The sequence below is a fragment of the Polistes fuscatus genome, unplaced genomic scaffold (genome assembly GCF_010416935.1).
Source record: "Polistes fuscatus isolate 324 unplaced genomic scaffold, CU_Pfus_HIC Scaffold12, whole genome shotgun sequence".
NCBI lineage: Eukaryota > Metazoa > Arthropoda > Insecta > Hymenoptera > Vespidae > Polistes > Polistes fuscatus.
This window is the reverse complement of record NW_025113020.1, coordinates 4,967,915-5,040,003: the sequence shown is the minus strand read 5'-3', so window position 1 is coordinate 5,040,003 and position 72,089 is coordinate 4,967,915. Positions and strand designations below refer to the sequence as shown.

General features: G+C 30.2%; 1 protein-coding gene and 3 pseudogenes across 1 annotated transcript; 2 read left to right on the top strand and 2 right to left on the bottom strand.

The window, feature by feature from the left end:
* Nucleotides 1-13,408: 13,408 nt before the first annotated feature.
* Nucleotides 13,409-18,636, bottom strand: LOC122513203 (annotated as a pseudogene).
* Nucleotides 18,637-27,040: 8,404 nt separating this feature from the next.
* LOC122513202 (cytochrome P450 4C1-like) lies at nucleotides 27,041-34,074 on the top strand. Its single transcript, XM_043629468.1, has 14 exons — nucleotides 27,041-27,140; nucleotides 28,442-28,468; nucleotides 28,547-28,600; nucleotides 28,704-28,813; nucleotides 29,115-29,205; nucleotides 32,049-32,240; nucleotides 32,321-32,414; nucleotides 32,483-32,540; nucleotides 32,661-32,775; nucleotides 32,846-32,961; nucleotides 33,032-33,100; nucleotides 33,369-33,534; nucleotides 33,630-33,809; nucleotides 33,888-34,074. Exons 2-14 carry the CDS (start codon nucleotides 28,447-28,449, stop codon nucleotides 34,046-34,048), a joined length of 1,428 nt encoding a protein of 475 aa, XP_043485403.1. The 5' UTR covers nucleotides 27,041-27,140; nucleotides 28,442-28,446; the 3' UTR covers nucleotides 34,049-34,074.
* A 15,256-nt stretch (nucleotides 34,075-49,330) lies between these two features.
* Nucleotides 49,331-54,150, top strand: LOC122513201 (annotated as a pseudogene).
* A 17,262-nt stretch (nucleotides 54,151-71,412) lies between these two features.
* Nucleotides 71,413-72,089, bottom strand: part of LOC122513362 — an 872-nt pseudogene continuing 195 nt past the window's right edge.

Genomic DNA, 72,089 nt, shown 5'->3' with positions numbered 1-72,089 from the left:
CTAACTCAGAATTATTGAATATTTTCGAGGAAGATTTTGATGAGTTATTTATTCACTATAAAAATATTGTAATTACAGGTGACCTAAACATCAACCTTTTACGTGATTCCTATGAATCCATTCATTTAAGCGATTTTTGTGAAAGCCATGACTTGCGTATTGTGCCATTTAACGCCACACATCACACTGGCACCTCGGATACCTGGATTGATCATGTTATCATTAATAACGACCTTGTTTTAATATCTTCTGGTCAAACTGATGAGCCCTTTCTCTCAGGTCATGATTGTATAACAGTGACTCTTAAGTATAGTGTTCCTAAACACACTCAAACGATTGTTGGACGTCGTAATTGGAACTTAATCAACGAGGAATCAATTGCTAACAATATCGGCGATTTTGTGATATCTAATTTTTCGGAGTACTCATCAATTGACGATTTTGTCGACAGCATGAATCATAGTATGCATAGTCTAGTTGACTCTATAGCGCCGAAACATATGATTCAAATCACTCGTCCCCCTGCTCCATGGTTGAGTGATGAGATTCGTGGTTTACAAAGAAGAAGAGATAGGCTGTACAGAATTTTTAAGAGAACGGGTTATGCCTACGCTGAGTTCTGCAATATTCGTCGACTAGTCAAACAGAGAATTAATGCTGCAAAGAAAAGATTCTTGCAAAATAGATTCAATAATGTTAGATGTCCTAAAATAATCTGAAAAGATTTCAGAAATCTAGGGCTTTTGAAAGAGCCTTTTTTGGATATTTGCTTGCCTGACATCGATTTGGATAAACTTAATGACTATTTTATGGCAATTGGAAATGCTTGTTATGATCTAGAGCAATTAATGCGTGTTTGTTTGGATGTTCTAAATGTGCCTGGACAATTCAACTTTCATGTAATAAATGAGGCTGATATTAGACGGAACTTAAAAAGGATTATTACTACTGCTGAGGGTCCAGATGGTTTATCTATTAAATATTACAAGCTTTTGCTTAATTATTATCTGCCCTCAATTGTGGACTTATTCAATAATTCAATATTGCTATGTCAATTTCCTCAACAGTGGAAGCAATCAATAATTTTGCCTCTGCCGAAAATTAAATCTCCGCAGTCATTCAATGATTTAAGACCAATATCTATTTTGTGCACATTATCAAAAGTTTTGGAGCGTTGTGTCTATGATCAACTCATTAGGCATATTAAGTTTAATAATCTATTAGATCTGTATCAGACAGGCTTCCAGGAAGGAATGGGCACTCAAACTGCCATTATTCGTCTTTGTGATGATATTCGACTGGGAATTGATGATAAATTAATCACGATTGCAGTATCATTTGATTTTACCAAAGCTTTTGATTGTGTGGATCATTTACTACTTTTACGAAAACTTAAGGATTTAAATTGTTCATCTGATGTCATCAAATGGTTTTGTTCCTATCTAACTGAGAGACGTCAAGCTGTGAAGCTAAAGGACAAAATATCTGCTTGGAAATATCGTCGTTGTGGTGTTCCGCAAGGCAGTGTTCTTGGTCCACTATTATTTGCTCTGTTTGTTTCAGACTTTGGAAGTCTAATTAGCTGCAAACATCTCTTCTACGCAGATGATCTTATTATTTATTTAACTTGTTGCCTTTCGGATATAGAGAGAGCTGTGAATGAGCTTAACGAAATAATTACGTTAATAATCAATTGGTGTATGAGGAATTCCCTTAAACTAAATGCTTATAAAACAAAGGCTATAATTTTTTGAAGTCCTCAACATGTTAACATCTTTGTATGTATTAATGCTCCGAAAATCAAAGTAGATCAAGTAGATATTGATTACGTCCGATCAATTAAATACTTAGGAGTTATTTTGGACGATAATTTGTCTTGGCATCAACAAGTCATGTTGATTAGTAACCAAGCAATGAGCTGCTTGTCCCGGTTGAAAATGAACAATCATTTGTTTAATATGACTATGCTTAAAAGATTAGTTGCCACCTTAATATTACCATTCTTTGATTATTGTTCAGCAGCTTACACAAACATCTCAGGAACATTACAAACTAAATTACAAAGAAAGTTTAACGCATGTATTCGCTTTATCTTTCGTTTGTAACGATATCAGTATATTACTCCGTTTAGAAGAGCTTTAGGATGGTTTACTTTACAAGACCGACGTTACTTTTTAATGGCCTGCATATTATATAAAATGTTGCGTCTTCACTACGACAAAATATTAAGAACGAACTTTAGTATTCTTACTTCTGTTCGTGGTCGTGCTGTGAGGCAAATGGATGTATTATGTTTACCTAATGCAAGAACCAGGACTTATGACAAATCATTTTTGGTTACTGCTGTTCGTATGTGGAATCAACTACCGGAAGATATCGTAGCTCTAAGTGACTATAAAGAAATCAGATTAAGATGTTATACCTACTTTATTGATAGAGATATTCAGCGTGTTTTGTGAATTACGATTTAATTTAATTTAATTTCTTTTTTTTTCTTTAAAACCATATGTTTATTGCTTTGAACCAATATTACTATACCACTATTATAGAACTGTTATACTTTTATTTATGTATTATTTACTATTTTCTTTTATTTTCTTTTATTTACTATTTTCTTTTTATACTTTTATTTATGTATTATTTACTATTTTCTTTTTTTTTTTTCTTTTTACATTTATCTACTTACTGTGCGTTACTACTAATATAATGATAAGTTTAATAATAACTACATAATTTTAATTTTTGTTTTGTTTTATCTATACATTATATTGTACTTTACTGTAATTAATGGCCTTTAGGGAGCCTAGGCTCTAGGGTCAATAAAATATTATTAAATAAAAAATAAATAAAAGTGCCTATTTATGTGCAAGAAAACTTGGATCTGGAAGAAAAAACGTATTCACCGAAAGAATATGAACACTATCTTAACAATGGATACTTTACCATGTGCTTCGAACATACCATTTACCATGGCGTACTAATAAATTTTTCAGTGAAGTGAGTCCTGATAAGGTCGTAGAACAAACTATGATGCGATAAATCCATTGTATAGGGGGTTTAGTTCACTGACCAGGTGTAACTGAAAGCGTCGCAGCATCTTAGCTCAATATGTTTAATTCTACAGCATACATAATTGATGATTTGGAACAATATTGCCAAATAGAAAGTACTTACAGCGAGGAGCACAAGGATTTACGTGATCATAATATATCTTGAGATTTAAAAGATCTAAAAGTATTAAAACAATGGTTTGAAGAACATCCACCATTTCTGACAGCTGATCAGATCATGTCATTGTTAGCAGAAGTATCTTCCGGAAGTCATGATGTCAATTGTTACAATGCAAAATACAATTGCCTTCAATCGTACAATAAAATAATTCCACATTATTCAAATGAATCGGATGGTAGCACAGTATTCTAAGAAAAAAGATTTTGGTATTATTAAGTTTACCAAAAATTTGTAAGTGATACCATTATCAGTGTCTTGTAGCTCTATAAAAATAAGAACAAAGCAAATTTCAAATTTCAAGCAAAACAAATTCAGATGAAAAAGTTTTATTTAATCGATTTGAAAAATCTGATCCAGATCAAAGTAAATATCCAATATACTTTGCACATGAACTGTGTTCATCTCCGATATCAATTTTGATAATCTTAATAGAAGAATGGTTGATGCATCTGTAATCAAATCTCGTGAAAAAATCGTCACTGTAATCAACCATAATGTTGATGCCTTATGCTTACTTGACGCGTTTGATCCAATCGAAAATAATATTTATTTTTACACGCCGGTGGGTAAGAAATGTTATTCAACATCTACGATTCAAAAGGAATACCAATTATTATATTCAATTTACACGTCGTAATCAGAGCAATTACAGGTTGTGATGTAACATCAAGTTTTTTCAAAGTTTCGAAGAATATCTGCTTAAGAAGATTTCTTCGGCAACAGGAAGAAGTATCCAAGTATCTCCACGTGTTGACATTGTCAAGTTCATCGGAAAATATTACCTAAATAACATCAGCAGTAGAAAAAATCATAATGATAGCTTATAATGGCTAAATAAAGAATCTTAATGAGTTAAGGTGCAAAAAATATTTGGCAGTCCTGAAAGCGTTACGGAAAACCAGCTTCAACATTGCTTCATTGACTCCAATATCTGCAGCAGCAACCAATCATACATATCGAATATACTAGCTAATTCAACGGTAGCAGAATAATGTTCTTCCATCAGTGTTATGGGGTCGGCACATAGCTGGTGAAACTCTTCTTTTACCAACAACAACGTTGTTACCACCTTTCCTGGAGGATTCGTTGAATTTAATTGTTTGCTCCTGTAAAAAAGGTCGCAAAAGGAAGACCAGTTCGTGTATAAAATCTGAACTTCTATGTTCGCATTTTTGCAAAAATGTATCGATTTATGCACGAATAAAATCATGGAAACACCGGATTTGCCAATAATCAATGAAGATGACAATGATTGGGAAAATGGTTTTCCAGTACTATCTCAATCAGTAGACGAACTAGTAGCTGAAAGAACTCAAGTCGTATACAAAAATTTAGCTGGACCGTCATGGTTGTAAACAAAAAATAAATAAGATAAAAACTCAAATTAACCACTTGCAGTATTCGGAACCTCAGGAAACGCCAGGCCAAACGCGGCTGCCTCGATCATCGCGGTGAATGGCGAGCGGCGGAGCGCGCGTGCCGAAATTTGAAACCTATTTTCACGACCGAACGCAAGATGTCGAGTTCGAGTCGGACTCGTAATATTCATGTTCGGCATGAGATGTCGAGTACGAGTCAAGCTCGTGATATTCATGTTTGATCTGGAACTGAACAACGAGCCCGACTCGTAACATCCATGTTTGGCCTAAAATTGTCATCACGAGTCAGACTCGTCAAAATAGTTCAAGGGGTTAAAATAAATTGACTCTTATGAATTTCTTCTTCCCCTATTATTTGCCTCAGATGATTATTAAATAACATAATAATATTACATATTAATATACTGTAAAATTTCCGAAGTCAACTAAATAGTAAATTTCATCAACAAATTATTTATTTCGAATCCTCTAGATTTGTGCAAATATTTTATGAATCTATCTGCGATGTAATGTATTAAATCGATTAATGCAAAAAAATGTTTGAACATAACTGTATAAAATCGACTTCGAATATTGGTAGTAAGTTACATTAAATAACATTAAGCACAATTAGTGCTATTAGAATAGGTTGAATATGCAATTATTTATAATATAGTTATTAAAAATAACATTACAGTTTTTTGCAAGCAAGGTATGTACGTATCAAAATAATAAATGCAATATTTAAAATCAAGATTCTTCTATACGTGAATACCTGGATGGCTTTCATAAATTTTTCTTCATGAATAAACTCGTTGTTTATAAAAAATATTAATATTTTTTGAAAAAAAGTTAACCACACGATAATGTATTTTTCCGATTAATGAAATTCCGAGTCGTTTAATGCCTATATTGTGGTACCGATTTTTTTTTTATTAATTCAGTTATTGTTTAAAAACTAAGAAAAATAAAAATGCAGGTTCACTGCCTCTAATCTCGTTTATTACCACTAGTGGGGATTCGTGCATGCGCTGTGCAGCATATGAAAGATCCGAAGAGTGTGACCTTTGTCTTACCCATTGGCTTCAGAGTAAGCGACGAAAAAATTGAATATATTAAAACTGCTTTTTTCCATTCAAAAAAAATTTTTTATATTTAATTTTTAGCTAGCTTTACGAATTTTGGTTTATGGAATCTGTCAATATTAAAAAAATTTATTTTTCAATATTGACTATTTTTTAATGCCAAAAAACTAAAATTCGTTTTCTGATAAAAATAACAAAAAATTTTTTTATATTTAATTTTTAGCTAGCTTTACGAATTTTGGTTTATGGAATCTGTCAATATTAAAAAAATTTATTTTTCAATATTGACTATTTTTTAATGCCAAAAAACTAAAATTCGTTTTCTGATAAAAATAACAAAAAATTTTTTTATATTTAATTTTTAGCTAGCCTTACGCATTTTTGTTTATGGAATCTGTCAATATTAAAAAAAATTTATTTTTCAATATTGTCTCCTTTAATGACAAAAAAACTAAAATTCGTTTTTTGATAAAAATTGCAAAAAATTTTTTGAGCTTTTTTGAGCTTTTTTGAGCTTTTTCATTATAAAGGTAGATTAAAGTTACAATTTAAAAAAAAAAATTTCTAATTAATGGATCTTTCGCTGAGTTAGAGCTATTTGTTTACAAGCTGCTTTCATACGCAGCATGTCTCGACTACTTTTTATTAGTTATTGAGATATTTTAATCTAAAGCTACTTGCAAAATGGCTATTTCGTAAACGATTAAATTTCTGCGATTTTTTTCTGTGAAAATGATCTACATATTTTTCTAGATATTTAAAAAAACAAATTTTTAATTTTTGAGCAATTTTTTTGGAAGTCGTAAATAAACCCTGTATTTTTTCTTGGCCGAGTGGATTATATGCCGTGCCTTCCTATCGTTCACTTCGGTAAAGTCTCGTAGTCTTCTGCAAAGGTGCGACGTTGCACTGCTATTTAGAGACCATGTTGCCGCGAACATATTCTCCTCTGTGCGTAATCCCTTCTGTGATTTGGCGACCGCGCACAATAGACGCTCTCCATGCCGTTCGCTTCCAGCGGTTCGTTTGCTTTTCGGGATCTGCATTTGTCTCTTCACAAGGTATAAGAGTGGGAACAGACGAAATGTAACCACGTAACAGAACATAGAAGGCATCAGAAGGGTGTGCTAATACAAATCAATACGGAGTTGGCCAATCGCAGAGCGAAGCAAACGAAACGTCGTGTGTACTATCACTCCTATTACCAACAGCTCTCAATAATTTGCGTATTTTTAATATGCATCATTTTGTCGACAAAAACGGTTCAAGGTTATGCTATTGGTTCGAGCTCTGCAGAACCTAAAGGCTCGATCATTAATCCTCCAACACGAAAGTGTCCTGAAGGATACAAACCAGATCATCGCTTTGAATGTCGAAAAGTTATTAAGGTTGAATAACTTATAATAATTATAAAATTATAAATAATGTAACATAAGTGGAGAATAAATGTTAAATTACAAATTGAAAGAAAAAATAAATATTAAAAGTACGGTTTCTATTATATTTGTGTAATTTGTAAATTATACATTTCGATATAATATTAAATATAAAAATTATATTGTTGCAAGAGAAAAAAATGTAAAAACCAATTTTTAAAATACAATAATCATTGCATTGAAATAATAACATTTTTTTTTGTTAAAGATATATAGGATTCGTGAAAAAAATTGGGCCGCTGGACCGACTGGACCGGGACTCGAACCCGGATCTTCCGCTTTCCGGGCGACTGCTCTTTAACCAATTGAGCTATCCAGGGCCCACCGTCCAATCTCCTCACGAAAGCCTATTTAAGTGTTTGGCTTGGAGGTGCTCGCATCCCACACTCTACCCCCCGCAACTTTACATTCGACCCCGAATGTTCGTCATTAGATCTTTATTCCAACGAACCGACAAACCAAAACCTGTGTCCAACCTCGATCTTTAATACAGACTTAAACTAACGCTGTATAACTTACACGAGGGTGCTATTCCCAAAACAACCTCGATCTTTAATACAGACTTAACCACCAACGCTGTATAACTTACACGGGGATGGAACACCTCTTCCCTAGTTCCCAAGCTAATCGTTCGCGTCGCCACTGCGCGTCTTATGTCGGCCTAACCTCTCTTTCATAGATGTTCAACTTTAATTATTTTTCACAAATTATTGCGCGGTCGTAGAAGTGTGACACAAAGCAAACCTCCATCCCGGCTGAGCCCCCAATTTATAGGATTCGTGAAAAAAATTGGGCCGCTGGACCGACTGGACCGGGACTCGAACCCGGATCTTCCGCTTTCCGGGCGACTGCTCTTTAACCAATTGAGCTATCCAGGGCCCACCGTCCAATCTCCTCACGAAAGCCTATTTAAGTGTTTGGCTTGGAGGTGCTCGCATCCCACAGATATTACTACCTAATATCGAATAACAATTAACGTACGTGCTTTCAACGTTCAGTATTAAATTTGTTATTCGTTTAGAGAAAATAGTAGTGTTTAGTTCGAGAATGTTTTCTCTTTTCTTTGTTTTTTTACTTATTACGTTCAATATTTCTTTTGGCAAAGGCTTATGTAAAGTATCCCGATATAATTTTATTACCGAAACTAACAAAACAAATTACGAAAATTTTCTAGGCTCGTGCTGTATCGTGGTCGTCTTTGGTACAATTCTCTTATTGATTCATCGTTTAACAGTTCTATGTTTAGTTTTTCTAATGTTTTCCTTTTTGATTTAATTTTGATGTTAAGCGTGTTTTTCCTTATTTTTGCAAGAACCAGGTTTTGGTTTGTTCCCGTATTTGCAGATCGTATTGGCACTTTGACGTCCAGTATTTTTGTGGGGTGTATATTCCTATTGGCTATTAAGTAGTCTATTGTTGATTTTTATCCTCTAGTGTTTTCGAGGGTGAATTTATGCTATGGTTTATGTGGATAAAATGTGTTGTTGATCTGTAGCTCATTCATGGCGCAGAAATTAATCAGCGTGTCTCCGTTGTCGTTCAAGTCGTCTTCGTTGAAACGAATTTTGTTATATTATTTATTGATCTTACCTTGTGGCCAGTTTTGTTTAATTCATTTTTTATTTTAATTATGTTGGACTTGGGATAAAGTCCTCGAATAACGATTTTATAGCTCTTCTCGTTTTTTTCTTGATATGTGTGGTATCCCGCGATTTTAGTTTTTAGTGCATTTATTATCTTTCTGAACGTATCTGGTGTGGTAGTTTGTACTTTCACTTGGTTGTCTTTAAGTTGTTTTATTACATAGTTATTTTGTCCAGTTATTTCATCCAGTAACTCGAGCAGAGGGTCGATGATTTCCCCGTCGATGTATATTGGAGGTGGTTTTACTGCTTTTTTTCCTTCCAATTTTTCTGTAGTATTTTATGGTTCTGTTGACTTGTCGAGTAGATCATATGAACTGCTAACGGGTATGTCTTGAAGCCATTTGGTTAGTAATTGTGCGGAAGAGTTATTATTGTTTTTTTTTGGTTCATCCATCTTCCGCTTTTTTAAACCCTGTAATTTGGTTGATTTAACGAGAATCTAGTTTTGCGAATCTTCCGAGTCTGTATCAATCTCACTTTCCATACACGAGTTTCTATTATATATTTTGATTATTCTCTTTTCTGTACGAGCAAGGTTAGATCATTTTTTGTTTCCATCGACGGTTTTCATATTTCCGTATTAGCTCTTGTTCGAATAATATAACTGCTGCCGTTATTAACTATTTTAAGAGATGGGGTGTTGTTAATTTCCAGGGTCAAAGCCTTTTTGCCATAGGCTTGAACACGCGGTTATTCGTGTGGTTGCAGTATTACATCGCTAGGAGACTGGTCACTTTACCCTTGTGTCTGCGATGTAAAACAAACGTACGTTACACTGTATCTCAACGTAATTATTATTTAAATACTTATATTCTCAGGAGCGGTAAATAAACACGTCCGTATTTACTAACGATTGAACGAAGAATGTGAAGACTTTTAAATCTTATTTCAGGACCCCACAAATATCCGATAATTTAAAATATGTATCATTTTCAAGTTGACGTTGGTGTAAGGAATATTATAATATTTTTATTTAGAAACTATACTGAAAACTGTGATTTCTTTCCAGTCCATATAAAGTTTTCACTTAATAATAATTCTTTTTCCAATAATACAGAACATTTACTTAAGAAATTCTGGAGAATAAGTAATAAATATTATCCAATTCACAAGGTCTGGAGCTTCTTTATTTCTTCGATAACTTTATTTGATCCAGATAATATTCAGGTAAATTATTATAAAATAAAATAATAATAAATTATTTTTTATTTAATTTGACTTCAATTCTACAAAATTTAAAAAAAAATATTAATAATTTATAAACCTATCGCCATCTTTGTTAGACTCCGTTTCGCAAATTGTGCTTTGCAGTGACCATTAGAACATCTTACTGGATCATCCAAAGAAACAAAAAAAACTAGTTTGTGTACTTTTAACGCACGTAAGAAATTATAATTCTTTAGCGTAACAAAAGAATTATTTTCGCAACCTATATGCCTTACAATGTTCCACGTTTGCTTGTGATGGAAACTTCTTTTAGATACATTTTTACAATGATAGTAATAGCCATTACACTTTTCTGAATTAGTTTTAGAAATCTCAAAAACTGAAACAAAAATTTAAATGTATACTGATACTGGTCAAAAAGCTGCAAGAGATTATAGTTTAATAAGAATTATTGTAGAAAATAATTTATAAATAACTAAGATGTATTCATTTTCGAATTTTTCTGATAGAATATTAATGTACATGACTTTTTCCCAGTGTGAATAAAAAGAAGACGGTGTCTTCAATACTTTTTCATAATTTCAGTATCGTCGGCTTCTTCTAACCGTTGTTGAAAATAATGCCCTGTCTCTTCCAGTAAAATGATTGATCATCTATGCGGAGAGAATAAGTTTTTTAATGCTTTGAATAAATATTTTTCAAGAGAATTGTAATATTTATTTCTTACAGATGCAAAATTATTATTTTTACCTTTTAACAAATTCATATCTTGCTTATTCCTTGTAACTGTTGTACGATCGGAATCGATCGTAGCCGAAAATCGATTGTAACTAAAAAACGAGATTTATTGTGCGCGCACCAATCGATAGAGAGTTACTAGTAACTAGTAACTAGCATCCATAACCCTACCACTCGACCTCCGAGTGAGTGCACCCTGCAGGGCCCATTACCAAAGACATTCAGGCTATTCTACCGCTGGACGCCTACGAGGACACTTGGAAAAAAAATAATCGGAGACAACGAGCGAGAGGATCATAGAAAGACAAAGAGTTTATCTGTTCAGGTACCGGTGCCCTTGATCGGTAATACACTTTTTATTTATCGTGAAGATGCTGTGATGTTCATGTTCTCGATTGTTGCTGCGTTGTATTTCGCTGTTGTCGGAATCCTACGATGCGCTGGCTTCAGTTTCGTTGAGTTAAGTTCTTTCGTTCTGTCGTGATCTTCTGTATCGTTCGGTTACGATATATTGAATAATTCGTTAGGATGTATATTCTTATAATAATGAGGTGCGGGGCGGCACGGCCTCTTATATTTAGGGAATGCTCGTCATCCCTTCTCTGCGCCCATTAGTCAATAGAAAAAAAGCAATCTTTATGTTATAGTCTCGCACGAATAAAATGTATAACGGCCGTAGACGTGGAGATAACGCATCAGTAGGAACGCATTGAAATAAAGAAATTCACCAGACACGACGGCGCCGAGTGTTTACTTAGTAAGTAAACACCGACCCAATTGGTCTGAAGCACGAAAGGACCGTTGCACCGATACCTCAGATAGCCCTCTGTTCGATATATCTATAGTTTTTTAAATATGAGCCTTTATACGTTGTTCGTGATTTTCATGATATCGAAATCTATGCTATGCCGACTTCTTATGTAGTTGCGTACCGACGCAACATTATCTGTTAAGAAGAATACGTCTTACAGGTATTATAACACCAGTTGTGGATCGCAGGAGCGATGTTATAACCACAATAATCGAGAAGTAGAGGCGAAATTAAGGTGATATTTATATATTCACCACAATCGAGAAGTAGAGGCGATAATTAACGGTGAGAGATATAATTTCTATTTCTTTCAACGTGATTACCCATCCGGGTTAATCGTGACGAGAAGTTGATCACGGACAAAGTCCGTGATCCATCGTCGTCCATTGTATTGATAACAACCAGGGTTTTTTGCCGCAAGGCTTTTTCCCTGACGAGCCAATAAAGCATTGTACTTATTGGCTCAACCACGTGTTTTATTTTATTCTAATTCACCTTTTCACCCTCCTCATAATTAGCTTAATCCAATCGCCGGAAGACTCCATGTTGGAGGAATTTTGGCAAATACAACTGTGTTTGACTTTTGTATGATTCGCACAGTTCAATTATTAATATTTTCAAATAAATATTAATTAAGTCTTGAAATGCAATCGCCGGATAAGTATCAGTTAAAGTTTTTGCTATTTCAACTTACAACCAATCATTATAATATTTCAATAAGTACTTAAAAATACCTTCTACTTCTTCTAATATTTCAATAAGTACTTAAAAATACCTTCTACTTCACAACTCAATATTCTCTCTGAACTCTCTTAATGTGTTCCATCGTCGCTCGTTTTTCGAAAATTGTTCTTTGATCATCTAAACTTATTATCTGATGTATTCTTTACTATTTTTTCCAGAACGCACACTCAGGTAAAGCAATATGCACAAACATAAATAATCTTTAACAATATCGCATCAAAATGTTAAACGTTTTTGATGACGTTCTCCAGGGTTGTAGGAGCACCAGTATTTCATGTTCTGCTTATTAACATAGCCATTAATATGGAAATCTGCTTCGTCAGTAAAACAAAAATGTTACCAAGGGTTTGTGGTAAACGAAAAGTATCAACATCGTTCTCGCTGAGGTTTCTCGTAAGGATTTGTAATTTTCGTTGAGATATTACACGATTAGCATTTTGTAATAGTGAAACTGTAGTCTTTTTTTATAATTACGTACACTGTTGGTTCTTTTATTACCGTAAAAGCTGCAATTTTCCTTATAGATTTACGTCGATTGCACATATTTTCACGTTGTACTTGATCCATGCATTCTGGTGTCGCTACTGATGTTAGTGGTCCTGGATACGTCTGGTTAACCATTGTCCCTATTTGTTTGAACCTTTGAACCCATGAACAGATAAGTTGCGTGCTCGGCCCATCACTTATTCGTCGAATATTAAAATGAGTTTAAAAAGTGCCATGCGCACGAACCAACGATTTACCGCAATTGAGATATTGCTCAAGCGCAAATGTGTGATGCGTTCCCGACCAGTGACTCATTGCGTATGGTAAATTCGCAAAGCACACGCATCGAACTGTACCTCTCTTACTTACTTCAACCCATTAGTTTACGCGCAATGACAATTTGTTAAAATTGAAAGTTATTTCATATGTGATCTTTAAATATTAGGTTATCAACTATAAGTGAGTGCGGTTATTTTAATAATAATCTATAGACAAAATCCGTATTTATTTCGTTTCCAACCAAATAGATATATATATTTATAAAATATTAAATTGTTGTATTTTGAACATTAAAATATATTACCCACTTATACAGTGTAAATTAAAATTTCATTTTATTCTCTATCAATATCTACCGATTACGAATAAATTATCTAAAACTGTATTTGCATTTATATATTTTTTTAAGGACAATATATATAAATACCTATGCAATAGGTATAAACTTTACTCGAAGAGGTTTAGACGAGGTCAGAGTGGCATCTGCCAAAATGTAACGTCGTCTAGTTCATCCACCGGTTCCAACTTAAAATTGTACAATATAAATGCTACAAACAGTTTAAGCTCAAGCATTGCGAATCTTTGACCTGCAAAATGAGGAAAAGACGAATATAAAAAAGCAATTTTAGGGTAATATTAGATATTCATTTCTGCATGAAACATTTACCAATACAGTTTCTCGGTCCCGCACTAAATGGTATGTAGGAGTAGGGATGTCGCCCTTTAATATTTTCCGGTAAAAATCTGTCAGGATCGAAAACATTTGGATTTGGCCAATATTCTGGATTTCTGTGCACGCCGTAAATATTTACAATACACATAGTTTTAGATGGAATTAAATAATGTTCTACAAAATTAATACGATTACATAATGAATAAAATAAAGAATCAATAGGATACGAACGAAATTAACGTAAAGACATAATGCATTTATTTTCATACTCAGCTGCATATCCTTAGAAATATACCGAGATATTAAATGGACGCTTGGATACAAACGAAGCGATTCCTTTAAACATCTCTCCAAATACGAAAGTTTTGAAACGACGATATCGTCAAATTATTATCTTCTCCCATAATCGATTTAACCTCGTCTCTTATATTTTCCTAAAAATAAATACATCATTTATTATTCATCGTATGAACTGTTTAAATCGCAAAATCTAATAACATTGTAAATTTTAATAAATTTTGCTCGAATTCGAGTACTGATGAAACTTTTTATTTAAAGTTAATATCACTATTAATTAGTATTAGAAACAAGTTACTAAAATTAGTGTTACTAGTAATTGATTATTCTTTGTAAATGTATTAAATGTAAAATATTGTTTCTTTTGCTAATAATTTCTACTGATAATTGTTGCTGGAAACATTACCTGGATATCTTTGTGCTTAGCAAAAGACCTAAAGCAAAGTTCAGTGCACTTGCAGTAGTGTCGTGACCCTAGAAAATGTTACTGCGTAGAATTTTTCTCCTCTTTTGTTTCTTAAATGAATACATTTACAAATACATACTTCAAACATGAAAGTATCAACTTCTTCACGAATTCCTTCCTCATCTATTTGATTATCTTTCCAAAACGCGGCTATAAGCAGATCTAGCAAAGAAAGTCTTTTTTGTTTTGCCTATCTGTAACATAAAAATTCTATTGACCTTGCTTCTTTAATTTAATTTTATTCTTATTTAAAAAATGCGAATACTTTCATCGTCCTTCTCCTTCCCTTTATTAAAAGTGTCTTCTTCCTCAATATTCTCATAGATTTGCAAATATTTTCCATTAGTTTGTTTATGAAAACGTTTCCTTTCCGCAATTATCTGTAATAAATGTAATATTTTCCTAATCTTAATATTTTCGAAAAACGTACTTATAAATGATTATTATGAAAGACGTACATTTTCGAAAAATTGTGCAAGGTTTTCAACGTTTTTTTTGTACTCTACCGCGTGGTGTAAATGCATATATATTATCGTAGAAGTACCAAGGTCTTACGAGTCTAGTGAACAATAAATCACATTCTTTATTGGATCGACTTCGTTTCTTAACAAAACATTATTCAATTACCTATATGCAGCAACTTTGCTATAAACATGGACCGCATTACGATATTCAGATTCCAGCTTGCTTTTTCCTGTCAATTTTGTACCGAAAGCTGTTTCTACAAAAGAGATTGGCAATTAAAAAATCATTACTAATATTATTAATTATGTATAAAAAAATTGTTTTTTTCACTAACGGCATATTGCGTTGAGAGTGTACTGGCTGATAAATGTTCGTAAATCTTTGACAACAGGGTCTCCATCTCCCTCCTTTTTAAGAGATTCGACAAGATTTCGTGATTCCTCATTTAAATTATTAAAGTAATAATTAATCATATTGAAGTGAAATGCAGGTGTTAACATTTTCCGTCGTAAGTGCCATTTTTCACCTGTCAAATTAGGATATATTTGAAATATTATTTAATCTATTAAAATATTTTAGGGCAAATTGCGTCTTATTCTCTTTTTATTATAAGGATCTTTCCTTTTTTAATCGTTATTAAGTACAAACGTGTCTACATACCGCTCTCGAGTATATACAAGTATTCAAATAGTATATGCGTTGAGGTATAGTTTAACGTACCTTAAGTTTACGTCGCATATACAAGGGTTAAATGACCAATGTCCTTGTGAGGAAAAACGGTGCACTCTCTTGGCTAATCGCGTGTGCAAGTTTGTGGCTTAACTCATTGAACATTGAATAAACTATATTTAACCTATTAAAATCGTTAATAACGCCCATAGTTTCATTATTCGAACAATAGCTGATACCGAAACAAATCAACCGACTATGGAACCAAAACGATCATCTAACCTTGTATTAGGTTGTTTTATACGAAATGTCGGATTTTAAAGTAAATATATAAAACTAGATGTCTTTTTTAAAAATCTATTTATTTAATTAAAATAAATTCTATTTATTTCTCAATACACTTTTCCAAAGAGATTTTAATGCATAGATGCCTGTCATATTTGATAAAATTAAAGTCTATTAGCGAAAAGATCCGGTGAAAAGTTGGGTGCTGCACAATTTCATATATAAATTCATTTGTAAAAATCGGGTTAGGAATGATAGGCATACGTTCAACCGATCCAACTTATTTCGTTCGGTTAGTTCGTTCGATGTCACTTATCAATTTTATTAAACTTGCCAATTTCAGAAAGATTTCGCAATATTGTTGTATGGTCGACTTTTTTCTGGAAGCATGTTTTTTCGAAGATACAGTAAGATTCTTTTCCGTGAATGCTTTCAGAGTATCATTTTTCATGGACATTACGGGACTTTTTCGAGGTTTTTTTTTAGAAAATTCAGCAGACTGAAATTTTTTCAAAACGTTTGTTAACAGTATTTTTCCCAAATGCCTGATTTATATTGCGTGCAGCCTTTGTAGTATTATTACCAAGTTTATGCTCATAAAAAAATTGCACGAATATATCGGTTGAATTCAAATCCTTATGAAATTTAAAAAAATTATAGATTTAACATTTTTTAGAAAATCTACTTTGTTGAAATGTGACTCTAACAATGGACAATACGACTATAAACGAAGTAGTACAAAAACAAAAGAATAATGCAAACCAAGAGACAAACGTTCGCATGTAAAGAAAATCCGACATTTCATATGAACCAACCTAATATATACACAAAAGAGGCTAATCAAACTCGATAATAGAAACTCGTCTATAGAAGGCGATATGCAAACGGATTCGGAAACTTCGCAAAATTGGAAACCCGCCAAGTCTTCAAAAATTTTAAAGTCAAAAAAGCGTAAGATTAATGGACCGAAAAACAACAACAATAACTATTACGTATCATTTGCAACACAATGGTTTCAAGACATTCCCCTAAGTAATATTTCCGATCTACTCGACTATTCAACAGAACCTTAAAACACAAAAGATTTAGAAAAAGAAAAAGCATTGAAACCACCACCAATATATCTACGCGAAAATCAAGGACTCTCTGCTCGAGTTATTGGATAAAACCAATTTTTGTGGGTAGACTCGTTCTAGTATATCCGGACGGTTCGTGTTTTGAGTGCTACAGTTGCAATACGAAGGTTAAAAGGTACCTCGAGACGTATTTGCGTTATTTCTTTCTCTATCTAGTCTATCTTCATACTACTATTTATTTATATTATTTCCTTCTGCAATAAAGCAATAATTTGTATCGGCTTTTCTCTCAATTCCATGAGAGTTTTTATGACGTGACAAATTGTTTCATTAACGAGTAAATTGGAGTACATTGATTTACGTAACCTTCCCTATCTCACTCATTCCTACGATAAAACTACTGCATATTTTGCCGACTCATGGCTTTGATAATTAGTGATTTCTTTCTTTTACTTTTTCTAAACATTGCTGGACAATATAATTATATAATAGAATACCTGAATGATATCCAAGTCAAAGTAAAAACTATCATTTCAGAAACGCTCAGAAAGATAATTATAACCAATGCACTAAAAATTTAAGACGGAAGATAACACATGTATCAACAAAAAACGAAAAGAGTTACGAAATTGTTGTTCGAGAATGTCATCTAAAATCAAACGCAATTAAAATAATAAATGAATTAGACAAACTCGGTCACAAGGTAAGATCAATAAATAATATAACAAAATACGAGACTAAACAGCTGCTATTACTATTTTCTATCGAATTTACTACTATGAAAAATAAAAAGGATATGTATCTAAATAATACACCTATGTCATAATGCACAAGGTGCTAAATTTATGGATACATAAAAAATTACTGAAATCTAAATCCAGCCTGTGTCAAATTCGCACAGAAATGTCTTACAATACTTTGTCCCCAAAAGGACAGAAAAGAAAACGTCAGTTGCCTTAGTTGTAACGGTAGCAACTCAGAAAAATATATAAGATGTCTCAGGACAGGCTTAAAAGAATCAGCCCTAAAGACCCAATAAAATATTAAATCTGCGGAAAATAAATGACAAAAGCGACGCTCGCTCATTGGAGATGCCTTCCAAGTGCTGTATTTCTTACTTGTCTAACAATTTACCAGATGTCTACGGACAAATTGTAAAGAAGTAAGGAGATAAATAAAAACAAAAAAAAAAAATTGTAATAATTGTAATTAAGAAATATCTCCAGTTTACTGATTATTACGACATTTGGCTTGCACTGTTAAAAGATAAATAACATATCCGGAAAAGCTGCATGCCAAGCAAGCTTACATCGAGGATAGAGTACTGATGAAACTGTCTCGAAATATGTGTTATAATTATTAAAATCGAAAACTCTAATTGTAATAGAAACGGATTGAAATGTCGAAAAAAGGAAAAAGTGCTACGAACTCTCTTTGTAAGACACAAACAAATATAGACGTATTACTAACGTGCCCTTTTTCATTTTATTATTTAGTATATTTTATTTTAAATATACAATAAAAAGATTATTTTTATTCGTTTAAATTACTTACCGCTGCTAGTTAATAATCCATAGGAAAGCCAGGGCTTAAGATATTTGTAAAAGAGTGCTTTCTGAATATGTTCATTGCTCTTTAATAGTTCCTACGATGAAAATTCATATTTTTTAACTTATATGAATTGATATTTTTAGATTTACATTTAATTCTTTGAAGCAAGACATTTTACTCTTATAAATGTCCAAGTTTTTTTTATCATTATCTGAGAATTTTTATTCCATAAAATGAATTAGCGAAAATTAAAAATAAACTTTTAGATATGTATCAGTAGAAAGATACATAGGTAATCCTGCTATGCTATTTTAAAGTAATGTTAAATTTTCGTGCTGGTTTGAAGAATATTTGACTATGTATTTTTTATAATGAATGAAATTTATAATAAAATTTACCTGAACGTCCTCCGGATCAAGTAGAACTACTAAAGGAAAAATAAAGATCCAAAGCTTATAAATTGGATAATACTCATTACATAATCTCCAGAATTTCTCAAGTAAATGGTCTATTATTGGAAATAAGTTATTAGTAAGTGACAACTTTATCGACTGAGAAAAATCACAGTTTACTGTATAATTTCTAAGTCAAAATATTTTAATATTCCTTACCATTTTCAATTCGAAAGTGATACAAATTCCCAATTATCGGATATTCGTGAGGTCCTGGAATTAGACTTATAAGTCTTCCCACTCTTCTATATCTTATAAAACAATGTAATGCAAATAGAAATAAAATTGTACCTAAAAAGATTGCGAGCATCATTCTATCTGGAACATAGAAAAAGTAAAAATTGAACTATAAATTTGGCAAAAGGTATTTTACGTATTAATTATTATTTTTAAACTTTAAATTTTTCTAAAGAATTATGTGCTTGTTAATGATTAATCCCTTTACAAATTAAATAGTTTTATTATTCGTTTCTTTTCTATTAGTTTTTGGCACACAGATACATACAAACGATTTATAATAGTAAAATGTCAAGAGAATATGTTTAACAATATCTACAAGATTTGTTTTTTTTGTGTTTTGTATAAAATATAATTTCTAGCGCATTTATGAGAAATTTGCTAAATCGTTAGACTACTAGAACGTTAAATGAAGAATTCCCGAAAAAGAAACGATAATATTTGACAAAATATTAGCTACATGTAGTTATAAACTATTTAATTAGTCCAATAAACGTTATGAGATATTGTCCTTTATTTCGATACCAAAGCTATCTTATAAAATCAACAATTATTTTAGAGGTTCCAACTTAATATTAGCGTTTTAAAATGTTAATAAATTAGTGCAACATGCAAAAAAATTGAAAAGTCCGGTACGTGTAAAACAATAAACTGAAGTAGTATATAAAATACAATACAGTTGTGAAACAAAACATCGTTAAGGATCTATGATATAACAGTACAAGAACGATTTTGAAATAAATAATTCGATATATCTCTCTTATATTTAGTTGGATTGATATCTATTTTTTGATTCTTTTTTATTCTTTCTTATATATATAATAATAATAATAATTATTTTTTTTAAGTTATTTTTTTTCTTTGAAGTATTTTTTTGAAGTTATTTTTGAGGTTATTGAGGTTATATTCGTTTTGGTACAGCAAAGAAGTATAACTTCTTACGTGTGTACATAAGTACACACCAGTTTTTTAATTTTCCTTGTTTATTTTTTAAATAATGTTATTATTATTATTATTATTATTATTATTATTATTATTATAATTATTATTATTATTATCATTATTTTCTTATTACATAGAATATATATGATAAAGATACCTGTTCCCCCCTCCCTTCTAGATGATCGATAATATTCGCTAATGTTAGCCGATTATTTTTTTTATTATTATATTTTTATTCATTTATTTATTTATCTAATTATATAAATATAAATATATAGCGTGACAAGGTAAAAAGGGGGAAGATTGGAAGTATGAGAAGACAAGCTACTAATTATTATTATTTATTTATTGAACAAAAAAAAGAAAGAAATCATATTTTCAATCGATCGATATATTATATATAAGAAAGAATAAAACAATATCAAAATATAGATATCAGTCCACAATAAATATAAGGGAGATATATCAAATTACTTTATGAGTAAACGGCCATGGCGCGGTTACAGCATTAGTTCTCGCTCGATTATTTAAGTCAAGCAGCGCTGAGTACGATTAGTATTTGAATGGGTAACCCACTTGAGACAAAATGGGAAGAAGAAGAGAAAAGACAACTTTATGTCGTAAATTTGAAATCGCTTTGTCGCGCATCTTTAATTACCGACAAACCTTCGTGGTGTCGTTTCTACAAATGCTCGGAAAAAAATCACTCCCATCACATTTTCCCAAACGCGCCAAAAGAAAATATAATAAAAAATATAATAAATAATAAACAATCAAAATATAATAAAAAATATGAAACGTAGAATAACGAAAGTAAAAAAATAAATAAACAATTAAATTTTCACGTTAGTATTTGTTGAATAATCTTTAAGTTCAAGACATTTTTATAAGTTATTCATGATTATATATGGTAACGAAATTTTTATGTAATCTGCTACTGTATGTTTCAAGTTGCCTAAAGAAATTCAAATGTATGAACGAAACGTTGCAGAAATTTTATTTTTGATTGTTCACATAACCTACTAATTAACTATATTATAATAATTAATTATTAAGTAAATAAAATTTGCTACATTTATTGACGCTTTGTCGTTAAATAAATACATGAGATTCTTTATTTTTTTCAACCTTAAATTTCTTTATCATTAAGTCTTATAATTTTATTATCCTTGAAGAGCTAAATATTTAAATAAACATTATAAATTTACATAAACAGGGAAAATTAATAAAAGATATTTACATATATCAAATAATTACATATTTCGACGTACATGTCGATAAAAAATTGAATGTCATCCTTGTGATATGTAGAGAGTATTTGTATTTTCTTGACGGTAAGATTTTTTGTTTTTCTTTTTTATTTAATTTGCATAGGAAGATATTTAATCTGCAAAAAACTGCAACGTATATTTTCCCGTTTTTTCCATTTTTTTTAAGTTGACTACTCAGAAAAAACTTATCCATAATTTGAAGCGTTACGTCCAACCAAGTCTCGATAATATTAGTATAATTCTTATCTGGCATACTATTTCAAATAATAGATTTCTCACTATTGTGAAATTAAATAAATATTTGAAATAGGAATTAAAATTTTAATAAATAAAATATTGTAAAGCCAGAGACGACGTTCACCGGTTTCAAATCCCGTAAGCGCGTACGAAAGTAAAAGATGTAGTTTAATTTCATTGAAATTTGTACCTCATATATATAAAGCGTTTCGAGATCGCTGATTACGAGTTTAATATTATTTTGTTAAAAAACAGAATTGCGGACAAAAATTTAAAGATAAATCAATAATTATGATGAATTTTTTAATTTCTTTTTCATTTTTTAATTTTTAATAAAATTTTTTCCCTTAAAATTATCTCTTTATATTACATTCGCTTGTAATTTTTTTTATTTACAATTACACAAAATGGTGTAAAAAGTATAAAGTCATTACGGTTGTGCAATATCGTAAAAAAACCTACATAACATCTGAAAATACAACTAAAATCACCTAATTTTTTAATATAGGTTTTTTTAGAAGTTCAATGAACATTTAACAATAAAGGAGAGTGCGAATTGCGGCAGTATACGTAACTATAAGCTCGTTTGAAAACATTTTTCTCATATTGCATCAGTTAGTGACTATTATCTTTTTTTATGTAAATTTCTAAGTAATAAATATAATTAAGTCTATATTTATATGTTGAAATCAGACAAATATTAACTACAATATACGCGTTTTATTAGACCGTAATTTTCGGGGCGCAACAAATCGTAAATGAGTTTATACTGTAAATTTACTAGCGTGCATAGTCATTTACTTATTAAAAACCGATGATAAAGACATTAAGAGGTCCACTATAGATATTTCTATGGTTAAAACTCTAAAGAAAAACTTGATTTTTTGACTTTTTCCACGTTTTCAGGATTTGAGACCAATATGCATCGCCTAAATAGTTTTACATAAAAAAGAAACACATGCACGAACTAATGACGATTATTAATAGGATAATACAAAGACGAATTAAAGAAACAAAAAGAAAAACGAGGATATTGAAAATTAAGGGAGATATCTTTTTCTCACTTCATATTAAAATAAACATATTACGAGAAAGAGGAAAACGTACGAAAATATAAATAAATTTGATACTTACGAGCACTCGTTTTATTGCACAATGGCAATAAAAATTGCAATAATAATAATATTATTGTTGTGACGAAGGTGCACAATGAAGTATACGTCGATGCGTCCTGTAATTTGTGTTAATCACTGGATAACTTTGAGTAAGAGAGATAGAAAAATGAAACAATTAAGATGAAGTAACTTAGAAGAATGTTATTCCAAGAATAGTTATTTGTTGAGCTCAACGCGTAACAAACTGAACGCAGAACAGATTATTACCTATATTTATGTAATTAAACCAAACTGGTCTTTCTTCTTTATTCGTATATTTATTATGTTTCTTGCAAATGAGAGATGAGATAAAAGGTCAAATAAGCGCGTTTATTTTTTTTTTTGAAGTTATACTTCTTTTAGCGCGTTGGGGAAAATGTAACGAGGAGTGATTTTGTTCCGAGCGTCTGGAAAAACGACACCATGAAATTAGTCGGTATTTATGATGCGCGGCAAAGCGATTTCAAGTATACAGCATGAAGTTGTCTTCTTTTCTTCTTCCATTTTTTTTCTCAAGCGGGTCACCCATCCAAGTACTAATCGTACTCAGCGCTGCTTTACTTAAGTGATCGAAGCGAGAACTAATGCTGTAAGCGCGCCATGACTGTTGACGCGTGAAGTAATTCGATATATCTCCCTTACATTTAATGTGGACTGATATCTATATTTTTATATTTTTTTATTCATCTTATTCTTTCTTATATATATAATATAACGATCGATTGAAAATATTTTTGCTTTCTTTTTTGAAGTTATTTTGTTAACTTAATAGAAAAGAATAATTAGTATCTTATCTTCTCATATTTTCAATCCTCCTCCTTTTTACCTGGTCACGCTATAAATATATATATGAGCCGTTTATTTTGAAAGTGGCCTAACTCCAATAACCTTAAATTGAGATATTTAAAGGTTTGCGTTTCAATGCAATTAAAAATATACGTAAAGAATAACAATGAGTTATGTTGCTTAAGTGTATCTAAATGTGTTAAATTTACAGTTCCTATTAAAATAATGGCAATTATTAAGTGAATAATATACGTTTTATTACCCAGAATAGAGTTAGGCCACTTTCAAAATTAACAACCAGATTCGTTATAAAATTTGAAGGAACCAAAGTCCATTCAACCTAATTTAAGATGCTTCAAATTGCGAAATAACAATACTTATTTTATTTTACATATCTTTATAACACTTTAAAAACATAAATTATGCGACTCGAAATATTTTTTACAAACATAAATTACAAAACAATTTTCTACTCATCTACATTTTGTGTATGTAAAAGGGATTTAAAGAAATAATGATGTTCCGATGGTATATATCGTAATAAGTCAATTATATCCTTGAATTTTGCGGTTGTAATTTGTCTTATATTTTTATACAGTTGTGTCAATACAATATTTTCGAACTTTCTTGGTCAACCCCGACGTGGTATTAAATTCAGGACTTTCAAATTTTCGTTCTCATTCATTGATGTCTTATAGAAAATCTTATTCATTTTTGACAAAACGCATCCAACATATTTTTAACCAGTTTATTGGTTCTCCGTTAGAATTCTTTACATTATTTTGTCCTACTTTGTCGTGAATTTGATTACCATTAAAATATGAATCATCAATTTTAATATCGTACATTGTATACAACGGAGACGGTATTAAAAATTGTAGCCAAGCTTTAATTATACGCTTGTTAACAATGCCATGTAATTAACTAGATCGGTCACTTTTCTTACGTTTAATATGTACATTTATACAATAATCGTCATCAATATTTCTTGGAAGAGATTTGACCATTGTATTAACTGAAACAGGCACGTTAATTAATTGACCATAAATGGCTTATTTACTATTCACATGTCTCAGACTTTTGATCTGCATAAAAGAAATACGAGGCGAAATTAATCTTTCAGAAACTAAATCTAAAGGTGGTAGATGCTGAGGTACATCTGGATATTTGAAGCCGTTATATGTTGATATTAAAGGAATATTCTTCTTATTTAAAGCTTGTATGCATGTATTACAAAGCTTAGTATTTTCCATAGGCACATTAGGTTTAATTTGTGTTAGAATATCCTTATGTTCATTAGATGGCTCTTTTAAATCCTTTTTAAACCACAATCAGTCACATACTAGCCGATATGTCACATATTAGCCGATGGTTCGCAAAGTAAATTAGAAGTTGACGGAGTACATAAAATTTTACTCGCAGGAAATTCATATCCTTTTTGAATCATTTTTCTTCGCAGCTAATGAACCCTACAACGTTTTGCATTAGCGTGCAATATGTTTTTATTACTTTCCTCATTATTTTCCTTATTTTCCTTATTCCTTTACTACGAAGACGATAATCTCTACATTTTTCTGCATTAGTTTTAGGCATATTGAAAACTTAAACAGAAATTTAAATGTATACTGATCCTGGTCAATAAGAAAGCTGCAAGAGATTATAGTTTAATAATAAATTCAAAATTAAAATAATTAAAATAATTAAAATAATTAAAATAAAATAAATAAATTTTCAATAATTAATAATAATAATTAAATTTAAACTATGGATAAATGTGAACGCTTAATCTTAATTTTTGTATTGTTCTTAAAGAGAATAGTTGAAGATCTATATCCGATCGCACTATTGTTTTATTAATATAAATCGCAATGTGTCCAGCAACTTTCTGTACGATTTTCTGGCCAATCTTTAGTGAATCTGAAAACTTAAGCCAAACAACATTTACTTCTCCATCTTCATTGTATTCAATATGAAATAACTACAATTTTCAAAAATGCCAATATATACTCTACATTTGTAAGAAAAATAAAATATAACTTCAATAAAAACTTTAATAAAATAAAGATATTAAATACAATTTAAATAAAAAAAAATTAATAAAAAATTATTAAAATAAAGCAACAAATAAGAAAAAAGAAAAACTCTTGGCTAAATCAATACAAAGTATAGTACTATATTGGCTCGTCAGGCAAAAAGCCTTGTAGCATAAAAGCTCTGGTTGATAAATAAAATATAATATGGAATTGCGGTTTTAACAAAAGATTAAACACGTATCTCATTTCTTGCTCGCTTCGCTAGTATACGGATTCGACAAAAAGGTTCACCTCGTTTATGGAAGTATAAGGAATACTTATACTTTTCTTATTTAGCTTCTAGATTAGATCGCTTTGTTCGTCGCCTTCTTTGTACATTCTTCGCTGGTTATCTAACATGTGTCGTCGTAGGCGTCCAGTGGAAGAATAGGACGAGTGCTTTGTTTAATAGGTCCAGCAGGGCGTGCTTAGTAACGGTTTAAAGAGTGGGGAGGGACGATAAAAAAATTTCGTTATTTTCAATATTTTCGAAATGATTGAGCCGCATATTTCGAATGTAAGCTAAGAATCTATAATCTTTATAAATGGTACATAAATCGTTATTACGTTGAGTGCCTCACGAATTTTGAAGTAAATCCTCGTCAGGCTTTCAACATATAAATATAGACTTAATTATATTTATTACTTAGAAATTTACATAAAAAAAGATAATAGTCACTAACTGATGCAATATGAGAAAAATGTTTTCAAACGAGCTTATAGTTACGTATACTGCCGCAATTCGCACTCTCCGTTATTGTTAAATGTTCAATGAACCTCTAAAACAAACCTATATTAAAAAATTAGGTGATTTTAGTTGTATTTTCAGATGTTATGTAGGGCTTTTTACGATATTGCACAACCGTAATGACTTTATACTTTTTTCACCATTTTGTGTAATTGTAAATAAAAAAAATTACAAGCGAATGTAATATAAAGAGATAATTTTAAAAGAAAAAATTTTATTAAAAATTAAAAAATAAAAATAAATTAAAAAATCATCATAATTATTGATTTATCTTTAAATTTTTGTCCGCAATTCTGTTTTTTAACAAAATAATATTAAACTCGTAATCAGCGATCTCGAAACGCTTTATATATGAGGTACAAATTTCAATGAAATTAAACTACATCTTTTACTTTCGTACGCGCTTACGGGATTTGAAATCGGTGAACGTCGTCTCTGGCTTTACAATATTTTATTTACTATAATTTTAATTCCTATTTCAAATATTTATTTAATTTCACAATAGTGAGAAATCTATTATTGAAATAGTATGCCAGATAAAAATTATACTAATATTATAGATTATTGGTTGGACGTAACACTTTATAATTATGGATAAGTTTTTTCTGAGTACTCAACTTAAAAAAAATTGAAAAAAAACGGGAAAATATATTTTGTGCAAACATTTGCAGACGCCACAGCAATGCATATCATAAACAAAGACCCGCAACAAGCAAATGAGTCGTTATAAAACCAAATGAACTCTTTCGAAGAAAGGTTACGTAATAGGAAAATCAAGGTAAACTCTACTAAGTGTAAACATATCACATTTGCATTGAGGAAAAACCAAATATACCGAAACTACAACTATATAATACAGAAATTCCGCAAGTAACGACGGTCAAGAGAGAGTATTTGGGACTATATCTAAATTCCAAACTAACATTGAAAAAACATATAAATGCCAAAATTGAACGTATTCGTTTGAAAAGGAGGCAGAAAGAAGAAATAACAATCTGCATATACGAAAGAAGAATTGATACATACATTGTTTCGTCATTTGTCGGAACATTTAAAAGAATTTATCGCAACGGATAATTCTGATCGTATTCACAAAGAGAAAGATACCAGAGAAAAACTTTTAAAAAAAACTAATGTGTATACTTATGTACGCACGTAAGAAGTTATAATTCTTGGCGTACCAAAACGAATATAACCTCAAAAGAACTCAAAAATAACTTCAAAAAAATAACTTCAAAGAAAAAAAATAACTTAAAAAAAAAAAAATAATAATAATTATTATTATTATTATTAACATTATTAATTTTTCTTATACCTTTTTAATTTTCCTTGTTAATATATATATATATAAGAAAGAATAAAAAAAATCAAAATTTAGATATCAGTCCACACTAAATATAAGAGAGATATATCGAATTACTTATTTCAAAATCGTTCGTGTACTTTTATATCATAGATCCTTAACACTGTTTTGTTTTAAAACTGTATTGTATTTTATATACTACTTCAGTTTATTGTTTTACACGTACCGGACTTTTCAATTTTTTTGCATGTTGCACTAATTTATTAACATTTTAAAACGCAAATATTAAGTTGGAACCTCTGAAATAATTGTTGATTTTATAAGATAGCTTTGGTATCGAGAAAAAAGAACAATATCTCATAATTTTATCGGACTAATTAAATAGTTTATAACTACATGTCGCTAATATTTTGTCAAATATTATCGTTTCTTTTTCGGGAATTCTTCATTTAACGTTGTAGTAGTCTAACGATTTAGCAAATTTCTCATAAATGCGCTAGAAATTATATTTTATACAAAAGACAGGAAAAACAAATCTTGTAGATATTGTTAAACATATTCTCTTGACATTTTACTATTATAAATCGTTTGTATGTATCTGTGTGCCAAAAACTAATAGAAAAGAACGAATAATAAAACTATTTAATTTGTAAAGGGATTAATCATTAACAAGCACATAATTCTTTAGAAAAATTTAAAGTTTAAAATAATAATTAATACGTAAAATACCTTTTGCCAAATTTATAGTTCAATTTTTTACTTTTTCTATGTTCCAGATAGAATGATGCTCGCAATCTTTTTAGGTACAATTTTATTTCTATTTGCATTACATTGTTTTATAAGATATAGAAGAGTGGGAAGACTTATAAGTCTAATTCCAGGACCTCACGAATATCCGATAATTGGGAATTTGTATCACTTTCGAATTGAAAATGGTAAGGAATATTAAAATATTTTGACTTAGAAATTATACAGTAAACTGTGATTTTTCTCAGTCGATAAAGTTGTCACTTACTAATAACTTATTACCAATAATAGAACATTTACTTGAGAAATTCTGGAGATTAAGTAATGAGTATTATCCAATTTATAAGCTTTGGATCCTTATTTTTCCTTTAGTAGTTCTACTTGATCCCGAGGACGTTAAGGTAAATTTTATTATAAATTTCATTCATTATAAAAAATACATAGTCAAATATTCTTCAAACCAGCACGAAAATTTAACATTACTTTAAAATAGCATAGCAGGATTACCTATGTATCTTTCTACTGCTACATAACTAAAGTTTATTGTTAATTTTCGCTAATTCATTTTATGGAATAAAAATTCTCAGATAATGATAAAAAAACTTGGATATTTATAAGAGTAAAATTCTTGCTTCAAAGAATTAAATGTAAATCGAAAATTATCAATTCATATAAGTTAAAAAATATGAATTTTCATCGTAGGAACTATTAAAGAGCAATGAACATATTAAGAAAGCAGCCTTTTACAAATATCTTAAGCCCTGGCTTTCCTATGGATTATTAACTAGCAGCGGTAAGTAATTTAAACGAATACAAATAATCTTTTTATTGTATATTTAAAATAAAATATACTAAATAATAAAATGAAAAAGGGCACGTTAGTAATACGTCTATATTTGTTTGTGTCTTACAAAGAGAGTTCGTAGCACTTTTTCCTTTTTTCGACATTTCAATCCGTTTCTATTACAATTAGAGTTTTCGATTTTAATAATTATAACACGTATTTCGAGAAAGTTTCATCAGTACTCTATCTTCGATGTAAGCTTGCTTGGCATAGGAGCAGCTTTTCCGGATCAGTTATTTATCTTTTAACAGTGCAAGCCAAATGTCGTAATAATCAGTAAACTGGAGATATTTCTTAATTACAATTTTTACAATTTTTTTTATTTTTGTTTTTATTTATCTCCTTACTTCTTTACAATTTGTCCGTAGACATCTGGTAAATTGTTAGACAAGTAAGAAATACAGCACTTGGAAGGCATCTCCAATGAGCGAGTGTCGCTGTTGTCATTTATTTTCCGCAGATTTAATATTTTATTCGGTCTTTAGGGCTGATTCTTTTAAGCCTGTCCTGAGACATCTTATATATTTTTCTGAGTAGCTACCATTACAACTTAGGCAACTGACGATTTTATTTCTGCCCTTTTGGGGACAAAGTATTGTAAGACATTTCTGTGCGAATTTGACACAGGCTGGATTTAGATTTCAGTAATTTTTGTAACTCTTTTCGTTTTTTTGTTGATACATGTGTTATCTTCCGTCTTAAATGTTTAGTGCATTGGTTATAATTATCTTTCTGAGCGTTTCTGAAATGATAGTTTTTACTTTGACTTGGATATCATTCAGGTATTCTATTATATAATTATCTTGTCCAGCAATGTTTAAAAAAAGTAAAAGAAAGAAATAACTAATTATCAAAGCCACGAGTCGGCAAAATATGCAATAGTTTTATCGTAGGAATGATTGAGATAGGGAAGGTTACGTAAATCGATATACTCCAATTTACTGGTTAATAAAATAATTTGCCTCGTCATAAAAACTCTCACGGAATTGAGAGAAAAGCCGAGACAAGTGAATGCTTTATTGCAGAAGGAAATAATATAAATAAATATTAGTATGAAGATAGACTAGATAGAGAAAGAAATAACGCAAATACGTATCGAGGTACCTTTTAACCTTCGTATTGCAACTGTGCACACAAAACACGAACCGCCCGGATATACTAGAACGAGTCTACCCACAAAAATTGGTTTTATCCAATAACTCGAGCAGAGAGTCCTTGATTTTCGCGTAGATGTATATTGGTGGTGGTTTCAATGCTTTTTCTTTTTCTAAATTGTCTTTTGTGTTTTAAGGTTCTGTTGAATAGTCGAGTAGATCGGAAATATTACTTAGGGGAATGTCTTGAAACCATTGTGTTGCAAATGATACGTAATAGTTATTGTTGTTGTTTTTCGGTCCATTAATCTTACGCTTTTTTGACTTTAAAATTTTTGAAGACTTGGCGGGTTTCCAATTTTGCGAAGTTTCCGAATCCGTTTGCATATCGCCTTCTATAGACGAGTTTCTATTATCGAGTTTGATTAGCCTCTTTTGTGTATATATTAGGTTGGTTCATATGAAATGTCGGATTTTCTTTACATGCGAACGTTTGTCTCTTGGTTTGCATTATTCTTTTGTTTTTGTACTACTTCGTTTATAGTCGTATTGTCCATTGTTAGAGTCACATTTCAACAAGTAGATTTTCTAAAAAATGTTAAATCTTATAATTTTTTTAAATTTCATAAGGATTTGAATTCAACCGATATATTCGTGCAATTTTTTTATGAGCATAAACTTGGTAATAATACTACAAAGGCTGCACGCAATATAAATCAGACATTTGGGAAAAATACTGTTAACAAACGTTGGTTGAAAAAATTTCAGTCTGCTGAATTTTCCCTAAAAAAAACCGCGAAAAAGTCCCGTAATGTCCATGAAAAATGATACTCTGAAAGCATTCATGGAAAAGAATCTTACTGTATCTTCGAAAAAACATGCTTCCAGAAAAAAGTCGACCATACAACAATATTGCGAAATCTTTCTGAAATTGGCAAGTTTAATAAAATTGATAAGTGAGCATCGAACGAACTAACCGAATGAAATAAGTTGGATCGGTTGAACGTATGCCTATCATTCCTAACCCGATTTTTACAAATGAATTTATATATGAAATTGTGCAGCACCCAACTTATTCACCGGATCTTTTCGCTAATAGACTTTAATTTTATCAAATATGACAGGCATCTATGCATTAAAATCTCTTTGGAAAAGTGTATTGAGAAATAAATAGAATTTATTTTAATTAAATAAATAGATTTTTAAAAAAGACATCTAGTTTTATATATTACTTTAAAATCCGACATTTCGTATAAAACAACCTAATACAAGGTTAGATGATCGTTTTGGTTCCATAGTCGGTTGATTTGTTTCGGTATCAGCTATTGTTCGAATAATGAAACTATGGGCGTTATTAACGATTTTAATAGGTTAAATATAGTTTATTACAATGTTCAATGAGTTAAGCCATAAACTTGCACACGCGATTAGCCAAGAGAGTGCACCGTTTTTCCTCACAAGGACATTGGTCATTTAACCCTTGTATATGCGACGTAAACTTAAGGTACGTTAAACTATACCTCAACGTATATACTATTTGAATACTTGTATATACTCGAGAGCGGTATGTAGACACGTTTGTTCTTAATAACGAGTAAAAAAGGAAAGATCCTTATAATAAAAAGAGAATAAGACGCAATTTGCCCTAAAATATTTGAATAGATTAAATAATATTTTAAATATATCCTAATTTGACAGGTAAAAAATGGCACTTACGACGGAAAATGTTAACACCTGCATTTCACTTCAATATGATTAATTATTACTTTAATAACTTAAATGAGGAATCACGAAATCTTGTCGAATCTCTTAAAAAGGAGGGAGATGGAGACCCTGTTGTCAAAGATTTACGAACATTTATCAGCCAGTACACTCTCAACGCAATATGCCGTTAGTGAAAAAAACAATTTTTTGTATACATAATTAATAATATTAGTAATGATTTTTTAATTGCCATATCTCTTTTGTAGAAACAGCTTTCGGTACAAAATTGACAGGAAAAAGCAAGCTGGAATCTGAATATCGTAATGCGGTCCATGTTTATGGCAAAATTTTTGCATATAGGTAATTGAATAATGTTTTGTTAAGAAACGAAGTCGATCCAATAAAGAATGTGATTTATTGTTCACTAGACTCGTAAGACCTTGGTACTTCTACGATAAAATATTTGCATTTACACCACTCGGTAGAGTACAAAAAAAACGTTGAAAACCTTGCACAATTTTTCGAAAATGTACGTCTTTCATAATAATCATTTATAAGTACGTTTTTCGAAAATATTAAGATTAGGAAAATATTACATTTATTCAGATAATTGCGGAAAGGAAACGTTTTCATAAACAAACTAATGGAAAATATTTGCAAATCTATGAGAATATTGAGGAAGAAGACACTTTTAATAAAGGGAAGGAGAAGGACGATGAAAGTATTCGCATTTTTTAAATAAGAATAAAATTAAATTAAAGAAGCAAGGTCAATAGATTTTTATGTTACAGATAGGCAAAACAAAAAAAGACTTTCTTTGCTAGATCTGCTTATAGCCGCGTTTTGGAAAGATAATCAAATAGATGAGGAAGGAATTCGTGAAGAAGTTGATACTTTCATGTTTGAAGTATGTATTTGTAAATGTATTCATTTAGAAACAAAAGAGGAGAAACATTCTACGCAGTAACATTTTCTAGGGTCACGACACTACTGCAAGTGCACTGAACTTTGCTTTGAGTCTTTTTGCTAAGCACAAAGACATCCAGGTAATGTTTCCAACAACAATTATAAGTAGAAATTATTAGCAAAAGAAACAATATTTTACATTTAATACTTTACAAAGAATAATCAATTAATTGTAACACTAATTTTAGTAACTTGTTTCTAATACTAATTAATAGTGATATTAACTTTAAATAAAAAGTTTCGTCAGTACTCGAATTCTAGCAAAAATTATTAAAATTTACAATGTTTTTAGGTTTTGCGATTTAAACAGTTCATACGATGAATAATAAATGATGTATTTATTTTTAGGAAAATATAAGAGACGAGGTTAAATCGATTATGGGAGAAGATAATAATTTGACGATATCGTCGTTCCAAGAACTTTCGTATTTAGAGAGATGTTTAAAGGAATCGCTTCGTTTGTATCCAAGCGTCCATTTAATATCTCGGTATATTTCTAAGGATATGCAGCTGAGTATGAAAATAAATGCATTATGTCTTTACGTTAATTTCGTTCGTATCCTATTGATTCTTTATTTTATTCATTATGTAATCGTATTAATTTTGTAGAACATTATTTAATTCCATCTAAAACTATGTGTATTGTAAATATTTACGGCGTGCACAGAAATCCAGAATATTGGCCAAATCCAAATGTTTTCGATCCCGACAGATTTTTACCGGAAAATATTAAAGGGCGACATCCCTACTCCTACATACCATTTAGTGCGGGACCGAGAAACTGTATTGGTAAATGTTTCATGCAGAAATGAATATCTAATTACCCTAAAATTGCTTTTTTATATTCGTCTTTTCCTCATTTTGCAGGTCAAAGATTCGCAATGCTTGAGCTTAAACTGTTTGTAGCATTTATATTGTACAATTTTAAGTTGGAACCGGTGGATGAACTAGACGACGTTACATTTGTGGCAGATGCCACTCTGACCTCGTCTAAACCTCTTCGAGTAAAGTTTATACCTATTGCATAGGTATATTTATATATATTGTCCTTAAAAAAATATATAAATGCAAATACAGTTTTAGATAATTTATTCGTAATCGGTAGATATTGATAGAGAATAAAATGAAATTTTAATTTACACTGTATAAGTGGGTAATATATTTTAATGTTCAAAATACAACAATTTAATATTTTATAAATATATATATATCTATTTGGTTGGAAACGAAATAAATACGGATTTTGTCTATAGATTATTATTAAAATAACCGCACTCACTTATAGTTGATAACCTAATATTTAAAGATCACATATGAAATAACTTTCAATTTTAACAAATTGTCATTGCGCGTAAACTAATGGGTTGAAGTAAGTAAGAGAGGTACAGTTCGATGCGTGTGCTTTGCGAATTTACCATACGCAATGAGTCACTGGTCGGGAACGCATCACACATTTGCGCTTGAGCAATATCTCAATTGCGGTAAATCGTTGGTTCGTGCGCATGGCACTTTTTAAACTCATTTTAATATTCGACGAATAAGTGATGGGCCGAGCACGCAACTTATCTGTTCATGGGTTCAAAGGTTCAAACAAATAGGGACAATGGTTAACCAGACGTATCCAGGACCACTAACATCAGTAGCGACACCAGAATGCATGGATCAAGTACAACGTGAAAATATGTGCAATCGACGTAAATCTATAAGGAAAATTGCAGCCTTTACGGTAATAAAAGAACAAACAGTGTACGTAATTATAAAAAAAGACTACAGTTTCACTCATACAAAATGCTAATCGTGTAATATCTCAACGAAAATGACTAATCCTTACGAGAAATCTCAGCGAGAACGATGTTGAAACGTTTTCGTTCACCACAAACCCTTGGTAACATTTTTGTTTTACTGACGAAGCAGATTTCCATATTAATGGCTATGTTAATAAGCAGAACATGAAATACTGGTGCTCCTACAACCCTGGAGAACGTCATCAAAAACGTTTAACATTTTGATGCGATATTGTTAAAGATTATTTTATGTTTGTGCATATTGCTTTACCTGATTGTGCGTTCTGGAAAAAATAGTAAAGAATGCATCAGATAGTAAGTCTAGATGATCAAAGAACAATTTTCGAAAAACGAGCGACGAGGGAACACATTAAGAGAGTTCAGAGAGAATATTGAGTTGTGCATATACTAGAAGGTATTTTTAAGTACTTATTGAAATATTATAATGGTTGGTTGTAAGTTGAAATAGCAAAAACTTTAACTGACACTTATCCGGCGATTGCATTTCAAGACTCAATTAATATTTATTTGAAAATATTAAAAATTGAACTGTACGAATCACACAAAAGTCGAGCACAGTTACAAGGAATAAGCAAGATATGAATCTGTTAAAAGGTAAAAATAATAATCTTGCTTCTTTAAGAAACAAATATTACAATTCTCTTGAAAAATATTTATTCAAAGCATTAAAAAACTTATTCTCTCCGCATAGATGATCAATCATTTTACTGGAAGAGACAGGGCATTATTTTCAACAACGGTTAGAAGAAGCCGACGATACTGAAATTATGAAAGAGTATTGAAGACACCGTCTTCTTTTTATTCACACTAGGAAGAAGTCATGTGCATTAATATTCTATCAGAAAAATTCGAAAATGAATACATCTTAGTTATTTATAAATTATTTTCTACAATAATTCTTATTAAACTATAATCTCTTACAGCTTTTTGACCAATATCAGTATACATTTAAATTTTTGTTTCAGTTTTTGAGATTTCTAAAACTAATTCAGAAAAGCTTAATGCCTATTACTATTATTGTAAAAATGTATCTAAAAGGAAGTTTCCATCACAAACAAACGTGGAACGTTGAAGCATATAGGTTGCGAAAATAAATCTTTTGTTACGCTAAAGAATTATAATTTCTTACGTGCGTACAAAAGTACACAAACTATTTTTTTTGTTTTTTTGATGATCCAGTAAGATGTTCTAATGGTCACTGCAAAGCACAACTTGCGAAACGGGGTCTAACAAAGATGGCGATAGGTTTATAAATTAATAATATTTTTTTTTTAATTTTTTAAATTGAAGTCAAATTAAATAAAAAATAATTTATAATTATTTTTATTTTATAATAATTTACCTGAATATTATCTGGATCAAATAAAGTTATCGAAGAAATAAAGAAGCTCCAGACCTTGTGAATTGGATAATTTATTACTTATTCTCCAAAATTTCTTAAGTAAATGTTCTGTATTATTGGAAAAAGAATTAATATTAAGTGAAAACTTTATATGGACTGGGAAAAATCACAGTTTTCAGTATAATTTCTAAATAAAAATATTATAATATTCCTTACACAACGTCAACTTGAAGATGATACATATTTCCAATTATCGGATATTTGTGGGGTCCTGAAATAAGATTTAAAAGTCTTCACATTCTTCGTTCAATCGTTAGTAAATACGGACGTGTTTATTTACCGCTCCTGAGAATATAAGTATTTAAATAATAATTACGTTGAGATACAGTGTAACGTACGTTTGTTTTACATCGCAGACACAAGGGTAAAGTGACCAGTCTCCTAGCGATGTAATACTGCAACCACACGAATAACCGCGTGTTCAAGCCTATGGCAAAAAGGCTTTGACCATGGAAATTAACAACACCCCACCTCTTAAAATAGTTAATAACGGCAGCAGTTATATTATTCGAACAAGAGCTAATACCGAAATAGGAAAACCGTCGATGGAAACAAAACAATACTCTAACCTTGCTCGTACAGAAAAGAGAATAATCAAAAGATATATAGAAACTCGTTATGGAAAGTGAGATGGATACAGACTCGGAAGATTCGCAAAACTGGATTTTGCTAAATCAACCAAATTACAGGGTTTAAAAAAGCGGAAGATGGATGAACCAAAAAAAAACAATAATAACTCTTCCGCACAATTACTAACCAAATGGCTTCAAGACATACCCGTTAGCAGCTCATATGATCTACTCGACAAGTCAACAGAACCATAAAATACTACAGAAAAATTGGAAGGAAAAAAAGCAGTAAAACCACCTCCAATATACATCGACGGGGAAATCATCGACCCTCTGCTCGAGTTACTGGATGAAATAACTGGACAAAATAACTATGTAATAAAACAACTTAAAGACAACCAAGTGAAAGTACAAACTACCACACCAGATACGTTCAGAAAGATAATAAATGCACTAAAAACTAAAATCGCGGGATACCACACATATCAAGAAAAAACGAGAAGAGCTATAAAATCGTTATTCGAGGACTTTATCCCAAGTCCAACATAATTAAAATAAAAAATGAATTAAACAAAACTGGCCACAAGGTAAGATCAATAAATAATATAACAAAATTCGTTTCAACGAAGACGACTTGAACGACAACGGAGACACGCTGATTAATTTCTGCGCCAGGAATGAGCTACGGATCAACAACACATTTTATCCACATAAACCATAGCATAAATTCACCCTCGAAAACACTAGAGGATAAAATCAACAATAGACTATATAATAGCCAATAGGAATATGCACCCCACAAAAATACTGGACGTCAAAGTGCCAATACGATCTGCAAATACGGGAACAAACCAAAACCTGGTTCTTGCGAAAATAAGGAAAAACACGCTTAACATCAAAATTAAATCAAAAAGGAAAACATTAGAAAAACTAAACATAGAACTGTTAAACGATGAATCAATAAGAGAATTGCACCAAAGACGACCACGATAAGCACGAGCCTAGAAAATTTTCGTAATTTGTTTTGTTAGTTTCGGTAATAAAATTATATCGGTATACTTTACATAAGCCTTTGCCAAAAGAAATATTGAACGTAATAAGTAAAAAAAAAAAGAAAAAGAAAACATTCTCGGACTAAACAATACTATTTTCTTAAACGAATAACAAATTTAATACTGAACGTTGAAAGCACGTACGTTAATTGTTATTCGATATTAGGTAGTAATATCTTTAAAAAAAAAATGTTTATTATTTCAATGCAATGATTATTGTATTTTAAAAATTGGTTTTTTACATTTTTTTCTCTTGCAACAATATAATTTTTATATTTAATATTATCGAAATGTATAATTTACAAATTACAAATATAATAGAAACCGTACTTTTAATATTTATTTTTTCTTTCAATTTTTAATTTAACATTTATTCTCCACTTATGTTACATTATTTATAATTTTATAATTATTATACGTTATTCAACCTTAATAACTTTTCGACATTCAAAGCGATGATCTGGTTTGTATCCTTTACGACCCTTTCGATGTGGCATAATAATATCTGGCATTTCAGTTCTGCAGAGCACGATCCTATTGCATAACCTTGAACCGTTTTTGTTGACAAGATGATGCACATTAAAATTACGCAAATTATTGAGAGCTGTTGGTAATAGGAGTAATAGTACACACGACGTGTGCTTCGCTCTGCGATTGGCCAACTCCGTATTAATTTGTATTAGGACTCCCTTCTGACGCCTTCTATGTTCTGTTACGTGGTTACATTTCGTCTATTCCCACTCTTATACCTTGTGCAGAGACAAATGCAGATCCCGAAAAGCAAACGAACCGCTGGAAGCGAACGGCATGGAGAGCGTCTATTGTGCGCGGTCGCCAAATCACAGAAGGGATTACGCACAGAGGAGAATATGTTCGCGGCAACATGGTCTCTAAATAGCAGTGCAACGTCGCACCTTTGCAGACGACTACGAGACTTTACCGAAGTGAACGATAGGAAGGCACGGCATATAATCCACTCGGCCAAGAAAAAATACAGGGTTTATTTACGACTTCCAAAAAAAATTGCTCAAAATTAAAAATTTGTTTTTTTAAATATCTAGAAAAATATGTAGATCATTTTCACAGAAAAAAATCGCAGAAATTTAATCGTTTACGAAATAGCCATTTTGCAAGTAGCTTTAGATTAAAATATCTCAATAACTAATAAAAAGTAGTCGAGACATGCTGCGTATGAAATTCAGAGAAAAGAATAACGAATCGATTAAGTAAAATCCGATTCCTCAACGACTAATAGTTTACGAGTTATGAATTTTTTAATGAAAAATATAGGCGCCAAGCGCGAGCGCTTGTAAACAAATAGCTCTAACTCAGCGAAAGATCCATTAATTAGAAATTTTCTTTTTGAAATTGTAACTTTAATCTAGCTTTATAATGAAAAAGCTCAAAAAAGCTCAAAAAAGCTCAAAAAAATTTTTTGCAATTTTTATCAAAAAACGAATTTTAGTTCTTTTGTCATTAAAGGAGTCAATATTGAAAAATAAATTTTTTTTAATATTGACAGATTCCATAAACCAAAATGCGTAAGGCTAGCTAAAAATTAAATATAAAAAAATTTTTTGCCATTTTTATCAGAAAACGAATTTTAGTTTTTTGGCATTAAAAAATAGTCAATATTGAAAAATAAATTTTTTTAATATTGACAGATTCCATAAACCAAAATGCGTAAAGCTAGCTAAAAATTAAATATAAAAAATTTTTTTGAATGGAAAAAAGCAGTTTTAATATATTCAATTTTTTCGTCGCTTACTCTGAAGCCAATGAGTAAGACAAAGGTCACACTCTTCGGATCTTTCATATGCTGCACAGCGCATGCACGAATCCCCACTAGTGGTAATAAACGAGATTAGAGGCAGTGAACCTGCATTTTTATTTTTCTTAGTTTTTAAACAATAACTGAATTAATAAAAAAAAAATCGGTACCACAATATAGGCATTAAACGACTCGGAATTTCATTAATCGGAAAAATACATTATCGTGTGGTTAACTTTTTTCAAAAAATATTAATATTTTTTATAAACAACGAGTTTATTCATGAAGAAAAATTTATGAAAGCCATCCAGGTATTCACGTATAGAAGAATCTTGATTTTAAATATTGCATTTATTATTTTGATACGTACATACCTTGCTTGCAAAAAACTGTAATGTTATTTTTAATAACTATATTATAAATAATTGCATATTCAACCTATTCTAATAGCACTAATTGTGCTTAATGTTATTTAATGTAACTTACTACCAATATTCGAAGTCGATTTTATACAGTTATGTTCAAACATTTTTTTGCATTAATCGATTTAATACATTACATCGCAGATAGATTCATAAAATATTTGCACAAATCTAGAGGATTCGAAATAAATAATTTGTTGATGAAATTTACTATTTAGTTGACTTCGGAAATTTTACAGTATATATTAATATGTAATATTATTATGTTATTTAATAATCATCTGAGGCAAATAATAGGGGAAGAAGAAATTCATAAGAGTCAATTTATTTTAACCCCTTGAACTATTTTGACGAGTCTGACTCGTGATGACAATTTTAGGCCAAACATGGATGTTACGAGTCGGGCTCGTTGTTCAGTTCCAGATCAAACATGAATATCACGAGCTTGACTCGTACTCGACATCTCATGCCGAACATGAATATTACGAGTCCGACTCGTACTCGACATCTTGCGTTCGGTCGTGAAAATAGGTTTCAAATTTCGGCACGCGCGCTCCGCCGCTCGCCATTCACCGCGATGATCGAGGCAGCCGCGTTTGGCCTGGCGTTTCCTGAGGTTCCGAATACTGCAAGTGGTTAATTTGAGTTTTTATCTTATTTATTTTTGTTTACAACCATGACGGTCCAGCTAAATTTTTGTATACGACTTGAGTTCTTTCAGCTACTAGTTCGTCTACCGATTGAGATAGTACTGGAAAACCATTTTCCCAATCATTGTCATCTTCATTGATTATTGGCAAATCCGGTGTTTCCATGATTTTATTCGTGCATAAATCGATACATCTTTTGCAAAAATGCGAACATAGAAGTTCAGATTTTATACACGAACTGGTCTTCCTTTTGCGACCTTTTTTACAGGAGCAAACAATTAAATTCAACGAATCCTCCAGGACAGGTGGTAACAACGTTGTTGTTGGTAAAAGAAGAGTTTCACCAGCTATGTGCCGACCCCATAACACTGATGGAAGAACATTATTCTGCTACCGTTGAATTAGCCAGTATATTCGATTGGTATGATTGGTTGCTGCTGCAGATATTGGAGTCAATGAAGCAATGTTGAAGCTGGTTTTCCGTAACGCTTTCAGGACTGCCAAATATTTTTTGCACCTTAACTCGTTAAGATTCTTTATTTAGCCATTATAAGCTATCATTATGATTTTTTCTACTGCTGATGTTATTTATGTAATATTTTCCGATGAATTCGACAATGTCAACACGTGGAGGTACTTGGATACTTCTTCCTGTTGCCGAAGAAATTTTCTTAAGCAGATATTCTTCGAAACTTTGAAAAAACTTGATGTTACATCACAACCTGTAATTGCTCTGATTACGACGTGTAAATTGAATATAATAATTGGTATTCCTTTTGAATCGTAGATGTTGAATAACATTTCTTACCCACCAGCGTGTAAAAATAAATATTATTTTCGATTGGATCAAACGCGTCAAGTAAGCATAAGGCATCAACATTATGGTTGATTACAGTGACGATTTTTTCACGAGATTTGATTACAGATGCATCAACCATTCTTCTATTAAGATTATTAAAATTGATATCGGAGATGAACACAGTTCATGTGCAAAGTATATTGGATATTTACTTTGATCTGGATCAGATTTTTCAAATCGATTAAATAAAACTTTTTCATCAGAATTTGTTTTGCTTGAAATTTGAAATTTGTTTTGTTCTTATTTTTATAGAGCTACAAGACACTGATAACGGTATCACTTACAAATTTTTGGTAAACTTAATAATACTAAAATCTTTTTTCTTAGAATACTGTGCTACCATCCGATTCATTTGAATAATGTGGAATTATTTTATTGTACGATTGAATGCAATTGTATTTTGCATTGTAACAATTGACATCATGTCTTCCGGAAGATACTTCTGCTAACAATGACATGATCTGATCAGCTGTCAGAAATGGTGGATGTTCTTCAAACCATTGTTTTAATACTTTTAGATCTTTTAAATCTCAAGATATATTATGATAACGTAAATCCTTGTGCTCCTCGCTGTAAGTACTTTCTATTTGGCAATATTGTTCCAAATCATCAATTATGTATGCTGTAGAATTAAACATATTGAGCTAAGATGCTGCGACGCTTTCAGTTACACCTGGTCAGTGAACTAAACCCCCTATACAATGGATTGATCGCATCATAGTTTGTTCTACGACCTTATCAGGACTCACTTCACTGAAAAATTTATTAGTACGCCATGGTAAATGGTATGTTGCACATGGTAAAGTATCCATTGTTAAGATAGTGTTCATATTCTTTCGGTGAATACGTTCTTTCTTCCAGATCCAAGTTTTCTTGCACATATAAATAGGCACTTTTGGCGTAATTAAAATGATTGAAGGCGTGAAAGAATGGTATTAATGAATTAATTATGAATTATATAATATATTAATGAATTATATAATAATAATTATATAATATTAATGAATTTTGAAATTAAGAATGGCATTTCAATAATTGTTTATACGTGTAAATTAAAATTATCAGTACTTTCAACATGGAGAAAACGTCTAAACAAAGAAACCATTTTAATGTATTAGATTCATACTACTGAAGTTTTAACTCTTTCCACTACAACATTCATATGTAATCTAACGGTATCAACGAGTTTAATCACTGTTGAGTTTGTTTTAAACTTTTCGAGAATCGTCTGCTCATCTGGTTCAGTTTTGAGTCCGCTTGAGTTAGGTTCAATGACTAAAAGTTATTCATACATTAGTTGAACGGATACTAAATTAAAGAGAATTTTTTTTCAACTCTCCCATTCTGTAACAGCTGGCATTAATTACGTGACGTGAAGGACAACAGGGCTTAAAAGAGTAATCATAATAGTTTCAGGTATAGTTTTAAAACTGTACACGTTACAAAATCCGGACCGGTGTACGCGTGAATATCAGGCTGAAGGAAAAAGGTGAAGAAAAATAAAAACTAAGACCACCAATAAACACTCGCTGGAGCGCCAAATTTGAAAAATAATTTTACTGTATAAAAAAAATAAATAATTTTAATGCATGCAATTGTATAACAAATAATGTTTTAAAGCTTTATTCTCAAAATTGGCTGGGCATTTGACGAAAATATTTTACCACAATAACACCTTAAAAGTATACTACTAATATACCAAAGCTCGTTAAAATCCGTTGGTATCCCAGTGTAAGGTTCCCTTGTTAGATCTGTAGAAAAATAACGGAAATATTGAAGTCATCTAACGCTAGTTTTCATACATGTGGGATTAGAATAAATATAGAAGCAAGAGGCGTTGAAATATGAATATTCAAAAATAATCGACTATCAGAAAAAAGTTGTTTTTCGGTTAGGTATAGGTATAAGAATTGTTTTCCTTTATTATGTAGTATGAAGGGAATGAGAGAGTATGTGTGTATGTATGTATTTAGCGTGGATGCGGGGAAGACAAAAGGAGGAAAGGATATAAGGTGGGAGAATAGGCAGAGGAGTACGAGTTGGACGAGTGTAATCTGAGTATATTGATGAGTTTAATAAGAGTTTGATGAGTTTGACGAATGTATTAACGAGTGTAAAGAGTATCGACGAGTGTAAGAGTTGAAAAAGTAAAGTAAGAGTTTAAAGAGTAGAGTAACAATATCAGAGTAAAGAGTAAATTAGAGTATCAGTAAGTTAAAAAACTATTTCAAAACAAGTCAACAATCGTTCTATGTTGTTTTACAAAACGTACATCACTCTATTGATCTGAAAGACCTTAAAGATGAATTTCAAAAGCTTAGGCATGAGATCGTAAACATAAACAAAATTAGACACAGAGTTACTCATAACCAACTTTCAATTTTCTATATTCACTTAAAGCAAAAATCAAATAAAAATACAATAGATAATATAAATCGTCTAAATAATATTATCTTTAAACATTCTTTTTTATTAATAGAAGAAAATACAATCAATTCTCAGCAAGCATTATGAGTAATTTATGCTGACGTAATGCATTAACAATAATGGCAAGAGATGATAAAATGGTAAATGTAAACATACAAAATTCTATCAGCATAACAAGATAATTGATAAGCCAAATCTTGTTTCTAGATCAGAAGGGTAGAACCTTCTTAACCTAAGTACTAAACCAGTATTTTCTAACAAATATGTTGCTAGAGGATTTCGATATTTGTCTAAACGGAAGTTGTAGTGTTCACTGATATTTGCAATGTCTTCTTTTACTGTAAAAATTCTTAAGTCCTTGTAAATTCTTTCATTTGTTTTAACCATAAGACATTGCAAATATTCCGCAGGGTTTTTGACTAAATCTGTGAAGAATTTCAATATTTGAGTTACCAGAGGTTCCCTACAGTTGAATTCCGTGTCAGTCTGTTTTCCAGTACCTTAACTAAATATTTGACTAAATCTTTAGTTTGTAAAACTGCTTAATTTCTGGTCACAGGAGGACATGTGCGCTTACGCAGCGTTAAGGTTACACGTACTAATTTATTTTCATTAATGTTGATTCGCCACTTTTGGCATAATTTTTCTAGCACGTGCAGATGACGTTGAAGGATTTCAATCTCGTTTTGAGGATAGTCATCTGATGCTAACAAAGCTGTGTCGTCCACAAATGAAGCCGTTGTTATCTCATCTGAGTTAGTTAAATCTGCCTTGTAAATTACGTATAATAATAGTTTTAGTACACTGATTTATGGGATACCGGATAGGATTGGAAAAAGTGTGGTGAAGTAATTTAGGTACCTTAGGACGAATTTTTTGTCAGTGAAGTAAGATTTGAGGATTATGTAGAAAGGATACAGCAGCGTTTACTTGAGTTTATACAATAGTCCAGTGTATCACATTATATCGAAAGCTTGTCCAAAGTCCAGTAATATTGTTAAACAGTATTTTTTCTGTTTAAGATTTCGCGATATATTACGAATTAGACGATGACTTTGCTCGATTATTCAAACCATTTTCGAAACCCGAAATGATGCTTACAGAATGTCGGGGTACTTAATACTTTAAAGAAACAATTAATTAGCATTTTGTCAAACAATTTATAAAATGATGATAAAAACCTGATAGGACAATATAAGGTAACTACATGTACTAACTTATAAACAGTTTTTATCTAAATATCATAATTATATTGTGCATTCACTTTGTACAAAATTTAAATAAATAACAATATTATTCTCGAAAAATATATCATTTTTTTTTCGTCTAGTTGTTAGAAACATTTGTTGAAAACAAAAAAAATGTTCATGTCTTTAATATAAAAATAATATCTTAATTGTGTGTAATTGTTGTCCAAAAAAAGATGTTTGAAATTTATCGATAACGTGCAGGAATATTCTTTAACGATAGAAACACAGCTTTTTTGCTTACTTAAACTTCTTTTAACCTTTGCTAGTGTAATATTTTCAATGGAATTTCCTTGTTCTTAAATAGCTGATGATAAAACCTTACTGATTAAGAACTTTTCTTGTTCTCGTAGAAAATGTTATAAAAATGTGATATTCTTTGCTTTTCTTCTTCTTCGTGAATTATTGAAGACTACTATACTAATTGCGATATTTTTTTTGCTTATTCTTTTTTATTTGTTTATTGTTTAAAGTCCTGTAGTAAACTTAGGCTTTCTTGTTTACTTTGCAAAACAAACATTCTTTTTTCCAGTGCAACACCCACTACTACCGCTTCCTCGAATGATAATCTAGGAGATCTAATTAAATGAGTTCTTATATCAACGTTACGTATTCCATTACGAAACTTTTCGCATAATTTTTCTTCTAAGTGACTTGTAAAGTTGCACTTATTATATATTTTCCGTAAGTTATCAGCATATTTCCCTATCGTTTCTTGTTCATACTGATTTCGACACATAAAACGTTTCTCGTGTACATTATTTTCATAGGGAGAATAAAAAAAAGAGATAATAGCTTGTAATATTTTCGTATGAAAGTTCGGAGAATTTTACTGAAAAAAAAGTCTGCTTAACTTTATTTTGGACATCATTATCTACCATTTCGTTGAAAAATTTAACCTTTTTCTCATCTGGTACCCTGACAATATTCATAACATATTCAAGTTTATTTAACCACATATAAAATATATCTTTCTTTTCTTGATTGTACATATTAATCATAGGAAGAGCTAAATTTACATAATCAATTACTCCATTAGATTTTTCAAATGCAATGGCTTCTACTATCGCCTCATCGAGCGATAAACCAGGTGTTTTACTTAAATGATTTCTTATATCATCGTCGCGGATTCCATTAAGGAATCGTTCCCATAATATGTTTTCTAAGCGATCCGGATAATTGCACTTCTTATATATTTTTCGTAAGCTATCAGCATAATTTTCTATCGTTTCTTTTTCATATTGATTTCGACACGTAAATCGACTTCTTTGTAAATCAGTTTCATTGGATGAAGCAAAAAACACAGGTAATGATATATTATATCTTCGTATGCAAGTTCAGAGTAGTTGAAAGAAGGGAACGCATGCTTGACACCCGTATGGACATCATCATCCACCATTGTGTTGAACAATTCAACCATTTTATTATTTGGTACTTCTAACGTATTGCTACATACTCAAATTTATTTACCCATGTAGAAAAAATTTCTTCTCCCTGTAGGTTGAAAATATTCATTATTGAAAGAGCTTTATTTCGATAATAAAATATTTGATTAATTTTGGGTAATAAATCCTCATTGTTCATTGTTTTCAATTAAGAGAAAGCTTTTTATCACTAATTGCTCGGAAATGGATAAACTTTTGAAAATTCTTCGTTCAGTCTTTTTTTCGCTTTCTCCACTAACTTCAATACACTTTATACACTTTTCATAAAGTAAATGAAAATAATTTTTTCTTAGGAAAACGTATATGTTTTACATTTTCTATTATATTATTTACACTTATATATAAGTATAGGATCTAAGTGGTGTAATGTTTATCAATATAATTTATAAAAAAAAGTATTAAAAATTTGTGATGAGAATAAACGTACTAATATTCAATTTATATCTTAACGGTTTAATTTATGCTTAACGACTAACTATTTAAATCTTATTGCTTTTAGAGATAGAAGCTAAACGGGGAATTTATTCAGCGTCCTACATTAGTCTTTAGTAGAGATAATAATAATAAGGGACAATAATAATAATAAACATTTCTTAAATATTGAAAATTCGAACGTTAATAAAGTTTACAATTACATTATTATGCCGATGTTGTATTTCATAGATTCTTATAGATTTAAAGCCAAAAGTAAAAAAAAACTGGTGTGTGTACGTAAGAAGTTATACTTCTTTGGCGTATCAAAACGAATATAACCCCAATAACCTCAAAAATAACTTCAAAAAATAACTTAAAAAAAAAAAATAATAATAATAATAATTTATATTTATAATTATATATTTAATAATATATTTTAATAATAATAATAATAATTATTATTATTATTATTATCATTATTATTTTTTCTCGTTACTTTTTAATTTTCCATGTTTATTTTTTAATTAATGTTATTATTATATCATTATTATTATTATTATTAATTTTCTTTTTACATAGAATATAGTTGATAGAGAAACCTGTTTCCCCCTCCGTGCTAATGTAACATTCGCTAATGTAAGCCGATTATTTTTCTTTGATTATTATACTTTTATTCATTTATTTATTTATTTAATTTTATAAATATATATTAGGAGTACAAATAACTTTCCGCAGTTTTTTGTCAAAAAAAATATTTATTGTGACAGAACGGTAGTTTAAATTTAATCGAAGTATTGTCCATCATTAGCAACTACTTTTTCCCATCTTTCAGGCAGCGTTCAGATTCCATGTCTGAAGAACTCCTTATTTTTTGAGGCTATCCACGAATCAACCCAATTTTTGGTATCATCGTATGATGTGAACCGCTGCTCCGACAGAGCATGTGCCATTGACCGGAACAGATTATAGTCGGACGTCGCAATGTCTGGTGAATACAACGTGTGGGGTAGTACTTCCCAATCAAATGTTTTCAAATAGTTTTTAACCGAAACCGCTACATGCGGACGAGCATTATCATGTAGAAGAATAATTTTGTCGTTTCTGAAGTAGTATTGAGGGCGTTTTTCCTTTAGAGCTCGGCTCAATCTCATCAATTGTGTTCGGTAGAGAGTTCCAGTGATTGTTTCGCTTGGATTAAGCAACTCGTAATACACCACACCTAGCTGATCCCACCAAATACACAACATGAGTTTTCTTCCATGAATATTCGGTTCTGCTGTGGATGTTGACGCGTGGCCAGGTAGTCCCCATGATTTTCTTCTTTCTGGATCATCATAATGTATCCACTTTTCATCACCAGTGACGATTCGATGTAAAAACCATTTTTTTGTGCCTAGCTAACAGCATTTCACTCATATATATCAGCGTTCAACATCTCTCGGCTTTAATTCGTATGGAACCCAATTACCTTGTTTATGAATCATTCCTAACGATTTTAAACGATGTGAGACTACTTGCTGAGTGACTTCTAAAGTAAGTGCAAGTTCCTTTTGTGTTTGAGACAAATCTTCCTCCAATAATTCCACCAATTCTGCATCCTCGTAAATTTTTGGCTTTCCACTGCGATCTTTGTCTTTTACGTCAAAATCACCGTTTTTAAACTTTTGAAACCACTCATAACATGTTCTCACACTCAAGGCAGCCTCATTATATGCTTCTACGAGCAATCGATGCGCTTCAACACTGTAGATTTTTTTAAATTAAAGAAGTAAATTAAAAGTTTCCGCAATTGACGCTTATTTGGCTCAAATTTAGACATTTTTGGATAAAAAAAATATATGATGCTAATACGAAGTTAATAATATGATAGAGTTATGTTGCTCTTGAATGAGTAACCTAATTTTCAAGCCGGTTATTATCTGCGAATTCTAACGTAAGCCTCGTGTAATGGCATCTTTCTCAAAACTGCGAAAACTTATTTGTACTGCTAATACATTTTTGAAAACATAATTCAATTATATTTATTGTCAAATAAAGATTCTTATTTTTTATTTCCCTACCAGATTAATTTTTCCGAATTTGGAACTTATTATTAGATCACTTGTCATGTAAGGGGCTTATATACTTTGTCATAAAGGTCACATATAGAATCGTATCTAATCTATTTTGTGTATTGATAAGACGATATATTAAATACAATCGTAAAAATCTGTGCCATCAGTGTTCCGTAAATTCTAATTCGTGAACATGCAACGCACGGCGTTAGTTATTATCATTTTATCGTGCCTTCTTTCCGAAAGTCTCGGTAAGATTAGTATAATTCAAAAATATATATTTGTATTACAATATAAAATATATAATAAAAACAAAAAACAAAAAGAATAAAATATAGTGAATTGAATAATTTTTATATTAGGAAAAGTAGTTTTCGGTCCAGGTGAACAAGATTAGGGATATGTGACCGTTAGAAAATATTCCCATATGTTCCGGTGGCTTTATTACACCACAGCAGACGTTCAATCGTATTATGAAAAACCCTTAGTGATTTGGTCCTGGTGCATCCTCTACTTCTTTTGGAAACTTCGAGGAACTTGGTTCTCTCGATACAAATTTGAAACCAAGGAATTACACGTGGGTAGGAATTATTTTTTCTCATTTCGAACATTTCTAAATAAAAATAAGTATTACAGAAATGCATTAAAAATTTCCAAATATTTATCTTCTAACAGGTTAAGGATTACAATGTTTTGTTCATTGATAATCCAGTTGGTGCAGGGTTTAGTTATGTTGAAGACTCATCAGCATATGCTCAAACAAACGAACAAATTGCTATTGATCTCGTCGAATGTATGAAAGGATTTCTAAAAAAATTACCAAAATTTTCTGATGTATTTACTTATATCCTAACCGAATCGTACGGTGAAAGATAGTGCTGAATTTGCTCTACTTTGGTATAAGGTCTGATCTTTCTTTTATTTTCTTATTTTTTTGTCCTATAAAAAATACATTATAAAAAATTATACTTATTATTAGATATTTTAGAATATATTTATAATTCATAAGACCCTAAAAATCCATAAAAGAGAAAGTATTAAAGGTAATGTTTCAAATAAAAATTATATTTGCAACATTGTAAATATAAATAAATACAATAAAATAAAATAATACTATTAATTATTATATATAATTTTATTACAATAATTATTTTATATAAATCGATGGTCTAGCCACACTGTAGATTACTAGTTTCCGGTACGATTACTAAAATCAAGTCACATAGGCACAGTTAGTAACATGGATGGGTGACCCGTCCGAAGAAACAAAAGACTGAAACTGTGTGATTATTGAGTCCAGAGAGTCGTCGAATAAAACGCGTCTCTTTGGTAGTAAAAAATTAATGTGAGAAGGTTTTAATAAAAAAGTGATTGGAAACCGTAAAAAGACAAATATTATTATATAAATTATAATGTATATAAATATATAAAAAGAAAAATATATATAAAAATATAATAAATATATAATAATATATATATATAATATAATAATATAATAAAATATATAACAAATATATATATAATAATGTATATAACATAATATTGAAATAATATATTACATAAAAAATATAAATTAAATATTATCAAAATTTTTGATAAAATAAAAATATCAATAATAATAATAATATAATATATAAATATAATAATAAAATCGTATTAGTACAAATATAAAATAAAGTATAATATTTATCTTCTTATTGTCTCTTTTACGATCTATCTGCATTACTATACAATATTTATGAACGCAAAAGTATAATAGCAAACAAATATATACAATGACCATAACCAAACAATTATGACAATAATACTTAACATATTAATATAAACATATCAGGTATATTACTAAAATATATATATTAAATTTATAGGAACAGCAAGCAGGTACTATAAAAAGTAACCTAAAAGGTATTGGCCTTGGCGATGTATGGATATCTCCAATCGATTCTGTTCTCACTTGGGCACCTTTTTTACTTAGCACGGTAATGCTATGGAGTCAATTGTTCCACGATTATAAACGATCAATCACCATAACTATCATGTTAAGATAAATTTCATATTCAATATTTTTAGGGTATGATCGATTCTAATGGTTATAGAAAAATAGAAATATTAGCCAACGCAACTAGAAATGCCGTTAATAGTGGTCGATGGTCAATGGCCACTTCTTTACGGGAATATACAAAAAATACCATTTCCAAGTTACAGATAATATCGATTTCTATAACATTCTAATAAAACTTTCCCCTTCCTATGGACCTTCTCAAACTCTCGGGAAACTATCATCAATTTATACTGATGGAGGTGATCATACTTTTTCAATTTTATCAATGTGATGACTTTTAAAAAATATACAACAACATTCTGATCTCTGATAACTTTAGTAAATTATTATTAAAATTCGTTAGCATGCTACAATAAATCAGCACAATTAAATAATGATAATAATAACAGCACATTCAGAAAGTACCTAATTGAATTTAATTTACAAAATAACTTGCATATTAAAATTCGAAAGGCAATAATTTGTGAAAAGCATGAAAGATATTTTATTATGAAATTCTTTAAAGAATATTCGAGCTATAGTAACTTCTGAATAAATCTGACAATAATCCGACCATTCGAATATCTCAACAAATGAAGCACGAAATATACATATAAATGAAGATAATAATAATAATAATAATCTATTAATACGACAGATGCTAAATATCTCAATTTGATTCTACGGGACAGTAAAAATTTAGAGGATTTGATGAACGGACCAGTAATAACTGCACTTGGTCTTAAAACTTTTCATGGTCGAAAATCTGACAGGGTGTTCAATATGTTGCGAGAGGATTTTATGAAACCGGTTGTCGATAAAGGTAATTCTCTTTCACACAATTGTAATACATACATTTATATTATACAATAAGCACTTAAAAAATCTAACAATGAAATTTTATATATCCAATAATTTAACCTCCTGTTGTGTCTCGCGATAATAATAGTTTTTATCTTTTGTTCAATCCAACTGTAGACTGTTTCACAACAACACACACTTTCAAACGTTGCAAATAAAATTTTGATTTATTGATTTATTTATTAATAAATATTATTTATTGTAAATTACGTTAAATTAAATTCATCATAGACGAATTGAATACAAATTTTCAAAAATATTACGATCCACCAGAAGTATTATGTATTGACGAATCGCTAATTACATTCCGTGGGCGCATTGTATTTAGGCAGTATATGAAACAGAGAAAACACAAATACGGTATAAAATTATTTAAATTATGTTGTGGTCATGGATACACTTATAACTGTAATGTGTACACCAAAAAAGGTCTCGATAAGGAAAACACAACTCCGTCAAATGTTGTAATGTCTCTATTGAAAAACTTATTTCATAGAGGCCACACATTGTGTACTGACAACTGGTACACCAGTATCGATTTAGCGAATCGCCTAATAGAAAAAAACGCACATTTGATTGGAACACTTCGAACAAATCGTAGGGAAAACCCAAGTGATGTGATAAGAACTAATTTGAAACGTGGAGAACTTATAGCTAAAGAAAATAATCAGGGTATTACAGTGTTGAAATGGAAGGACAAGAGAGATTTTTTGGTCCTGTCCACAAAACATTCCAGTGAAATGATAAACATAAAAACAAAACGCAGATTTTGCTGTAAACCACAAATTATAGTTGAATATAATAAAAAAAACATCCATTGATTTATCAGATGAAATGAGTGCGTATAGCAGTCCCTTGAGGAAAACACTCAAATGGTATAAAAAGTTAGCCTTTGAGTTATGTTTGAACACCGCTGTGATTAATTCGCTCTTCGTCTTTCAAGAAGTAACAGGACAAAAAATATCAGTTACGGAATTCCGGCGAAGGAAAAATTCTTCTTCATAAATTGCAGAAAAAGAAAGGAAGCGTCCATAAAGTTCGAAAATATTGTTCTGGTTGTTATGCTAAAAATTCAAGATTATTTGGGTCCAAGAAAGCCAAAAATATAACAAAAAAGTTGTTACATTTTGTTACCTGTGTAAAGCCATACTTTTGCTTAGATTGCTTTAATAAAGCTCATTAGAATATATTTGACTAGATTTCATTCAGGCGACATTTATCTTTTATCTTTAATACTGTCGGTCCCACCGGACCGATGTCGGCCGAACGAAAAGTCTAACGCCGGTCCCCGAGGACCGACGCCGTCCCGAAGAAAAGTTCAGCGGCGGTCCCCAGGGACCAACGCCGCGCTCAACGTGTTAAGAAGCACGTTCGTTCGTTAATTTCAATTCTGTCGCGTTCGCGAGTTATTTTTAAAATTTATATATTAAATTAACTGCGACCAAGGCAGTAATTGCATTAGATTTTGTTCGAGTTGTATTTTTACCCTTAAACAGTCGCACAAACAGTTCGCGTATTAATCAGCGTATTAATAAAGATTTTTGTACTTGCATTGTTTTTGTGCAAATCAGTTTTGGGAAGCAGTTATAGAATCAGTGATCGCATGCATAATGAATTAAAATCATACGCGAATTAAAGTCAGTGTTGTTCGCCGTAATTTCAAATTTTGATTTTACGAGAAGAAACTTGTAGATAAGGTTTTTATTTTCGTTTATACCGCGTTATTTGATACATGCGTGATGCATCGTCATGGTGCCATTGAGCTTCATCCCATTGGAATGCATTCTGAATATTCATTTTTATTAACATTTATTCGTTTTTGTTTGCTATGATTTTGAATCATATTACATATAACTTATCATTTTGTTCTATTTTATGTTACAGACATAACGACGGATTATCTTCCTCTTCATAGATGTGGAATAATTTCTTCGATGGATCTTCTTCAATAACAAATAGAGTAACTCTCCGATCGTCAGACTACAATACTTGTTATGAAGTAGGAGTGTTTTGGAGCCACCGCAGAACTCCTAATGCTAACTATTAATACTTCGTATATGTGTTATTTTAATTCTAAAATATCACAAATATGTTATATAACGGTTGGTAACGAATGAGTGAAGAAATTTAAATTTCTTCAATCATGCCGAGGATTAAAGGTCCTAATCGGCACGAGCTACTGGCTGTAATTATTTAAATAAATTATTTACGAGCACACGAGTAATTCTTTTTCATCAATAACTCATGAAAATTATATAATTTGTTGTATGTTTTATTAGTTCAGGATAGGTCTTCTTATTTCATCGGTTATATTTATTTAATTAACAGTACAATTAATAAACGCCCTTTCTTATATTTCCTATTTTGCTCTCGTTACTAGTGTTGAAATCGAGAATTTATTCGATTATTATTATTATTATTTATTATTATTTATTTATCGATTTCGTCCAAAAAAGCATGTGATATTATCTTTAAATGCATTGCATCGTGTTTAATTTATGTAAGTGCGAATAATTTTAATATATCGATACTTCGATATTAACAATAAATGAACACGAAGACAAACCTTTTCGCGACGGATAGACTCTAGCAGTTAAGTGGTGGTACAAAGCCTAGTTCTTTAATTAGAACACCTAACTTAATAAAAGGAGTCTTCCGAGGTTTTACATATATATTTATATATTTCTTTTTCTTTTTTGAAATTCTTACTTATTAAAAAATTAATTTAAAATTTCTTACAAATGAAAAGTTAAAAAAATTAAATAATTATAAAAAAATTAAATAACCTATAGAGTCCTAGTCCGCTTAGATGAATTTCTATAGAAATGAATTTATATGTTATGTATTTATGTTTTTTTAATCATGTTTCTCAAATCATGATTTCAGCTTCTAATGAGCTAATCTTTCGTTTCTTCCTCTATACTTTCTGTTCCCATCTAGGAGTGTGCTCAAATGCTACTCGTACGGGTAAGAAATGGTTAGCATAGGTTCAGTTTTAAATTTTTCCCTTATTAGCGATTGTCTTTGTAGCAGTGGTTGCACGATGTACTTTGCTATATGCGTATTAGGTAGTGTGTACCGTACATCGTTTTTCGCGATAGTTTTTAATTAATGCATCATTCAATATTTGAAGTACTACTTGTAAAGTCATTTATGAGATGAAAAATACGAATATTTGCATTTTTACATTTATATTAAATTTTTATACTTTCTTCTTTTAATAAAATCGTTTTTAATGGTAGAATTACCGAATTTATTTATGGAAACTCTGATATACTCGTATATTATTAGAATGCACATATATTAGTATGTACCAGTAATTTTGATTTAGTCATTTTTGCAATAATCATCAGCCTTGGTTGTCAATTACAGCAAAAAGTACGTATACCTTTAGCATATACGCTTAGAAAACAAGTGGTTTAAAACTAGGGTGTCGGAGGTGCGTCGGGGGATGCTCTCTAGTTTAGGTATTTGCACCCTGGTGGTATGTGAGAGAATCGTGGAGTGAGTGGGTTGATGGGTATGTATGTATGTATGTTTGCTCTTTTTAGATATTGCCAATATACTGGCAGGTGGCATACTTTTCGAATGAATGTGAAAACTTTAATTATAAGCAGGTGGGAACCCCGGAAAAACACGTGGTATACTTTCACTTAAAAGTGGAAGTCCTACCTCCGAGTTTTATACAGAATTGTTACAAAATTATATTATTTCATTTTATCATGCTTGTTTTATAAATTAATTCTGTCACTCTTCTGTAATCTTTATTATGTATCATGACTCAAAAGGATTTGCAACGATTTGAAAGATTTATTTCTATCTCGATTCTATCTCGAACGAGATGTAGTCGATCAAATTCGCAAATTTTTTGATGAGTTTGACGCTTAGTTTTAAGTATTATAACTAGCACTTCGCACTATCGCGATTTAGTCTTTAAAATATTTAATATAATTCATATAAAGAAAAAATTAAATAAAAATATTACAAGAAAATGCATTACATTTATTGCATTATTCATTTAAATTCTATTTTATTACTTGACATTAAAAGTGCGACGTTTTATTAGGTCATCGATTATGATTATCTGCTTGGACATTCAATTAATTAGGCTCGTATATGTGTACACGGTCAATTAACTTAGAATTCATTCATAGTTCACAAGTTTTAATAATGAACAGAGAATGTAAATTAGTTTTTTAATAATTGAGAAATAAATAAAACTTGAGAAATAAAAACATACGAGTAAATTTGTTTAAAGTAGTATGGAAGATCTTATTTTGCATGCTCGTAGGAAATGTCCAAATGCAGTTTTTTCAGGGCATGAAGAAAAGAGGAGGCAAAATGCCGAAGAGAGAACGGGCTACCAACTTATCTATTGCTTAAGACGGAAACTATAAGCTATTGAATTATTTTCACAGGTTTTACGGCAAGTTTGAACTTTTCGGGAATAGCTCTCTAGTCATATTTTATATTTTATTGTATTACTTTTTTGCTCGTCGTTAATTTGTTGTTGTAATTGGAGATAATGGAAATCATTCTATCTCCTTGGGATACCAAATTGGTGTCTAAATCGTTAAAGTTGAGCATAAGTGTTTATATAGAGTCAAAAACATTAAAATACCTTATTAACACATTACCTATGGGAGATATCTCGTCTTTAGAAATCCGAATTTTGTGGCCGGGAGACGAAATATCTAGTTTTCAAGAAAAAAATCACAGGAAAACCGAAATACATTGTAGATTACAATTTATACATGAATAGCGTCGACCTCACTGACAAATATCTATCATATTATTCAATATTGAGAAGAACAATCAAGTGGCCGAAAAGGATGGTACTAATAATACTAATCAACTACGGCCTGTCAAATACATTTAAAATTTATAATTTTTGTAATGAGAATAAAATTAAATATAAAGAGTTTTTACTTGCTGTGGAGCAATAATGAATATCAGAAGAAAATAACTCAATAACTACTATTATGAATATTGAACAAATTATTCCAAAAACAAGAGATTACGTACGAATCGACCCGGCATACAGACTCTCGGGTATTATGAAACAATATACCCTTGAACCAATAATAGACAAAACCATAAAGAAATTCCCCCCAAAAAAGTATGTAAAGTCTGTCTATCTGTCCAATGGAAAAGGGAGCGAAACAAGATACTGTTGTAAATTGTATCAAATACCATATTGCAAAAGCGATGCTATTGACCTAATCCTCACAAAGTGCTGTCTGAGAGACGTCATTTATTTTATGTGCCATTGCAGGACGTCTTCGAGATGTCAAAAACCGTTTTTGGCTAACACCGGGACACAGAGCTATATACAATAAGGACGATCGAGATAGGTTGTCTGGTATAAATGTGTCTTCAAAAATACAAGCAAAATACTATACTTATATTCGCTCTCACCACCAGAGTAGCGTTACAATCATCTCGATCTCTGTGACGTCGCGAAAAACCGCTACAGCGTTTGTAAATAACATAAACATGTTTTTACATACTTTATTTTTGACATTCTTCAATCATTTTCCGTTTATAATTAAATTAACCCCACATTTTAAAAAATTGTAAAAAAATGTGTAGTGAAAAATTATATTAGTGACTGTTTAGCGAAATGAAGAAAAAAGTCTAAGTTGAATCATCGTCAAACGACTTTATTTAAAGTTCTAGAGGTGAGATAACCTATAATTTTAATTGTTGGTAATTATATTTTTATTTTATAAGAATCTATAGAAAAAATAAAAAATCATATGATTATCAATCTAGCAAATATTAGTGAATTTTTCGAATAAGAAAAAGAATATCATATAAAATATATTTAGAAAAAATTATTGGTTGTTACTCTTCGATTTGAACCTATATAATTTTATTCTCATTCTCTAATATTATTCTCATTTGCAGTATTGCAGTTACAGAGTAATATAAGTACACAGATAGAAATTTATTATTTAAATATTCAGCAAAAAATTTATAGAAATTATTATTTTAAATTAGAAATCTAATCAAAAATTAAAAACTATTTTTAAATAAAAAAAAACATAATTGTTTTTATAAAAACAAGAAATAACTTTCTTATTTAACGGTTAATTTACTTGACTTAAATTAATATTGTTTTATCACTATATATGTCTTTAAATATTATTAATATTTAAAAATAATTGTTGATATTGTTATCTTCAACATTTCCTTATGAAACAAACAAATTAATTATGTAAATTATTCTTTTCCTATAAATTTAATGTCCTATAGCGCTGCAAAAATGAGTTTCGGCATTATCACAACTTCTTCAAAAGAATTTAGTTTGTGAGTTACGTTTTAAAGAGGAAGATATTCTTAAAAAATATAAAAGAATAAATTTGCGAAATGGGGAGATTTTTTACTTTTCCAGAGCTAGATTTGATTTAAGGAAGTGATTATAAGACGATGCTATTTTCAAAAAATCAATACGATCGGTGGAACCATCTTCCGACCCAGTGGGAATAAATTTTAAATGATAGAAATCAAAAATGAATGCTGTCTCACAATCAGTCAATAATTACTCCTAAAAAACCACTACCGTATACGTAAGCGAATTGAATCTAAAAGTTATCTCTTCATACCTAAGTAGTTAATTTGAAATTTCAATAACTTTACTCAAATTACCTAATTTCTTTTAATTGTAACAATTCGTTAACCGAATTTTTATCAAAACTGAAAATATATATAATTCCTTAACTTTAGCAATAATAAAAATTATATTTATGTTTGCATTAACACGTTCAATGTCACAGTGATTTTACATAACTTGTCGTGACGTTAACACGAATTTGGTATTATTAAGTATTACATATTAAAATGTTATTTTGAACATATAAGTTCAATATAGCTATATGCAATGCATTTATCTTACTTGGGGACTATACTTGGACCCCTAAAGCGCTGAAATGCATTTATTTGTGTTGACCCGATTAATAAAACCCCGAGATAGTAAAATTGAAGATAGGCGTTTTATCGCGTGTAAAATTATTTAAAAAAAACTACTTTATTACAAAAAATGCTAGGACAAACTAAGACAACACGACGATTTTATACAATCTTGCAAAAAAAAAACAAAAAAATCTAAGTAGGATAAACACAAAAACCCATATTAAAGAATTCGATATTGTACTGGTTCACCTTTCTTTTATTTGAAATATTTCAATACGGCACATTGCCATAAACGTGCATAATATTTAAGTACATATATGTTATAATTATTTATATAAATAAAACTCTATATTTATATGTTTTATATGGCATTAATTTCCTCGCAAAACTGCAGTAATGATAATAATATTAAAAAGTTTAAATATATGGAAATTTATTTAAATTATTTTCTTTTTTTCCTCTTTTTTATTAGGGCTTCGTCCTGTTATAGCTTTTATTGCTATTTCCGAGAGTGTTTTATTGTTTTTACCGAGGGTAGGTTACTTTAAATATGTTCCTGATAATCATGGTTTCACCGGTCATCGATGTGACCCCTGTAGCGCTTTAAGCTAACTTACAATTAGTATCGGTTGCCGGTGGTGGCTATGACATTCAACGTTTGAACATTATTATGTTGTCGTACAGCTCGAATTTGAAGTTTTATAAGAAAATTCATTTCTGGAACAGGATATATCAATCTTAAGAATTATTTGGACTTTGTCATCTCTTTAACAATTTTTATGCTATTTCTTTTAGAAGTCTCTTTATTGAGATTTATGGTAATAAAATTGAATTTAACTTTTATCGTAATACTTTTTATGAAATAGTATCTGTAAATACATATTAAATGGTTTCTTAAGAGAATCTGTCTTTTTAACAGAACTTACTAAAACTCAATTTGTAAAAGTAAAACTTCATAAACAGAAGGAACTATATCGAAATAATTTTTCTTTTAATTTATGAACATAAATTTTTGTTTTCTTTCAATTTTTAACTCGTTGTAGGCAAGATATGTTTAACCTAAGAAGTCACTTAAGAAAAGACCAAAAAAATTCTTGCTGCTAAGGCTCAAATTTGGTATACTAAGATTATTGAGACCGATGATTATAAATTAAAATTGAAGATAACACAAAAAGAAAAGAATTAATCTATTGCGGTAAACACATATGTTTAAAAAAGATCAAATTTCATTGAAATCTGGTATAATATTATAATGTTTTGAGGTTACTAGTTACAAATTAAAAATCAAAATATAAAATAAATTCAATATAGTGGACATATATACATATATTTTTGAAATTTTAGTCATTGATGATATAAATTTACAAAATTCAAAATACGAGAAGTAATTATAATTAAAATGGAACTTGATCTTTTCTAAGGCTTATTAGAAGCATACTAAATTCGCTGCTAATCATTCCTCATGACAACATTTGCCTTAATAATACGAAGAATCTTATAGGAATTTGCTCTTTTATTTAAATTAATTAATTCATTAGATGATTGTAGTATTACAAAAACGTTTTCAATTTTTTTTCTATTTGTTTAAATTCATTATACGCATTTAATCGTATTGGACAAAGCAGTAAGTTTTAAAGATTGCATAGAAGTGAAGAATCCTTGATCTAGAACGATTGAAACATATTATCTATTAGGATAGGTGGTTTACCCTTGAAGAAGATATTAAAATGATATTTTCAGGATATCTCCATTTTTATTTCTTAGTTATCACGTTTGTGAGCAATTGTAGCTTAGTTTTTGTTTGTTATTTTACTATTTCGTTTAATTTTATTATTATTTTTGTTAGTATCCTGTATTTCTAATTGATTGTTTGAAGAGTTTCTTGATTTCTGTAGCGTCATTTGTTACCCCTTCGTTTATTAATTGCATTGTGGAAGTCATCTGTGCATAACTATTTGAGTCAGTAAAATTTATTTTTTCCCCACATTGTGTTTAGATTAGAGTACCTACGTATCATCTTTTAAGTAAGTTACCTCTTCTGTGTTGTATATTTTGCTGCGGATGTACTCTGCTTGGAGAAATTAAGATGAGTTTTTTTGAAGCTACTTTCTTATCTCACAACCTTTGTAACTAATTAGTAGATGTTTCTTTGCAATTGTAGCACTTTATTGAATCTATCTTTCTTAAAATGGGGCAGTTAGTTGACAGGTGATTTTGTGCACATCTTACGCACGTAGGTGTTCTATTGCAATAATTTTTTGTATGTCGTATTGCTGAAATCTTATACACTGCTGCATATCTTTTTTATGTCGTTGTGGTCCTACGCTTATTATAGTATTTAGCATTTTGTTTATACTAAAAATATACTTGTTATTGCTTCCAGGCGAGAATTTTCCCATAAACAACGGCAATACTTGTTTTATATCAAATTTCGTCATACAATTTACTTCTCTTATCTCATGTCCCAGCTTAAAATCCTTTTTGACGGTTGTATTGGCTTTTTTTGGATGTAAGCCTCTGATGACTGTTTTGTAGCTTTCTTCCGTCTTCCGCTGATATATGTGACGACTGCGTTTTTTGACATTAGAACTTGTTTTACTTTAAGAAATATTTCAGAGTATTAGTTTGTATTTTTAACTTGATGCAGTTTTATTTGTTTTTAAATATAGTTTTCTGTCCCTGTTTTGTATAATTAAACAACTCTATACGGGGTTCTACTGATTCAGCTAGAAAGTAAATTGGTTGTGATTTAATAAAATGAGGTGTAGCTTCTTTACATACGTTCATCTTATCTCTTCTTCTATGAGTTAGACGAATTTGATAGTGATATTTCTTCAAACCAGTGTTGCATCTCAGAATTGTTTGCATACGGAGTTATTTTACGCATGTTATTTGCTTGTAACTTCTTTCCAGTTATTATTTCGATCGTCAATACTTGTTTTAGCTACTATTTTCTTCGTAATTTTGTTATCCACAAAACCGAACTTGTGCTCGGATTTTTGAAATCTGCAGTTTTATGTATGTTTAACATGGCATAATCTTTTTTTAGGATATATTTATAGCCGTCAGCGATAATTTTAATTGATATTCGGTAGATTTCATGGCATTATTAGAAGATCGAACCATCACAGCACTCGCTAGCCGTAAGTCATCTGTTTACTTTAAACGCTTTAAAAAGTTTAACCAATGTTCGGAAAAAAGTCGAAGTCGAAACAGGTCTTCCTGCTTTAACAACCTTGCTGATCAACCAGAAATATTTATGTAAATTTCTGAACGTAAATAGCTCGAAAACAGACTAATAGATAATCGACGATTCAAAGGGACATTTGTAATTTTAGCCAAATTTTCTAAATAATCCTTACGTTTGCTCCGGTATATCTTTTTCTCTTTTGAAACATCGTTAAAGACTTTACCTTTACTATATTGTTTTTAAGTCAAGTGTTAAATTCTAGCCGCAATTAAACAATTTGTTTTAAAATCAGCTTAAATAATTTTAATAGCAGTGTGTTTTAACTTCTAGCCTTTCTTCAATTATAACAACTTTTGCAATAAACTTGTAAATTCCGTATTAGTTCAGTGCCTCGATTTAGTATTCCTTTTATACAATTTAATACTACTTTTAACAAAATCTCTCACATTTTCTAAAAATAGCGGATATTACATTATTTAAAATAAATACAATGTTTTTCTTATAAAAAAAAGTCTGCCTATTATCATGTGATGCTTTATAATAATTACTAAATACAAAGTAAGGTTACTTAAATACTTCATTTTTTACAAATCCAGTAATCCTAAATGTTTTTAAGAATATATACCGTTTTTTCGGACAGAAAGAATATTTTTTGCAGTTAAACGTAGATAATAGTTAATTCTTTATTAAATTGGAAATTTATGTCAATGGAAATTAAACCTTGCGAAACTTTATATATAGCTATTTCTACTAGGATTGTGTTAAAATTGATTTTTAGAAAAAATTTATATTATCGACAATTATCGTAGATAATAGATTGGAAGCTAATGTAATACGCATTAAATTATTAATATTATTTAATACATTATATAAATAAAACGTAGGTAATAAAATGTAATACAATACTGTAGTAATAAATTAACGCGTTCACGGTTGGCTCAACTACCAATTGCAAATATAAGAAGTAAAAAATTGATGACAAAGATCTATTGTTTTCTGTTATTTCAATTAAATTATTTTCCTCGTCATCATCATATTCAGAAAATTCTAGCTCATCGGATGTGTCAAATGTCATTATTTTATCTATATTATCTTCAGTTTCCAAAATTTATTGTTTTTTGAAATCCGAATACTACCAATATATGCTTTTTATTTCTTTTATTGATGTCTTATTTTTAGAATGTAATGACATTTTTCGAATAAATAAGCCGTTTATTTTGATAATAACCTAAGACTATTTTTTTTCCGCGAAATGTTTTTCATGACAGTTGACTTCCAGTTGTAGATGTTATTATGATCAACAACAAAAATATATAAAAATGAACTTAGGCTACTTTCAAAATAAACGGCTCAAATATCTACTAAAAAATAATGCACTATATACAGAATACAAAATTTAGATCGAAGTATGGTTGGCTTACTTTTCTTTCCTTCAAATTAGTACTTACAACTTAATATGCAACGGAGAAGCACTTTTGAAATTTTGTACTATGATTATTCTCTTTCCTATAATCATAAATTTGTTCTGTAACACCTGCCTTACTTTACAGTCAGTTTACACTTTTGTAATAATGGACACTTTCAGACAATGTAATAAAAAGATTCATTTCGCTTTCAGTTTGTCCTTCATTTTTTGTATTGAGTGAATAAATTCAAAAGAATAAATGTCTTCATAATTTTTCTGATTGGTCAGATTGATCGGTCGTAGTAAATAGGAGAGGCTACAACTACTTCCCCTCAAAAAAAAAAAAGAAAAAAAAACAGGAGAGAAAAAGTAAGTAATGAAACATTTATTGTATGCATATTTTTAAAAAATTCCGTAAAAATAAATAGCCATGTAATGAGATTGTATGTGAGAAATTATACCCAAAAGCTTAAAAATTATTAATTCGACCAGCAGTAATAGGTTTAGCGCTTATGTGGACCTTCCACGATATATCAACGAGTAAACAATATAAGCTACAAACAACACTATTTAGATTATTTCTTTTTTACTTTTATCAGTTATGTAACGAATTATCTGTGATTTAAAAAAAAAATCTGTGATCAATAACGAAGCATTATAGTGCTCAATAGTTAATAAATGTAAATACTTTTGACGAATAAGAAAAATTAAATTTTTCTTTGAAAATGATTCGAAAAATAGTTTTGAAGTTATACTTCTTTTGGCGCGATTGGGAAAATGTGATGAGAGTGAAATTTTTACGAGCGACATGGTAAAAATCGACACCACGAAGTTTGTCGGTAATAAAGATGCACAGCATCGTACTTAGTGCTGCTTGACTTAAATGATCGAGCGGGAAGTAGTTCTATCACCGAGTCATGGCCGTTGACGCATTAAGTAATTCGATATATCTCCCTTATATTAAGTGTGGACTGATTTTAATATTTTTTTTATTCTTTTATATATATAATAGATCGATCGATTGAAAATATGTTTTTTTTCTTTTTTTTTGTTAAATAAATAATTAATAATAATTGGTAGCTTATCTTCTCATACTTTCAATCCTACCCCTTTTTATCTGGTCACGTTATATATATAAATATATATTTATAAAATTTAATAAATAAATAAATTAACAAAAATTTAATAATAAAAGAAAAAAATAATCGGCTTACATTAGCGAATATTATCGATCATCAAGCAAGGAGGGGGAAACAGGTTTCTTTATCAACTGAATTCTATGTAAAAAGAAAATTAACGACGACGACGACGACACCAACAATAACTTTTTTGAAGTTATATTTTTAAAGTTATTTTTGAGGTTATTGAGGTTACATTCGTTTTGGTACGCCGAAGAAGTATAACTTCTTACGTGCGTACATAAATACATACACCAGTTTTTTTTAAATTGTTGAGATTGTTAGATTTATTGTATTATAACATGTATAGGAAAAGAAAAAGTAGAAACTAAATATAGCTTCTATATTGTAAAATATTGTAGATCCTTGAAAATCCGATCACTTTCTATTTTTATATTATAATTCAAAAACTATAAAAAAAAATAGAAAGTAGCTTACTTTAATCTTAAATTTTATTCGGTAAACAATTTAACACTAGATTGCCCAAGGAAGTCATTTTGACTACTTTTTAATTCCAATTATAAAAATAGTTATGTATATAATGACACAATTTCTTAGAATATTGTGACTTTTTGTAAAACATATAAATGCGTTTATTAACAATTGTGTAGTTACCTCCCCTCTCCTTCATTTCCTGTATATATATATGTTATACCTATATTGCCCAAAAGCAATCATTTTTGCTGCATGGGAAATTTTATAGAATCAAATGACTCTTATTATTGAATTGAGTAAATTTCTTATATGACCAGTTAGGCTTCGTATCTAAATAACAGTACATGATAAATTGTCGATTTAGGCGTACATATTTGATAAGTTGCAATTGTTCAATAAGACTTATTGACTTATTAAGACGGAATGGAGATAGCGGCGGCTTGGTATATGGGGAACCCATTTGCATAAAATGTACAAATAATAATGAATCAATTATTTTTTTTCCTAGTGATGTAAATTTTTTTGTTGGTATTATTTATTAATAACTTATTATATAATTGTAAATAATATAAAAATAATAAAAATTCATTTTAAACAAATTTCTTTACGCATTACTAATTCTTTCACGATGCAGTCATTTTGACTGTTTTTGGGCAATATAGGTATATACTAAGTTGCAGTCTTTCCAGTATTAATACGAGAAAAAAAAAGCAATAAAAAACCTAATTTCTCCTAAACTATATTTATTCATGTAATGTCCAAATCGGTTGTATAAATGACTAATAAAGAGAATAGTAATACAAGCATGATTGATGATTTGCAATAATCAAAGAACTTCTTGAATCAATTGCTTCATAGATATGCTGCATGATGAAGAATGCTCCTTTAACGTTTATAAAATGAAGTTAATTTTTATCATATATTTTTATTTCTTATATCTTATATTATGCTATCTTATATTATTTTACAAAACATAACTGCATAGATCTATAAAGTTCTTCTTAACAAAGACCTGAAAATATGGACAAACAATTTTTTCCAAGTTCAATTCAGTAACACCAATAATAAAAACAAGTGTGAGATATCTCATACTAACATTATAAATAAAAAAAAAAAGATTTCATTTTACCATAATACCGATTGATTGAACATCTGAAACTTATATCTATCTTAATAGTACTACATTCAGTGAAACATCCGCAAATTTAAAAATATTTTATTGTGGTTATTCAATTTAAAATGAACAAACAATATAATTTATAAGTAACCGATCATTACTTCTAATAAGGTAACTATAACCACTTGGTAATTTACACGATTGTTATACGAATTTCAACGTCTTCACAAATACAATTCTGAAGCATTGATGATATGTATATTAATGCAAAACTGATTCCTTCTCTTTCTGTATGTTTTGATATTCCCTTGACAGGTTCAGCCACGTTAGCTTGACTTGAAACTAGTTCGCGTTTCCGTATCAACGTCATATGTGCTATGTATATATCTACATTACCGCATACGCGTTTGATATACCAAAATAAAATCAAAACGTCTACCTTCAAATTATTCATACGTCAAGAATAAAATTTGAAATAAAATTTTACAACGATTTAAAAAAAATTTTAAGCTACAATTTATTTATTAACAATTCTTTCAATCTCGTGTAGTTGAAGCATTAATTATACGAATAGTACCTTGATAGTTAGAGGATATTCTGTAAAATCATAACCTTTTCGAGGATATTGATATATATATTTAATCATGTTCTATATTAAAATTATTCTACGTGAAACAAAAGTCTACATCACATACAAAGTGGAAATCGAAAAAAAATTGCAAAGGCGACACAATCAAACCTACTTGCATATTGCAATACAATAAACATATGAAAGGGGTAGATCGTGCAGATCAGTACTTGGCGAACAGCAGTATCTTACGAAAAACTGTAAAGGGGTAAAAAAAGTTAGCATTTTTTCTGATAAACTGCACCTTGTTCAATGCTTATAAACTGTACTGTACCTATTTGCCAGAAAATAAAACAAGATACACAAAATTTCTACTGGAAGTAGATAGAGAATTAATTAAAATTTAACAGTTAATGTGGATTTCAAAGAATGTAGCAACCCTGACGCAACTCTGACACTTCTCGAATTTCTAAAACAGCGCCTTATAAAAACACACCTTTCAGGTTTTCCGGACAAGTAAGAGACCACGTCTTAGAAACAAAGTCACTACCAGAAAAGCAAATCCGAGTAGAGCATGTAGAGTATGCTCTTCAAAGTGAAAACGAAGCAAACAAGATATATTTGTAAAAGCTGTTGTGTACCATTACACGTAGGTGATTGTTATACAGCTTATCATACGAAAAGGAAATATTAAAAGTTGAATAATAAATAAAATTTATTAAAGTTTACTTTTATTGTCTTACTTCCACATCCAATTACGAAATAATAGCCAGTGACATGAGATAAATTTTTAGTAAAATTGCCGGTCAACGATGTGTTAAGATTGAGAAATTCCAACCTAATAATCAGTACTGGTTAAACTGGATACTAACTGCAGATTTATCAACTAAAACTAAAGTACACGATTCGACAGAAAAATTATAAGTGTAAATATTTACTTACTAATTTAGTGTATGATTCAACCAAAAGAATATATACATCTGTCCATTTCTATTTTGGAATCATTCCTTCTGAACTATTCCAATTCTTACTTTCTAGTGCATGTACTCTTTCGCGTAGCAAATGCATTTTCAAATGCCACAGGATTTTTTTCACTGACATGAGTAAGGCTGATTGATTTGAGGATTTTTTGGATTATTTGTATTGTCGGACGTTAGATCTGAACGCCGTAAAGCTTTTAAGCATTTTAACGGAGTTTGTTGATAGAAGAAGTGAAAGTCTTTCAGATATGTAAGAAATCAATTCATAAATAATAAATATTAAAAATATGTTACACTTGTGTGATGGCTTGAATGTATTATGTAAACAATTTCGTAGATAGCATGAGTGTGAGAGAGTGTATAGGTATAGTGAGTGGAAATATGTAAAACATACATATACACATACAGATAGACCGATCAATATACAGGATGTAGTAGCATAAACGCGGAATACTATGAGATAACTTCAACACATCAAAATCAGAACAAAAGTTTATATGAGCATATATCCTATTTGACCATGTTTAGAAATTATATCGAATCGGAGTTTGGATTAACTGAATGCACTTACATTCACAAGAGGTGTTCAAAATAGCTTCCTTGTACCTATGCACAAGCTTGCAGTCGTTTTACGGGCGATTGCCTTACTCTCTCTCCATATTTTCGAACAATTGCTCGGATATACTGGAAGTTTTTGATAATTCCTTTCACGAAGTATTTCTGCATTGTTTATAGGTTTTTTTTTATAGAGAATGTTTTTTAAATAGCCTCACGAGTGAGAATCCAACAGATTCAAATCGGAGGAACGAACAGGTCAGGTAGCAAGACCCAGCGGTGCTTCATCATGCGTTAACTATATAGGTTGTTCGACATCCAGTTTAACGTCCTATTTCCGCTTTTTGTAATAATCATTGCGATAGAAACACCACGTAATTCGATGTAACTCCGAAACAAGGTCAAATAAGACATATTTACAGGAATTTGTATTTCTGCTTTAAAGCTATTCGTATAATATTTTCCACTTATTCTGTTACTTATTCTGTATTGATGGAGAAATACATAGTCAAATATGGACAGAGTGAGTGTGGGAGAAAAATCATGTTTTATTACATTTCATCGATTAGTGACACGTATTCCACTATTCAGTATCAAGTTAATACTTGCAAAATAAGGTTGGTTAACGTAAAGGTCATTTCCTGGTAAAGCCTTCACGACCTTAACAATCTTATATTACGCCACAAGACGTAACATATTCAAAACTTTAGTTATGTTAAGTCTTGCATAGAATAACTTCATTTCTTTGGTTCCTAATAATATATTTTTCTTGCGAGAATTTTAAAATATTCCACTTAGCGACTTGTTTAAGATCCAACCGATGCCTTACGGTATTTATTAAGCAACAAATATTTTATCACACCGTTGTTGAGGGACTAAACTTTTAAAAATTCCTGGTCACTCTTACAATCTTCTACTATTTCCTGTTTGCGTTTATTTTCTTTTTATATTTCATAATTTTTTGAAGATCCTTTGCTTCGATACTTTGCTGCTACCAAGTATTTTCTAGTTTTTAAAACATTATCTAATTAAATGTATTATATAATAAATAAATTTATTAAACCAATAGAGAACAAACTATGTCAAGGACGGATAAACCTACACTTGAAAGGCCATAAACCGAAGAAATGCATACTTCTTATCTCAAAAATTTACTACTGTGAAAATATCGACAGGAATGGATCAGCTGACAAAGAATATTTTTTTTATATTATATTTTGGAGCATGTCCTAACATAAATATGATAGATTAACGAGAGACAATGTATTTCAAAAATATTTAAAAATAATGCACATATTTCAAATATAATAGATAAAAAACTAGGCTCAACTATAAACAATTAAGAAATCAATTTGTCTCTTTTCTTACAACTCCATTGCAGGAAGCCGAATATCTTTACGCAGTTATTTATCTTTGCGAACTTATTAGAAGCAATTGATTACTGTTAAATATTATTAGCTTCATGTTAAAAGCAATAGATTTTAATCGAACGATTGTAATGTAACATCCCTATTATTTGAATCATGCTTCGATGATAACGTTAAATTAGTGTCCGAAGTCAAATTAACTACGTGACTTATTCGAATTGTGAAACGAGTATCTATCGATTCTTTAACAGAGAAAATATTTTTTTTCTGATCTTTTATTATTTTTGGTTTTTATTATTGTAAAGTATATTATACGACACAAGAAAAATAATAAGGCTATAAAAATCTTGGGACCAAACAAGCACAAGTGTAGCCGAATTCATTATTAGATATCGATAAACAATCATTAAAAAAAATCTATTGCAGCGAAAGAATTCTCTAAATTATGAAAAGAAGAGATCAAGAGAAAAGTTGATTTCTCAATATAATAAAAAAGTAATTACGTTGACGAAACGAGGAAACTTCACATGCTTTTTAATAAAAATCCACATTTTTATTATGTTCCCTACAAAATTAATATAACTTCCTCTAGAAAAATTAAAAAAAATAAAATCAATTGAACATTCTTTATAATATGATATATATATATATATATCATATTTCATATATATTTCATTATGTTTTTTATTGTAAGTTGTAATATCATAATTCACAGTTAAAAATACACTGGTAAATAAAGAATTTTTATTGCATATTCTTTCAGAAGAGTATTAAATTAGTCATTTAGCCGATAATAATATTGTTTCATTACACGAAAAGCCAAAGGAGCAATTTCATGTTTTGTAAATATTGTCTAGAAAATAATGATTCGTTTAAGAAAAAAAAGGAATCATTGTTTGTTTAATGACGAGTCTTCATCTATTCATATCATCTGCTTTAAAATGGTAGTTCTTAAATTTTTTATTGTATTTTATATTATATTATTACAATCAAACTGTGAATGAAAATAACTTGGTCTTGTAATAAAAAGACCAATCACCAATAGGTGATACTCAAATGTATCTTTCAGTAAATCAATTATTTACAGATTAAATTTAATTATTTAAAATTACATGAAGTATTTTTTTTCATGGACTTGTTCTGTAAATTAATGAAAAATATATGATTGTCTATTTGATTTTTTTCTTATCTAATATATATTTGGAGTTGAAAGAGTGATTATATTCTTAAGTCTTCAAAGGTTAAATGAATATTCAATTAAAAAGACTAGTTCTGAAAAAAAAAATAAGTCTTGAAACGTTTACAAATATTTTTGTTTTTCAAAATAGATTTTGGCTTACAGTATTCAACTGGTTTTAAATGTTTTCTTATTAAAATTCTGTAGTTATTATTGGGGCTTCTTATTTAATTACTTAAATTAGTACTGAATGAATTATTATCTATATCACATTAAATACTAGTTTGCTATAAGTAGATGAACAAAGGGGACAGTAAACTAAATAAACGAATACTTTTATTTAATAAAATTTATTAAAACTTTGTATTTACATATTTACAGATGTTGTAGAAAATAACACTAAATATTATTATTTTACTTATACAACCACAATTACTACAAACTATAAATTAAAAAACTATTTGACACAATGACTTATAAAAAACGTTGTGGCCCTGAAAAGGGCCAATTTATAGGATTCTGGTGGAAAAAATTATTTTTTGGCAACAGCCTTGGCAGTTGTCTTCTTCGGTTTAGGAGTTCTAGTTTTGGCAGCTGGTGCCTTAGCAGTTTTCTTAGCTTTTGAGACAGTTTTAGGTGTAGCTGGTTTCTTCGCAACTTTCTTTTCGGTGGTAACAGCAGCGGCGGCTGCGGCAGCGGCAGCAGCAGCAGCAGTAGCAGATCTTGATGTTGCAATTTTCGATTTTTTCGGATCGGCTGCTTTCTTCACAGTTTCAGCTTTTTTAGCCGGTGCTTTGGTCTTCTTAGCAACAGCAGTAGCAGCCGATTTGCGTGCTACAGCAGTCTTCTTTTCTACAGATTTGTCAGCTACTTTCTTTTCCTTAATAACTCGTGGAGATTTAGCTTTGGCAGGGCTCGCCTTAATGGTCGACAACTTGAACGATTCAGACGCACCCTTTCCTTTCGTCTGAACAACGGCTCCAGTCGAGACTGCATTTTTTAGATATTTTTTGATAAATGGTGTTACCTTTTCGCCATCAACCTTGTACGTAGCTACAACGAATTTCTTGATAGCTTGCAACGACGAACCCTTACGATCCTTAATTCCTTAATGGCGGCAGTCACCATTTCAGATGTCGGTGGATGAGTAGATTTTGGCCTTT

Excerpts from the sequence above, each read along its gene's own strand:
- LOC122513202 (XM_043629468.1), top strand. The coding sequence starts at position 28,447 with ATGATGCTCGCAATCTTTTTAG. Across the intron at positions 29,206-32,048 it reads TGGATTATTAACTAGCAGCG|GTAAAAAATGGCACTTACGA; the intron begins GTAAGTAATTTA and ends CTAATTTGACAG. Across the intron at positions 32,776-32,845 it reads GAAGGAGAAGGACGATGAAA|ATAGGCAAAACAAAAAAAGA; the intron begins GTATTCGCATTT and ends TTTATGTTACAG.